The sequence below is a fragment of the Crinia signifera genome, chromosome 3 (genome assembly GCF_055691185.1).
Source record: "Crinia signifera chromosome 3, ASM5569118v1, whole genome shotgun sequence".
Classification (NCBI taxonomy): Eukaryota; Metazoa; Chordata; class Amphibia; order Anura; family Myobatrachidae; genus Crinia; species Crinia signifera.
This window is the reverse complement of record NC_139219.1, coordinates 64,428,432-64,500,520: the sequence shown is the minus strand read 5'-3', so window position 1 is coordinate 64,500,520 and position 72,089 is coordinate 64,428,432. Positions and strand designations below refer to the sequence as shown.

General features: G+C 43.2%; 1 long non-coding RNA gene across 1 annotated transcript; it reads left to right on the top strand.

Moving 5' to 3' along the window:
• Positions 1–54,351: 54,351 nt before the first annotated feature.
• LOC146062502 (uncharacterized) lies at positions 54,352–55,987 on the top strand. The gene is made up of 4 exons (XR_014471360.1): positions 54,352–54,558; positions 54,940–55,017; positions 55,318–55,398; positions 55,775–55,987. It is a non-coding gene; the product is annotated as an uncharacterized LOC146062502 (long non-coding RNA).
• Positions 55,988–72,089: the final 16,102 nt, after the last annotated feature.

Here is a 72,089-nt window from a genome sequence, read left to right as displayed (position 1 = left end):
TTATCAACCTTATTTTTACTTAAAATAAAGTGAAATGGGTTCACACCCTTTTCACATTATTTTAGTTTCAATTAAATGTATTCATTAAAAACTACCCCAAACCCTTTAAATCACTTTATAGCATTTCATATACTTGCAATCTGGCTGAATTGACAAAAAACTGCCCTGGTTATCTATACTGCTGCATAAGATATATCTCATCATATACACAGTTATGTGTTCATCAGTATTCCTTCCTTTTTAACCACTGGGTAAAAAATAAAAATATATGTAAAGGTGCATAAGTTACATCCCCAGACCAACAGGTGTTACATATTGCATGTGGTTCTATAACCCATATTTTGAATGTGGATTTATGTATATATTTGTACTAATGTAGACATGTACATGTACTATTTTTTTTAAATTTATTTTGTATTTACATTTTTAAGATTTCTAATCCTTTCCATCAATGGGAACTACCACTACGAAGTCTTCCCTTTTGAACCACAAGAAAATGTCACCCGCCACTTAAATGAACAATGTACATCCTCCCGGGTCCTGAAAGTACTGTATGACTGACCTCCCCACATCTAAAGACAACAACCCGAGACAATACTGACGGCAACGGCTGAATCCCGTCTGCATGTGCATAGAACTTTAAAGTAGGGATGGCCATCAAGTATCGATGTTCCCTAAACATGGATGGTTGAGAGCTAGTCCTCAATGTTTTTGACATCGATGTCAGAAAAGCAATTTTTTTCAGCCATTGAAGGGCATACCGATGGCAATATTTTTTATTGAATTACATGGAGCTGGTCTGGAACAGTGAAGACAAGAGGAGACACTAGACAGAGCAGAGCCAGCCCAGCACAGTAGTGCAGCAGCACCACAGATGGATATCGGACAAAGAGAGGCGGAGCAGTCTCACTCTCACAGACACAGAGGGGCAAACGCAGGATTTTCAGAGGGGGTTTCCAGAGGGGCGGAGCAAAGCACGAAGATGGACACTTAGGTGACCCAGTATATGCCGGGTCAGTTAAAGTATTATAGATAGACCAAATGTATATAAATAATAATAATATATATATATATATACATACACATACAGGGGCGTCAACAGCAGTGTAGACCACTGGGCATAGCAATGCATTGGGACCCCTACCGATCCTCCAGCGGTAGGGGTGGGGGAAGCATTGATGTCCCGCGGGTGGTATTATATCAACCGCTCAGCATGTAGGGCCTCGATCAGTAATTTCCACTAATTACCCCCTTACTGCACAGATGGTGGGAGATGGGGTGGGAGAAGGGGGCATTGGGCTGAATGAAGGGGCCCTTATACATAACTTCCAGGGTGGTAGAGAATGTTTAATACGCAGAGGAGGGGTGTATAGTGGAGTGGGCTTATTATTCATAATTTTCTGGTGGGAGGATAGCTTGCTTGACTGCAGATATCTCCAGTTTCCTGAAAAAGATTTCTTAAATTTTAATGGAATTAAAAACTAGAGAATCCCAACTACCAAATGGTTTTGGGGACTAGGGGATCAGAGTTCAGGAGGCAGAGCAATCTGCCAATGAGTATATAAAACTACATACCAGGTGTGTGGAGCTGAAGCAGTAACCAGCTGCTGGAAGGCTGATATCTCTGGTTGTGGGCAAAGTAGAGACACGCTACTCCATCAAAGGGGGAGAGTCCCAGCTTTTAGAATATTTCCTCAGAAAAACTCTAAGTCAGACAGAACCTATAATATCTGACTGGGAAGCGCAATTAACAGGCTTGGATGGGGACCACTGCTTTGAAGTCAGATATCTCCGGTTCCCAAGGGCTGATTTTAAAGTTCTTGTACCCATGGAAAGAGGGGACCCTCAGCTTTCAGAATAGGGCTCTTTCACTCCTGGGGGGCGTTCTGGGTACTCAGAACCCCCCCCCCCTGCGTGCGCTACTGACACAGTCACACAAGTCATAAGTTCTGCTGCCCCGCACGCTGATTGGCTAGCCGCAGTGTGCCCAGACACAAAGAAGCCTCCTGATTGGCTGATTGGCCAGGTCACCTGTAAGTCACTGAGAGAATTTGTGGGGGATGCTCAGAGCTGCCGCTCAATGCAGGACGGTGAATTGCTGTTCTAGAACCAGGTGCTCCAATGCTTATCTATGATAGGCTGGTCCTGTGAGGGTTGGTGTTAGAAACACATTGAGTGACATCCCTTGCACTGTATGGATCCCTGCCCTCATAATGAGCTGTGACATGCAAAGTAAGGGGAGAAGGGGATAAGAGGCCATCGGGAGTGCGCAGAGGAAACTGAGTGCAATGCAGAGTATATTCCTCAAAACGTCTTCTGCACATGCGCAGCATTTTCATGGTGGGAACCATTGATGGTAAATGAGAGAATGTTTTCTAACCATGGCCATCTCTACATAAAAGAGATGCCGGACTCCAGGCGATTTATCCACACCTACACCCCGCACACATGTGTAGTGTAGCTGATAAGACAGCAGAATTACCTCGGACCTTCAAACTTTATACCAAATTATTTATGAGCCAAATATGTGTTTGAGCTTTGTCTCATAGGTCCCCACTATATACTGGAATTATGATTATAAATTTGAGACAGATCATCACGAGGATAATTGCCCTACCCTAGTATGGAGAAAAATATCTGCTCCAGCCACTATGTTTGTCACATTGATGAAACGCCATTCACTACTCCACATACTGTACCTACAGTATGTCATCATTGAAGCTAAGTTTTTTAAATCCTTATCTTGTTTTAAGTATTGTTGTTTATTGTCCTCAGACCCTTTTAGTCTAAAAATTATTAAAACTTGTCATATATTTTCATTTGCACTTGTATTTATATCTATGCAGCACTGGTGTTTTTTATGTGATATATACTCCCCCTCCCCCTTTTTTTATTTTCCTTTTTTTGTACAATAAATGTTTTACCGTTTATATATACAATTTGAGTTTATTCTCTATTTAAATAGAACATTGTAATTGCCTATAGTACTAAGTCGCACTGTTACTATTTTTACTACAAACAGTGGCTCACCGCTGCTGTATTAGGATTGAGCTGATGCCCTCATACAGATGGAGTGTCCACAACCAGACTTCCCCTTTCTACCTCACTACGCCAAAACCAAGTTACCTTGGCACTATCATTTACTCCCCTTTTTTGTAACAAATGTTATAGAACCCTATTAAAGATATTACATACCGCAGAAGGTCTTAGTTTGATTTCTTTTTCCATGAGTAATATATGAAAACACTTTTTAACTCGATATTTTGAGATTAATGAATAATTGCATGTACTATCATTACAGTTTTCTTTATAATTATTTCTTCTTTCCATTTCTTGATTATTATATTACATTACTAATATAACAGATCTGCATCACCTCAGACTATCCCCCTGATCCAACCCATAATCCACTCTGTCCAGCCCTGAGCCCTCTCTTTTCTTCTTTTCATTTTGGTTTATGTTATTGGCCAAATATTTGCTTTGTTCAGCACTGTATCCTAGCTGAATGCTCTAATGGTGCCAATATTTCAGAAGTGTATTGGGGTAATCCCCTGATGGTTGCATCAAGGATATTAAACATATGTAAATAACCTAATCCCCAATCCTGCTGCGATCTCAGAATTGGGACTTTTTAACTTGCTTAATATCCACAATCTGCCAACAGTACGCTGATCATTGCTGACCACTAATCGCTAATCAGCCCATCTGGTGGTGGTGGTGGTGGTGGTGGTGGGGGGGGGGTAGTGCTGGCAGTTGTGGGGTCAGAGGATTGAGCCTGCAGGTGCCTGGGTCTCTTTACTCTCATTAGAGTTTCCCAATATTCATGTGCAACTTGTAAATGCAGACAGTATTTTCTTAATGTATATGTAAAAAGAATAGCATCCTAGGTCAGGCTTTGAATGATGTACCAGTCATGTACCAGGCACGAATTGGGACAACAATAGTAAAGACTTACTGCACTTGCGATCCCAGCAATGTGACTGAGATGGGTTTCTATAATGGGTGCAAGGTGTGCAGTACACAAAGGCCCCTGGGTCAGGGGGGGCACACCTTGCACCCATATATAATATCACTCCAGTGGTGGCTTCTTTGCACTCAGGGCAGGTGTAAAGCTTCTCAGCACCCTAGGCAAAAGTTCAACTTACTCCCCCTACCTCCCCCCCCCCCCCAATTTTTTTTTAAATCATGTGGTCCTTCAATCCCTGGATGTCCTCTACACTCTCCCCTTTGCCACACACAACAGAGTACATGGAGGAGGGGGCAGCAATGTAGGAAGTATGACTCAAGGGAAAATATAGAGGTCTTAGAAGTTCCACAGCCACCACCTGCATTAAGGACAACAAGGATCCTCATAGTCATCCTTGATTTTTTGATTTGTAGACTTTATGGCGCCCCCCAGATCCTGGCACCCTAGGCAGCTGCCTAAAGCTGCCTAGTGGTAGAGCCGGCCCTGTTTGCACTGCAGACAGAAATCACTCGGAAAATGGCTGCCTTGGATGTTTCTGAGTGATTTGCGCATGCTCACTGGAGTGCATGCCGTGTTCCTGGAGACCTGTGCATATGCTGTAGACTCTGTCATAATGCCAGATTCTACTTGTTGCCAGAGAGGAGAGGGCCAGTAACGTAGGCTGCATGCGGGCCAGCTCACTCAGGCTGTCCTGTGCAGAGCACTTTGCTCAATTTTGGAGGTTATTTTCAGGGGTCTTTGACCAAAAAATTGGTTGTTCCATGTAAACACACTCATCAAAATCATTACATGGATTTGGTACAGAGATTTGGGTGAGATGTGATTTAACAAAAAACGATTCTTCGTAAATGATCAATTTCCAGTTACATAAGTTTTATTTGGCTGACGTTTACCTCAATAGTGAATTGCTGCAATTCGGAATACAAAGTCACATTTGACATGTGACTGTTTTGCCTATTTATCCTTATTAAATTGGTGATTCCCTACTTTGCACCTTTGTTCTTTCACCAGGTAAATTGCTAAGAACCTGAACCACTGTATACACAACAAATACTAAACACATTAGAAACTGGCTAAGGTGATGATCGTTACACTAGTATTTAATTATTCAAATAGGCCATGTTACTTTTTACCAGTTCTGTATTTTAGTATTACATACAGTGGTCGAAGTGGGGCGGTATACGGGGGTATGCCATACCGCCACTTTAATCTGAAGATAAAAAAAAAAAAACTTTTTTCCCCCCTCAGGATGCTCTCTGATCACTCAGCAGCGCATATTGGCCCTTATTCTGGTTGGTGCGGCCAGAGCCGCACACGGGGCTCCGGCCGCACAAACCAATCCCCGCCCACCCTACGGATCGCCACGGCCGTCCGTACACGGACGGCTGGCGATCCGCATAAAAATGGTGGAGGCGTACGCCTCCACCATGGTGGGAGCTGCCCCCTGCATTCGATGGTCGTCGACCATCGAAGGCAGGTCCGCACGCCCCGGCAGCTCCCGCAAGCTGAGACCACACGGACAATCGTCCGTGTGGTAGCTTGTATGGGGGCTGAAAGCTGACATCCGGCGACGTCAGCTTTCCGCCCCCATGAGTTGCGTCATGCCCTCATTACCATGCATACGCCCCGCGTTTGCATGGGAACGCCCATGAAACGCGGGGCGTACACATAGGGAAATGAGGGCATGAAGCCTCTCACGCCCCTATACGCCCCCTTTGCGGCGGACGAAATACGTCTGCGGCGAAGGGGGCTGCACATGCGCAGATTGACCTCTGCGCATGTGCAGAGTAAAAACATCGGCGGTACGGCCGCACGCGGGCCGTACCGCACGAAACAGAATAAGGGCCATTGTGCTTTTGTAATACCCCTGTACAATGGGGCAGTCTGACAGGGGACGTTGATGGACAGGGGGGTGTCCGAAGGTGCGCACTATATTCACTCTTTACTTTTCCATACCCCCACTTCAAAATTTCCATACCCCCACTTCAAAATTTCCACTTCGACCACTGATTACATATATGTGTATAATCACATAGTATGGTATATGAGATTTATAAACAAGTTGCAGATGCACAGACAGTAGAAGACATCCGGTAACTAGCCACAAACATAGGCTTTTTGTCAATCACCTTGCATACCTGTCAGTGATAAAAAAAAAGTAGCAGGATTTTATCGCAGGATGGCCTTGCGCATACGTACTATGAGACATATGCATTTGCAATAGATCAATTATCACCTGGCCTGCAAATTTTCACCCATGCAATCGGGTCTAATTAACCTCCACAGTCACAACCAGGTATTCAATGCGGCCGGCGAGGGGGTTAAACAGCAAGTATTGCAGAAAACCAGCGATCCTCGCTGTTTAAACCCTCACCAACCGCTCGCCCTAGTCAACGTTCTGGGGAAATCCTCGCCGTCACAGGACGGTGAGGATTCCCCCAAACAGCGAGAGCCACGGCTAATGCAGAAAACTCGCTGTATTTAGCCACGACTCTCTCTGCTTCTGGAGCCGCATACGCCAATTCTCCCTCACTCAAAAAACGGAGCGAGGGGGAATTGGCGTATGAGGGGGGGGGGGTGAATACTGACAGGGTGAGTGGTGACAACGAGCAGGAAGCCCTGCTTGCTGTTGCCGATTGGCCACGGCATTGAATACCCCCCACAGTGTCGACAAGAATTTTTGAAGGTATCCCTCACTCTAACCCTTACAGCAATGTTGATATTGTCACTATGTCAACATATGTTGTCATTTTATCCATGTCAACACCTTCCATGTCTGAATCAAAACATTTAATATTCTGGTGATTGTTGACATAGTAAATGCAATACCTCATATTGTTTGTGGTAAAACTTACTAAACCCAAAGGTTTATATGCAGAGGCTGATTTGTCAATGCATCTTGAGGCTTTTAGAATTATACGTGGTCCATAGCTGAGCATATGCAACTGAGTGCCATTCCGAGTCATATGGTCTTATCTCTACATGCTAACTTAATGGACTGGGTCGCAAGTTAGTGCTCATACCTGAATTGTGGGCTATGCTGGTAGGGCTGGGCAAGTGCTCATTAATAATCATGATGTTCCTTTAAACTAAGAAACGTGGATGGGGTAATGCGGTTGCATAGGTGCATAGACATTTTTAAATGTGAAAATTAATTCTGTGCATGCAATGAGTGTGTAAATCTGACTGACTTGAATGCAACTCTGAATCAGCCCACGCTTTTTACTACATATTCAGATCTGTGATGCAAATAAGCAGCAATTTACATTGTAAATTTGTAAAGAGATTGTAAAGATTTAGGTCACATTTTTGGAAAGTTCTGTTAAATAGCGTTTCTCTTATTTTGTTTACCATATCCCTTTTAAGTGTCTGGTTTTCATCTCTCAACCAATTTTTCAGTGTATAAATATAGGAGGAATTTGTTGATTTCTACTGTACTATGGTTTCTTTGATTAAATTAACATGCAACATGTTTCGTTTGCTAAATATAATGTTGCATGATATAGTCCTTTACTCAATGTTTTACTTTATTCTTCTTTTTTCAAAAGCATCTAATGTCTATGTAATAATTTAGGTACTGTCAGGGCTGCCATAAGAAATTGTGTGGCTCAAGATTGAGAAAATAAGCAGGACCCCCCCCCCACATAGGGGATCACAGCTGTGGGTAATGTGGACAGTGCTTATATAAACATGTCAATTTATCATATGATACCCTTGCTCTGCCTCAGCCACCTCCGTATATGTAAATATCCTCATGCCAGCTTAACCTCACTCAGAGATTGCCAGCGCTCCCTGTCTGTTTGGGCACAGGACAAGAGACCACGGGAGTCAGACAGTAGACCCATGGGTGAACATAGGCCTCAGGACTGTAAGGGCATGTTAGGAGGGCAGAGGGACTAACACAAATAAAAAAAGTCAGGATATTAGGTCCTGGTCATTTTATTTGCCCTAGGGAAAACAGCTCTACTACAGAGTGGGCATAATAGAAACATAGAATTTGACGGCAGATAAGAACCAATTGGCCCATCTAGTTTAAGGGGTGCTATTACTGTGTGGACATAATGTATAAAGGGCACAATGACTTCGGAGATCATGTAAAGTACATGTAAAGTAATCCGTGTCCCCTCGCGGGGCTCGCTGTGCTCGCCGCGCTTCAGGCTCGGTGGCTCGCTACGCTCGCCACACTATATAAAATCAACTCCATGCATAGTTGTATAGTGGGGTATGAAATCACCCATGGTTGACTATAAAATGAAAAATCGGGTCTTTACAATCGCATCGCATGCCTTTACAATCGCATCGCATGCCTTAAGTAGTGGCATTCAATGAAAAAATTGGGCGCCCAGATAATACATAAGTATCAAGTCCTCTGTACAGAGGCCCAACACTCCCTGAAGAAGGCTCAAGGAAGCCGGCACGCGTTGGAGATTCTTACACCTCATCATCACCATTGACTAACACCTTGAAAACCAAGTCTCCTCCCGGCCGGGAGTAGAGCAGAAAAAGCTGGGCATGCACTGTGATGCCGGGTGATGGTAGTCTCACATTGCCGCAACCCAGAAGTCACGTGCTGCCCAACACTGTGGAGCCAAGCAGCTGCACGCTGACCGAGCCGCGGCTGGAGCAAGAAGCTCTGCGACCAGCGTGGGACTACCAGGACCATCAAGAGGATGCCGACGGGAAACACAGGTGAGAGGTGCACTTAAGAAAAGAGACTTTCAGAAAATGGCTTCCCCCAAATGAAGACAGTTTTTTTAAACACGTTTTCCTATGAGGCAGACATTTTCCGAAAGTCACTTTTTTTTTTATAAGCGCAGACGTCCATACAGTACTGCGGCTGCCGGGATCTGCAAACTCAGGAGGTACCGGCTGCACGGGGGGGGGGTTCCTAAACACATTAGGGGGTTGTTAGCCCGAGGAGGGGGGTGACCCGCGCAGGGGGGTTGAGGCTTCCTGTCAATCAAACTGCGACTATGCTGCAACTTCTATGTGTATGGATTTTTATGCAATTTTGTCCTGCAAATGCAAAACGTGAATGCTGCGCAGTCATTCGATAATTGCTCGATTTGCTAATTCTCTGATTAACATAGGCATCTATGGTCGGAACTGACCATAGATGCACATATTAATGCATAACACGCATAAATGGAGCCGCGCACACCATCAGGTGTGGAGGTTCATCAGAGACCACTCCTGATAGGCTGATGGAATCCCAGTGACAGACGTTGCGGGGGATTCCCCCATTCTCAGGGAGAAGGCGCAAGTGTCAACACTCTTGCTGCTCCTCAGATTGCTTGGCATCAGGTTTTGCCGATTTGTTTTTTAACCCCCTGGATTCCTAGAGGACCGATCTACAACAGAGGGGTGGTAAGTATATTATGTGGATTTTCTACTGGAAAAGGGGACCGAAGCTACGGTATCAAGATATGTAAGTATGTATGAATTGTGTAATAAAGTTGTACTTATTATGTGTGTGGTACTACAAGTCCCCACGGGCCCATTGATGCCCCACATTGGTTCTCCAAGTCTCAGCATGTGGGGCAGGCTTGTTGGGCCTTGTATTTCTACCATAAAACCCAAAATCTTATTTTTACACTCTTTTTTTTCATTAGCCCGGCGTCCACTACCCAGGAGTGCTGGGGACAGCACCGAATTCTTCCCTGGAAGGGGGGACCCCTTTATTGAGCGGTCCCCAATCCCGCAGGGACCCGGCCACAGCTGACCCACCAGGGTGTCATGTTTTGGCTTGGAAAATTTATATAAAAAAATTCTCCTGACTGTGGCATTACACTGCTTGCTTTTGGAGCCCAGGGCTGGTTATAAAAATATGGGGACCCCTATTTTTTTGTCCCCCATATTTTTGTAATCAGGACCAGTCCAGGAGCCCTGTGCTGGTTTCTTGAAAACAGGGGGACCTTATTTTATTTTTTTCCCAGTATTCGAGAAACCAGGACCGTCTCAAAGAGCCCTGGGCTGGTTATGCTCGGTGCCATTTTTAAAAATTATTTAAAATGATTTATTTTTATACTTTTTACAGAGAAGCCTGCACGGAATCGGCTGATCGATCCTGGCTTCCCGCTCAACCATGTTATCTGCTGGGATAAACTCGCAAACCAAATACGAATCACTTCACCATTGGAAATTATGAATCCTGAGAATAGGGCAGCTAAGTAAATTAGCTGTATTCTCAGTTTGTACTTTCAGGCTGATTACAGACTACCTACGCGTTCGTACATGGGATCGGTGATAATCGGGAATGATAGTTTATTTCCCCCTAGGTTTGTAGTCTTCAGCTAGCAGTGAACATGGCCCTGCAGACAGCAAAGCATGTCCTACACTGTCAAGTTCAAAGAAGGCTGAAAACGTTTAAAGAAAAAATAATGTGGTGCCTATTGACTCACAGCATTGCTATATTAATAGATTTTTTTCTAGTCTATTCATTTTATGAATAAACTTTTTTGTAATACATTTCTCTGGGAATTTGGAAATTCTCACTATTGCTAATTGCGCACATTAAGTTAAATAGTCATTGCATGTGCAAAGCGATGACTGCCAGAGGGATCCAAAGTACCTAAACAAGGTACTCAAAGCACCCCAACAGTCCAGGTTTTGGGGATATATTGTGCACAGATGGCATAATCAAACCAAATGATGTTCTAATTAAGTCACCTGTGCCTTAGCATGGGTATCCTAAAAACCTGGAATTTTCGAGTGACTGCTTTTGGGAACCACTGTATTAGGGGATGGAATGTGCTGGACTAAAAAGGAAGGGAGGTGAGGTGCTGAATAGTGATTGGGGCTGTGAAGTAGTGTACAAAAGAAAGTAATTGTGTAGACATTACTGCATGCTATGTACTATCAAATGTGCTGATGGTGATGACAGCTACATTCACAAGGTGATTGGTATTGGCAGTGCTAATAGAGAAGATCTTCAGTTATTTCTACATATACTGTAATTAGGTGCCTATGTTTGATCACAAAAAGATTCTATATATTCCTTAGCAGAATGCATTAGAAAGTGTAATACAGGGGGGGGGGGCGTGGCCTAGCGCTAGGAGAGACAGGACGGACATAGCCTGGGCTCCTGCCTAAATCACCCAAAAGCAGACAATAACTGCTCAAGATTGCCCCACCGTGTTAGAGGCAAAAGCCCCTGTCCTGTGGGACCCTCCGATCAGAGGCGGACAGCGCTGCGGAGCCGGGGGTAGAAGAAATCCTGCCTTGCGGGTTGCGGGCTGCACCTAACTCAAACCTGGGAACTCAATTTACCTACACATGCGGCTCCTGAACTCCGGGACCCGCGAGCGGTGACATCGGGAATCTGGAGGGTGCCGCTCGGCACAGTGAGGTTAGCGGTGCTCCCCCCTCCCTCCCAGACATCCCCATACATCCCAACTGTCACGCTTACCGCGGGAACGTCCCGATATTCGGGGACGTTCCCGCGTCCCGCCCGGGGCCGCCATTGTCCCGCGGTGGGGGGGACAGTTGGGAGCCCCCCCAGCTTGCCAAGAATAGAATGAATAGAATGAATCTATTCAGCGCCGACTAGAAGCGAAAACGGGGCGTGGCCGGAGTTCGTGTCACCCCGTGAGGCCACGCCCACTTTTCTCGAGGCCGCACCCCGACCTCCCAACTTCAAAAGTTGGGAGGTATGCATCCCCCCCTAACCTGGTGCTGCCGGCGCGCCGTGGGGAGTGTGGGGCCCCTGCATCTCTCTCCTTCCCTTGACCTGGTGGACATCTTGGAATCGTGCTGCAGCAGACAGAGGCTGCACACACAGTATTAAGCCAGCAGGAATTGACGCTGGTGGCTGGGTGCCTTGGGGCTGAGTGAGGGGCCCCAGTCCTGCCCTAATTGCAGCCCAGTCCCCCCAGTTAACTAAGTCATACATAATCATATATATAGAGAGAGTGGGCTGAGGTTGGAGCAGGGTACACCCAAACAGCAGGAGCTGCCCCACAGTCCCACATATCGACCCCAGGGGCCCCTGCACGGGGCACCTACAGCCCCTTGCCCTCCCCCTAGGGTACGTGTCCTATATATCTCTGTATGAGCAGCGCCGCAGGCCGGGCTACTGCTCTACAGGAGATCAGACTGATAGAAGTCTCTCCCATCTAATGGCTCTCTAATTCAACTACCTAAATGGGTCTCACACCATAACCAGCTTCTCCTACACCATGGGTGTCTAAATCCTGCACTTTCTGTGGAGCCTCTATAATACTTCAACTAACCCGGTAAGTCCCAGTTCCCTCCCCCTGTGGGACCTACACCCCTACAATTTGCCTTTGTCTATACAGCTTTACTATAATGCCGGCGAAAAAAGGGGGCAGGACCTCCTAGATTCCTGCACTTATACAATTCCCAAAAAACACGTCCACAAGTTGGGGTGCCTCCTCGGGCAATTCCGCACGCCCCACCACCCCTACAACTACGACTAGTTCCCCATCCTCTGCTATTCCAGCGACCCACACGATGCTTAAAATGCTCTCAGCCTTTCGTACTGATATCCTCACAGGCCTGGACTCGTCTATACAGTCCCTCAGAGTTGATCTAGTGAGCATCACAAGTCGCACTGAACATCTGGAGGATAAAACGTATGAGTTAGTAACATCTCACAAAGATCTGCTCTCATCACACTCGGAGACCCAAAATGAAGTAGCCTCCCTCCGTGAAAAGATCGCGGATATCGAAGATAGGTCAAGGAGGAACAACCTCAAGATAAGGGGGATCCCCGACTCAGTGGCGCCTTTAGAATTGAATGACTATGTCACCAAACTATTTCAGAAGCTCCTTCCGACGGCCTCCCCACAAGACCTGATCATTGATCGAGTCCACCACTTGCCTAAACCACGAAGAGGCTACTCTACCTCCTTTCCCCGTGATGTCCTCCTTAGAGTCCACTTTTTCCACGTGAAAGAAGATATCCTCAAAGCAGCTAGAGGCGCAGACTCCTCCGACACCTTGGGAGGCATTCAAATTTACCCCGACTTCTCCCAATTCACCCTGGACAAGAGACACTCATATCGCCCAATAACCACTGCTTTCAGAGACAATGATATCCAGTACAGGTGGGGATTTCCAGTCAAATTAATTGTCCACTATGACTCCTTCACGTTTGTAATCTCTTCATTTGAAGCCGGAATGAAACTACTTGAAGAGTGGGACATCCAGATCCCACAAACGAAAGTTACAGCGCCGGCTCCAGTATCTCCGACCTGACTGTAAGACACCCCCACCGACCGCATGTCAAACATAGTGAGGGTATTGTGCCCTATACTTTATTTCTGTGGTCTTGCTGGGACCGGCTGCCTCCCCCTTGGGCTGGGTAGTTTTCCTCACCTGGGGGTGGTAGCCGCCCACCGGGCCACTGGACTAACATGCCTGTTATAAGTATGTTGATACAAGTTTATTTCCACAATTAATAGTAGCCTTTATGTAATAGTTCTATTGCATTTAGGGGCTATGTCGTTGATCAAGGCTCCCAAAGCTTGTTTAGCAATGTTGTTAATTGTTCTTATTTGTTATTCAACTACGTTAAGTTGTGTGAGACCCATTGGAGGGCACCCCCCCCCCCCAATGGTCTTTGTTTTGCCACCACCCCCCCCATGTGGCAAACACAGTGGCCCTGATCTCAGGGCTTATTCTGTTTCCCTGTTCCTGTTCTGTCTTACCCCCTCCTTGATCTCCCACCCTCCCTACCTCCCCCAACTATGGGATCCAACTTGCACTCACCCTGCATTAGATCAAGACTAACTCGATCTCTCCCTCCCAATGGTTAAATTCCTGTCTCTAAATGTAAATGGCCTAAATTCCCCAAACAAAAGACGTCAGGCTTTAGACACCTTCCATGCCGAACATGCCAAAGTAATTTCTCACCAGGAGACCCACTTCTTGGCCTCTGCCCTTCCCAAGTTCCACATCACTCGCTATCACACGGGTTATTTTTCAAATGGCCCTGCTAAGAAAAATGGTGTAGAACTCCTTTTTCATAACTCTGTACATTTTGTAGAAGGGTCCCAATACTCTGACAAAGAAGGGAGATACCTGATCTTAGTGGGGAAATTGGATGACATGGAAATTACCCTGGTCTCACTCTACGCCCCAAATACAAACCAAATTGTTGGAGTTGGAGATGAAACTACTTCAAGCTGAGTCCCTTAACAGATCTCTCCCATCTAGGGCCCTGAAACGGAAAATAGTATCTATCTGCAATCAACTTCAAAAACTGTTTCTAAATAGCATGAAGTATGCGTACTCCAAACTCCAACAGAAATTCTACTCCTTGGGTTACAAATCAGGCAAATATTTAGCACATAAGCTCCGACTTCGCCAAACAAGAAACAGAATTAAATTTATACAGACGCAGGAAGGAAAGAAGCTCCTAAACCCTTCTGACAAAGCAGCAGCATTTGCTCAATTCTATAACAATTTATATAACCTCAATACAGACTCGACTACTCCTCAACCTACTCCAACCCTAATAACCTCCTTCCTAGAGGACCTACATTTCCCCAAAGTCTCTCCAGAAGACTTAGTAACTCTTAATGCAAAATGGTCAGATGAAGAAATTATAAAGGTAATTAAATCCCTCCCTCGTGCAAAGGCACCAGGCCCGGATGGCTTTTCCAACGCATGTTATAAAAAATTTGTTAATGAACTTGCCCCTTCCCTTACCTCTTTGTTTAACTATGCTACCGACACTGGTACTCTCTCGGAGGAAATGTTACAGGCCCGTATTATTACAATCCATAAACAGGGAAAGGACCCTTCTCTTTGTCAAAATTACAGACCTATAGCCTTGCTCAACACTGACCTAAAAATGTTTTCTAAATTAATCGCAAATAGATTGGCCACCTTGGTACCCAATCTGGTCCATCCGGACCAGGTGGGATTTGTTAGAGGTCGCCAAGCAACAGACAACACTAGAAGGGTTTTTGATATGGCGGAATATATCTCTCATAAAGGAGAAGAAGCAGTTTTCTTATCATTAGACACTGAGAAGGCCTTTGACAGGCTTCATTGGGGCTTTTTTACCAAAACTCTGCATAGATTTGGCCTTCAGGGCCCAATCCTCTCCTCTATACTAGCTCTTTATAGTTACAAACGCGGTAGTGTACAGTAACAGCTTTACAACACCTCCTTTTAAGATTTCCAATGGATCAAGACAAGGCTGCCCCCTGTCCCCCATCATGTATGTCTTAGCAATAGAACCTCTCACAATGAAAATTCGTCAGTCCCTAGACTAAACAGGTATAGAAGTGGGCTCATCCCTCCATAAAATAAGTTTATTTGCTGATGACATTCTCCTCTTAGCAACGAAACCTTATACCTCACTACCAGCCCTACAAGACATAATTGATCATTTTAGCGCAGCATCATTCTACAAACTAAACACAACCAAAACCGAGGCCTTACCTTTTAATCTGAGCGATGATAAACTAGCCACTTTCAAACAGAACCACAAATATCAATGGAAGAAGGATCACATCGTATACCTTGGAATTAACATCCCCAACTCCTTAGCTACCGCCATAGAAATCAATTTCACCCCTTTAATATCTTAAATAGATGCCCTATTAAAAGCTTGGTTTAGTTTGGAAATATCATGGCTAGGTAGAATTGCTGCTTTTAAGATGTCAATTCTTCCCAGATTAATGTACCTCTTCCGTCCGATTCCTTATCAAGTCCCACAGAAAACCATTACCCAAATCCACTCAATCATCTTGAAATATATATGGAAGAAAAAATCACCCCGTATAGCATATAAGAGCCTAACTAGATTGCGGATGCATGGAGGATTGGAAGTTCCGGAACTAAAGAAATACCAACAAGCATGCCTGGTGGCCCAAATAAATGACTGGTCCCTACCTAAAGGCAAAAAACAGTGGGTGGACCTGGAGAGCCAACTGTTCTTATGCATATCACTGATGGATCTGCTGTGGACCCCCTCCCAACTAAGACCCCCTTCACTCACTAAGATTCGATCTGTCTCCAATTCCCTCTCTGCATGGGACACACTAGTAATAGCCTCCAAATATGTCTCCCTCCCCTCCCGCACTCTTTCCCTACAGGCCCTTTCAAAATTGATGCCTAATATAAACCTAACCAATTGGACGGTCCGCGGCATTGACTCTATTGCCGCATTAGTAGATGGTGTCTCCATAACCCCGTTTACCTCGCTGCAATCCCAATTTAACCTCCCAGATAGGGAACTATTCTCTTACAACCGAATTGTCCATTGGATCCAAAGTGCTATAAGATCGTCAGGTCCAATATTGCTCCCCTCCACGAGCATATTAACAAAACTAGACATGGGTAACTCTAAGGGTTCGATAAGTTTCTGGTACTCTGGTTTGCAAGCTGACACCCCAGAGGTGAGATCCCCTATACAAACAAAATGGGAGGAGAGTTTGGCGTGCTCTCTCTCTCCCAACAACAGTGGGAAAAAATCTATAATACATCACATAAGATATCGAAATGCAACAACCACATAGAAATGCATTTCAAACTCCTGCATAACTTGTACTTTACCCCCGCTAAATTGCACAAAATCTGTCCCTCAATCTCCAACCTACGTTGGAGGGAATGCAACGAGATAGGAGACAGCTTCCACATTTTCTGGGCCTGCCTGAAAATAAGACCACTCTGGAAAGGAGTCTTCGCCCTTGCCTCAAAGATCCTGGGAGTTCAAGTCCAAGAGTCCCCTATGCCAGCGTTACTCCATGTCTACCCATCAGATATCCCTCACCCCAAATGTTACGTATTAGGCCACCTTTTCATAGCCGCCCGAGCCGCAATAGCCCAGGATTGGAAAACACCCTCTCCCCCCCCCCCCCCCCCACTCAAAATCATTAGGAAAATCCATCACTCATTCCAAATGGAAACAATGGGCCTACCCTCTTCCATTAAACCTTCCCGTTCAACAACGTCATGGTTTTGCTGGCAGGATTATATAACCTCATCTGAAGGGACGAACCTTTTATTTGGTATTGCCTAAGTTACCGGAGAACTCTCCTGGTATAGTACTACTTATCATACACTATGCTTTATTGTTGATACCAATTCAGATTAGTTTCTATTTGTTTTACCTTGTTTTGCTTTTTGTGTGAATTGTGATAGTGTTATTACTTATTACACTTATTGATGTTTCTCATGTACATCGTTGTATGTTGGATTGTTCCCATCCCCCCCTCCCACTCCCCGTAATTGTTCTGTATCCTCCTCCCCTTCCGTGTCAATGGCACAAAACCTTTAATAAAAACTATTTTGGAAAAAAAAAGAAAGTGTAATACAGGCTGTGGTTGAAACTTGGTTTGCAGGTATAGGTCACTGCCACATTTGAAATGGACTTGACTGACGTTTCAGAGTTCATCCAGCAGTGGCATATCAATAACCCCCACTGTCCCCATGGTGGCTTGAGGGCACGGTTGTTGCTCATACACTCAGAGCTTGTGTACCAGGCACCATGGTTATTACTGATGGACTTCTGGGCTGCATGTTTTGATTGACTGACAAATCTATGCCATATTTGAGATGAGAAACTGACTCATCGAGTTGTACTGCGCTCCGTTACCCTTAGAGATGGGCGGCTCTGGAAGTAGCAACGATGGAGGCTGAGGCAGTGAGTACTTCTTGGGTCAATATATGTAAATGTCACTACTGGGAACATTATGTGTATAAGTGCCACTACTGGGGGCATGATGTGTATAAGTGGCACTACTGGGGGCATTACATGTAAGTGGAACTAAAATGCCATGAGGGGCAAGAGGGTACACAATTTATAGTTATGCCACAGCATGTATAGTGTTGCCTGAAAGTTATGGCAATGCTGTCGCCACCAGAAGTAGATGCAGAAATCTGCATTTTCTGCCATGAAACCCCTGGCACTGAGCATGAAACTTATGACAATGAGCAGGTCATTTAAAAGTAATTAGAAACCTTACTGTGGGGCAAAATTTGTAAGGGGCATTTTTGCGTGTGGGACATAAAATGTTGTCAGGAGCATAACTGTATGGTGTGTGGCATATTGAATAATCAACATTACAGTGTGTGGCATATTGCGTAAGAGGCATTACATTGTGTGATATAATGTTTAAGGGGGCATTACTGTAAAATCGTCCATAAAAGTCATGTGTGTTGGTAACTGGAAAGCTGGTTTAAATTGCACAATTTGTGACATCTTTCTATGGCCAAAATTTGCAAGGATGGGAGTTCTATTTCATATGGGATGTTGCTATGTGCAACTAATCATTTTCCATCTATTATTTTCTAGAAGGTGTAAATTAAATAAGAAGTAGATTCTGATTGGTTGCCCATAGCAACATCCCATGTGAAATAGAACTCCCACCTTAGTAAATTTTGGCCAATGTTATTTATTATTTATTTATTTTGTCCATGTGTTTATTTTTATTAGAATAAGAGCCCAATAGTGCCATGCATGCTAAGGCTTGTGATTATCCAAGTCCCGGGGGAGGCTTGCTGGTACTTGTAGTTCCACTGCGTAACCCAATGTAATTTTATTTCTATTTTTTCCACAAAAATCATCAGCCTGGTGTCCACCACCCAGGGATGCCAGGGACAGCCCTGGGCTTCAGCCCTGGATGGGTGAAGTTTGGGGGAAACACCTTTATTGGGGGGTCCCCAGTGCCCCAAATACCCCATCCAGGGCTGAGCAGCCAGGGTGATTGAGTAAAAAGTGTTCCCCAGGTCACAACCTCTTTACAATCAAATAGGTGCTAGTTATAATGACTCTGGATTGGATAGTTGATCCATGGTACCTCCAGGGTCAGTCCTATTGCTGATAAAATGAGTGGCCGTGGACACAGTTACAATACCTCCTACACCATCGGAACATGCCCATACACCCTGCATTTTTCGGGTGCGATGAGATGCATGCTCCCGCGCACATCCCATTGCACAGCTCAAAAAGTATGTGCTGCACATTCTTTTTGAACTAGGTCCCACCAACTCTCCCCCGGCCTCACTGACTGACTCTTCCCCCCACCCACCCCCCACCGCCCACGCTGGCTCTCTCTACAGGATGATGGCCTGTTGAGCCCTTCAAGATGGTGCCACAAATGGCTGCCTAGCAACTCTGCACTCACTCATATGTAACCCCACATCTCCTGTGTGATAACTGTACTGTCTCTACTGTAACTGTGTTGTCTTTGCTCATACTGTTACCTACCTGGCTGCAGCAATGACCAGTGACGCCGCTGATAGCTGCCTGGGTGCTGTGTAGCTCGGCGGGTATATATTCCCTGTGTGATAACTGTACTGTCTCTGCTTATATTGGTACCTGCCTGGCTGCTGCAATGACGCCGCTGATGGCTGCCTAGGCACTGTGCTGCTTGGCAGGTATGTGTTCCCTGTGTCTATATCCCCCATGGTACTTCTAGCCTATACCTGGATGTGTTCACATATCTGTCACTATTTAACTGTACCTAACTGGCTGTTGCACAGCAATCCAAATCAAATTCCTAGGGGTGCCGGATGGGGTCCCGTCAGTCGGGACCCCGACTGTCAAAACACTGACAGCCTGGTTCCCAATGGCCACCTGCTAATTTCCCTCGAGGGGGTCCACAGCCCCCATAGAGGGAGAATAGAATAGTGGCGATCGCAGCGAGCCCGCAAGGGGCTTTGTTGCACTCACCCCACTGTCTGAGTCTGGCCAGTCGGGATCCCGATGTCGGGCTTATGACTGTCGGGGTCCAGACTGTTGGACCCCTGTACCACAGCCATTCCTAGTATGCGCAACTTAAGTATACCTGGCCAATAAAGTCAATTCTGATTCTGATCACATCACAAGCAAATCTTGTGCGATGCGATTTAGTCCAAAACGTATCCAATTATTGTACCGTGTATGGGCACCTTTAATGGACCTTGCCCGAGAATCTTATTTGTTTACCAAACTGAAATGATTTCCATACAAAACACTTCATGAGTTTGATTGTGTTATACTCTATTTACATAATATAATGCCATTTAATAGGAAACAATACAGAGGACCCTCTTATTCAGTATAAATATGGTATTAAATAACCTGGGTATTATATTTTACCAATGTTTATTTTGTGAAATATTGTAAAGCAAAATGTTAGTAAACCAGCATTTCTTTCAAGCAATGTATTTGCAAAAGCCTGACATTTTACCCAAACACTGGACTTAAATTCTCAGGTGCCGCACAACTGCAGGATAACAGATTATAGACTTATACATGTTTAGTTATATTAAAAAAAAAATATAGGGGTTTTTTGTCTTTACAACATTTACTTATGTCCAAATTCATCACTGACATCTTTTAAGCAGAAATAGTTTTATTTTGGGTAAAAAGAAGACTTTGCATTACTGTGTACTAAAGTGCTAAACTTACATATATTCAGCTAGGTAAATGTTACAGAATGTTGCCTAGGAAACATGAATATATATATAACAGCAACATTATATCTGTTAATTCAAATAATTACTGTATTACTATTATTATTATTATTATTATTATTATTACTATTATTACTATTACAAGTTTTTAGCATTCAAGAGTAGATTTACTGCAACACTGCCATCTACTGCATTAAAGTAGCATAAGTCTGGATCCATTGTAAAATATTTGGTTACTTGGGTGAATTTGTGTGTGTGTGTATTATATATTATTTTTAAGACAATATATAGTTAAAGAAATAGATATTACCAATACTTGTGAGAGAGAGCTTTGTGTTATCATGCTCCAATTAAAAATGATATGCAGTAATACATCTGCTTTATAAATTGCATATGCTCACAAAACAATAACAAATCAGCTAGACCACATTCAGAGGGAAATTTAATAGGACGAGAGGATCAGGAAGTGAGAGATTTGGTAAGAAATCTGCAGGGTTTTTTAAAGCGCAAATCATTTACACTGCAAAACCAGTTTGATTTTGCAGTGTAAATGATTGCCTCTTTAAAAAAAAACTCAAGATTTCTTACCAAATTTCTCACTTTCTGAATCTCTCAATCAATACATCAATACACTCATGGATCTATTCCTGTTTCCAGAGTTGGTGCAATAAAATAAACATACAATAAATACTGTATATAGCTTTACCTATAGTAATATGCATGTTTAGGTTAACTATAATTTAACAATAGTCTGCAAATATATTCCGGGTATTACAATAATTTGAGCATTATAGTGAAATTATCAAAATTGTAATTAATTAATATTTTGGATTTAAATACATTCAATAACTTATAGTAACCAATCATCAGTTTTCTATTTGTATTAAAAAAAACCGTTTATGTACTAAGGTGTAACCACGTGCACATATATAGATGACAGCGTTTGAGAGACAGTATAATGTACACCAGATGTCATAATAAACTGCATTACAGAATTTGCAACTAAAGTGCACAATGCTGCAATATTTTAACATCAGCAACTACATTTCAGAATCTACATACTGTATATTTTAATTTCTGATGGCTCTGAAAATATTATTTCACATATACTTAAAACATCTTGTTATCCATATCTGTTAGACAATTTATTGTTTTTGTCTTTTTCATACAACCTTTATTACAACTTTTAATACAACAAAAGAGAAAATAATGGGGCAGATGTATTAAGCCTTAACAAGAGATAAATGCAAGGTTGATAAAGAGAGATAAATGTCCAGCCAATCAGCTCCTTACTGACTTTTTTCAAACACATCCTGTAACATGGCAGTTAGCAGGTGATTGGCTGGACGTTTATCTCTCTTTATCACCCTTGCATTTATCTCTTGTTAAAGCTTAATACATCTGCCCCACTGTATTGATTACTGCTTAAAATATTGTAAAATTATAATTGTGTCCCTAAAGAAAAAACCCCACACAAACTACAATTAAATAATGTAATTTAGGATCAGCCAAATAAATTAACTTTTCAAATTATTATATTTGTACTGTAATATTTATTAGTATAAAGCCCCCAATTGCTATCTGATTATACAGTTATTTTTATATGTGCTTATCAAACCAGTCAGTAATTTTGTTTAGCCGCAATCACCAGTTACTATACCAGGAAATCTGAAATGCTTGTAAAATAGACACAACTAAAATCCACAATATTTTAAGGGCTTAAACCTGAGGGAAGGATTTTTAGGATGCACTTTATATTTCCTGTTAGTAATCCTATTGATTGGAAATGTTCTCTCTATATCCCCTCCCCCTTGGTAGATAGATAGATAGATAGATAGATAGATAGATAGATAGATAGATAGATAGATAGATAGATAGATAGATAGAGATAGTAAATATAATGATTGCATATACTCCAATATTTGATACATGACATCTAATATACATTTATAAAAATAATAATTTGAATTAAAATGTTTAATAATACACTGGATCAGATTTGTTAAATTTTAAGAGCTTTACAGGTAGATGATAATATGCCATTTTTAACATGTATTAATATGTGATACTTTGAATTGCATTTAAAATAAAATGTTATTTCTTTTTAACATACATAAATAATATATTTAAGTACAATAGTGTTTACACCTACATATTTATTCTAAAAGAGATTAAATGTGCTTTCATTTATATTTAATACCTTTTAGGCACGGCATGCATCCAATAATATTTTAAATGTTTTAGATAACTATATTAAGGAAAACAATTCACAAGGAAAATGTAATAAAATCTGACAATTCTGGCTGTTTTCTGAGTTTCTAGGTAATGAGAGGATTGGGATGCAATCACAACATGCATGTATTATGTGCTTATGTAAAAAAAAAAACATTAAAATTATTTGTATATCCAATCTCTAAAACCATTATTCATTTAAAATTACAGATGTTTTACTGCATGTGTTGATCTAGAACAAAGATTAATGGTGTCAGACAGTACCATATATACTCGAGTATAAACCTACTTTTTCAGATCATTTTTTATGCTGAAAAAGCCCCCCCTCGGCTTATACTCGAGTGAGGGTCCCACTTGAGTTAATAAGTTTTCCCAGTTTTTTGTTGTATAATTAGGTGCCTCGGTTTATATTCGGGTCGACTTATACTCAAGTATATACGGTATATGAATGTGAGGTACAGTATACAAGCCTTCCTTTAGTTTGTAAAATTAGATACCCAATGATAATGTCAAGGAGTTGCGGAGAAAATGTCTGAAATCAGCAAATTCACTTTCTGCTTCTTGCAACAATACATAAAATTATGTTACACTTTCTTTAAGGATCGACAAATATCATATATTACGTTAATTAACATACAGTAGTGTTTTCTATGATGTTGCTGTATCCTAAAACTATATTTTGTATTATTATTATTATTATTAGTAGTAGTAGTAGTAGTAGTAGTAGTAGTAGTAGTAGTAGTATAGTAGTAGTATTTAACATAACATAAAATGTGCAAGGCTTACAAGAAATGGACCTTTTTCTTAATATCAGTGTAAAACACACACATTTACATCAAATGTTCTAATGCTACAGCAAATATAACCGTTTGTTACAAATATAGATTGCTTTTACATTTTGCTTTTTACAACTCTATGCCACATGTTAAAAATGTGATTAAACATGTTTTACACTATTTATGGTATTGTACATAATAATAATTACAGTGAATCGAAAAAGTATTCTGCCATCAACATGTTTTTCACATTTTGTTAGCACATAGTCTCAATTTGAAATAGATTGAAGTAGGATTTTTGGCATTGATCCACAAAGTACTGTATTGAGAACCATGTCAAATAAAAATAAATATTCCAAACTCTTTCCACAAATTACTAAAAATGAACGTATTCATACTTCTGGTAATTACAGGCTCAAATTTGCACAGATGCAATACATTACTAGAGAAGTCACACAATTTGTACATCGACTCCCCCTGTTACAGAAACTAGTGGATCACCTGTTGTCAATTCTTTTTTATTATACAAATAATCTGCTCTCTGTGAGGTCCCATAGTATGTTAGGGACTTTTATACATTTATATTAAAATTAAGGCAATAAAGCATTCCAAACAACTTAAAAATGTGATTATAGAGCGGCACAGATCTGGGTAAGGGTACACCACATATACAAAGGCATTCAATTTTCCTCTGAGCTTGTTGCAGCCCATTTAAAAGCAGAAAAAGTATGAAACTTTATTCATATCCACCATCCAGGTTATGTTACTATGAGGTATGGAACAGGTGGTATTCCCTTATAGAGATATTTATAGCAACCAGGTCTAACAATTTTGCTTGGAAGATGAATGTTGACTACAAAACCGAATAAAAAAAAGTTCAAATTGGGAAGAAAGTTTGTAAAAAAGAAAACAAATCAAGTATGTTAAAATATCAACATTAGAATGACTTTATAGTAAGTAAATATTTACAGCCTTGAGCCCAGTAAGATGAAAAATCTGTCCTGTAGACCTTCTGCTCATAGACAGACAACAAATAATCTGACTCAGTTTAAGAATTTTTGAGAAATTGGAAAATGTTTCTTGGTGTTGATAGGACAAACAGACGTCTAGCACAAGAGATATGAGTGAGTGAGTGAGTAAGCGAATTAATTAATGGTTAGTAAATTGTGAGATGTGGCTTAAAAATTAGTGGCTTGAAAAAATAAAAGTACAGGCTATGATATCTCAAATAAGGCATGAATAAAGACACTGTTAATTTAAAAAATACATACAAATAGTTTTTTTTTTTTTAAATAGTAAAGATTACACATCATGACCTTAAGGATAATGGGGGAGATTCTGTAAAGCAGAAATGCGGTAAAAACCCCGTTTTCGTTTTTTTTTACCGCATTTCTATATGCTATATGGCGCCTCCGCAGTGCCAGCGCTGCGGAGGGAATCGCCAGCTAAAGCGGTAAGAAGCCCATAGGCTTCTGCAGGGAATCGCCAGCTAAAGCTGGCGATTCCCTGCAGAAGCCTATGGGCTTCTTACCGCAGCGCTGTTTGAGGGATCCGTCACGGATCCCTCCCAGCATGCCCTGCGGGCGGCGCGTCACTCTGCGCATGCGCAGATGGACTCCCGGGTCACATACCCGGAAGTCCAGCACCGGCACCGCATCGCAAGGGACAGCTCTTATCGCAAGAGATGTCCCTTGCGTTAATAACGGCATATGTTACAGCATATGCCGTTATTAATAATGCGGTAGCCGGCGATAATGGGCGCGGATGTTACAACATCCCGCCCAATATCTGTCCCTCTCCCTGCCCCCATGCTACCATCCTTCGCATAATGATAGGCAAAACAAGCAGATAAAATGACCACAGCCTTTTTTAAATATTGTATTTTAAAATAGTAAAGGGAGAGGTGTACCAGTGCCATGCTTTGTCCACAGTTCACATGCCATTGTATCATATAGTCCAAACATTTATGGATACAGTTCACTTCCTTGTACAACCTGATTGCTAACCTATTCTGGAAGAAAATAAAATAAATCTTTTTTCAGTTCTATCCATAGTGTATCCGATGCACCGTAAATGCAAGCATATACTTATATTACTGTAGAAAATGGATCAAACAAAATGGTGCTCTGAGTAACAAGGACACTTTCAATCATATACCAAAATGCAAGTGACAGTTTCCAATTATATTTCCTTGGGATTTTCACCACAGAAAAAAAGATTTGAATAAAAATGTAACCAGTTCCCATGATATGACAAAGACGGCAGTGTCACAGATTAGCAAGTATGACATACTACCACCAACTGGTCACAATTAATGGTAGTAACAGTCATTCTCAATTAAAGCACATTTAAAAAATTTGAATCTAATGTGGTAGGGTTTCCAGATTCTCAAAGCGGTATGCATTAAAGGGTTTTCACATTATTCCTATAAACTGAATGTGTTTAATTGAAGTTGGCAAAACATAGGACCTTATTCTGGTTGACATGCAAAGCTGCTTTGCGGTTCATCTATGTGCCGCCAGCAAGAAAGACCGACCCCGCTCGCACGCCGAATATACCTGCACGCATGCGAATGTATGTTGAGTATAAACATCCATTCACAGCCTTGCGTGCGATGACAAAATTATTTGATGGTCGTCGACCAGCAAATGATTTTGCAAGTGGGTGCAGATCTAAGAAACCTCTCTGGTCTGCAGGCTCCTTGAAGCCTTGAAGGGTGGGAAGCTGTCATCCACTGATGTCAGCTGCCTGACCCCCATACCTGCATCCCCAGCGTATTTACATCGGAAAGCCCAGCATTTTCATGGGGACACCCATGAAACGCTGGCTGTTCCCATGTGCACAGCCCCTCGGCCCCTCGGCCGCCACCCCACACTGCTAGGTGCGAATAGGGCCGGCAAATAAGCAATTTGCCAAGCCCACTCTTGCAAAGTGGCTGCACATGCGCATAAAACTTTATGTGCATACCCAGTTGCTGACCATTGCTTCTCTGTGTGAACACGCAGGGGAGCGAATGGATAAGAATAACCCCCATAGTGTGTAAACCTATGTGTATAATTCTGCTCTTTACTTTTTTAGATAATTGGAATAGGGTAGAAGCAAAAGCCCCATAGAGTTTGTGGTGGTGGGAATGTGGAGAAGGTTCATTTAACAAAAAAAAAAATTGGTCTGATATCTTTCGAAAGTGAAAAATACTGTATAGCAATGTACAATTGTAAATGCATGAAAATATACCAACAATTAAGATAAAACAAAAATGTTATTCAATTTATCATTAGAAAATGAAATTGATTGATTTTGTAATTAAAATTTCAGGTCAGTTCACTTTGTTTTTCAGTTTTGGAAAAGGGAAAATTTACATTTTTAACTTTATTTTAGATTTCTCATACTGTATATGCCTGTAAAAACACTTTGTTACTTCATTTTCCATTTGTTTTGTTTTTTATATTGCCATGTTTGAAAAAGTAAGCAGACTAATGTTGTTTTCTGAAGTGTCAAAGTTTTCTGGAAAAAAGGGTATCATTTGTGTCATTACAGCATTAAAGAGGACTGATATTGATTTAGGAATTTAAATCAAATTGTGGCCAAATATGCTCAGCACTTAATTGGCATAGTGAAAGATTGGAAATGTAACCCTTTGAGTGCCAAATTAATTTGTCAAAATAACTGTGAAAATTGGCGAACAAACATTTTTATTCATATTAACGACCTGTAATGTTTACCTTATATAGGAAATATAATAATTTTTACACATCTTTCATTTCAATTTATATAACAAATGTGAGCGACACTGGCATTTCTAGTTGATATTTTGCACATCTCTCACAGAGATTTTGGCACTCAAAGGGTCAAAAGGTGTTTACTACTACAGTCATTTGATATTTAACATGATGACAGATTTTTCTAAGAATTAAATGATTAACTACTGAGAGACACATTCAATCCCGGGTCCCGACTGTTGTTGCGTCCCGACAGAAACAGACAAAGATACCAACCAATCAGCTCTTAACTGCCATGTTACAGGCTGTGTTTTAAAAACAGATAGGCATGAGTAAATATTATGTTTGAAAATTCTTCCTTTACATGATTTCATTATCCCAGAATGGAACATATCTAATGCCTTAATAGTATTAACAGATCGGCTAAGTTTAGTGGGAGATGTAATAAAATGACAGTTCTTCAAGAAATAGGAGATCAACCATTAATATACAGTCTGGGGGAAATTGACTAAAATGGGAGTTCTACTTCACATGGGATGTTGCTATGGACAACCAATCAGAATCGACTTCTTATTTATTTAGCATATTTTAGAAGATATCTGATTGGTTGCGCACAGCAACATCCCATCTTAGTAAATTTCCCCCTATGAGCTAAAAAAAATTACCACAGGTCATATTTTGTGGATTTCTTTAGTTATACTGTACACATGGTAGTTAATCTACTTTGCACAATGATGTTGACAACCAACGTTCTTGAAGATTTGCTCCATTATTAAAAGTGATATATGTTATATGTGACCTGTCACTTACTGCTTACCCTTTCCCTGGGAATCCCAAATAATGTTAATGTCCACTTTGATCAACTCCTACATAATAAACACTTTCCATATAACTAATAGCATTTAATACAGCTACCCGAAATGAGACAGTACCATATGATCACAGTGATGCAAGACTAAATTCTGGTATCAGGTACTGGGGAGGGATCCAGGGGATGGGTCTATTTGCTATTCAGTAAAAGTGTGGGAAGAAAGCTATATTTATAACTATATTTACATGCTATAGAGCAATAAATGTGCTTTGGTGGGAATCTGGCGGCATTGGAGGCAATTCATGGCACCACATAACCAAATCTGATTTTGTGCTGCACTTGGCTGTTTTGTTGTTTGTAGAAAATACTATGTGTACTCTATGCAAATGTTGATGCAGTTTTAGTATTTGGATTTAATAATAGTTGGAAAGAGAATTAACAAAGACAAGAACACAGTGTTCAGTGATACTTGAAAATGACCCAACAAAATATTTCCCAGGGTTTTCATTGAACCCACAAACAGTCAATGTCAGGTTGAGTCCAAATATCTCAGTGTTTTCTTTTTCTCCTCTTTATCTTTAATCACTCTATACTCTTTTGTATGTTGCCTGCGCTGATGATATTTAACTGTCCTACATACTATGATGTGGTCATTGCAAAGATTTTCTATCCCTGATTATCTCATTAAATTACTTAATTTAGACAATATCATTGAAGTACAGTAGCTGTATAACACAGGCTGGCAGAAATGATTGCACCAGACAGATGTATCAGCCATCTGTTTGTTGCTGCCTCACAGGCACAGTGAGTGAGACTGGATGGCCTGACTGGGGGGCTTCATTGTGCTCTCCACGCTGTGCAGTCGGGATTCCGATGTCTGAGTAATGACTGTCGGAATCCCAACTGTCTGGGAAATATACCACACCCTTCAGTGGGTGCCGAAAGGCTCCCCGACAGTCGGGATTCCGACAGTTATTCCTCCGACGTCGGAATCCCGACTGCTCCCTCGTGGGGGTCCACGGCCCCCATAGAGGGATAATAAAATAGGTGGCGAGTGCAAGGGGCTTCATTGTGCTCCCCACGCTGTGCAGTCGGGATTCCAACATCTGAATAATGACTGTCGCAATCCCGACTGTCAGGGAAATATACCACACCCCTTTCAGTTCCTACCTTACATATACTATAGAAGCTATAGAGTTTATTCCTTCTTTCACATCACCTCACCAAAACTGTAATCAGTTCCAGTATGAGGCACACAAGATTGACATCATCCCATTGTGGCACGATGCACGTCCAATCCCATCACCATAGAAACCCAATGTGTGTGCATGAATGTTGCATTAACTTCAGTATTAATACTACGCAATACAATTCTGGATGGAATGTAATAATTTATTATATATTATAATATATCAAGACAAAAAATATAAAGATATATACAAAATACATAATACTATATATGTATAACATTATCTATATCAGAAAAAACTTTACATGTTAGCAAAGTAAAGGAATAGTATCATTAAGTCCCCCGAGGATGATTTACATCTAAATGATGAATCAAAGGGGCTTCGTTCCTCAACAAAATAGACCCTCTTTTTCCACCTCAAACAAGTATGGTCTATCTTCAAACTGGCTAAATTGGGCCTCACCGCTACAAAATGGCAAGCAACTGGAATGCCACCGTGGGTTGTTTTTTTAAATGTTGTCACATTTGTATTTACAGTAGTATAAATGAGCTTGTCATGCAATGGCCTGCATTGCCAAATATAAATTATTTCTGTGGATTGAAAAGCACAATGTGTATTTTACATTTATTTTAAAGTCTGTTCTCAGCACTTGTGTCAAGAACAGTGAGTAAAGTATTCTACTGAACTGACAACCCAGACATACAGTATAAAAATTCTGCAGATCTCTTTTGGAAATCTAACTACAGTATTGTGACTTTCCAGTTAGTGATGAGCTAAAGGCTTGTTATTATGGAACGTATGTCTTTTTATTAATGTGTGGTATATATGAATTGCTATTTTAGCTTCTTACATATTAAGCCCGAAGAGAGATAACATTTTGATCAATAAAGTACTAATCAATCAGCATCTAATTTAAATTTTAGAGGAGACGCCTGGAGAGGAGACACAGCAAGTTGTACTGAGGGGCAAGTTCAGATTGTCATGTTATCTGGCCCCACCCTCATTATGGGGAAATGCCCACAATTTGTAGGTTGAAGCAGGGGGTGGAGCTAAATTACATAATTTTCATCTTTTAGTCCCTCCCCTTCACACCATAGCTAGGCTTTTAGTTCTTTTATCCTCATCCTTTCAGCTTGACTAGGAAGTGGGCAGGATGTTGGATAGCTGTATGCCCTACTGGGGATGCGGGGGACTATCCCAATCAGGAGGATCCAACAACTTTTGGTAGGGTTAGTAAGAATGACCCTCAAAATATTATCTATTTCCAAGCTTTGATACATATTCCCCTAAAAGTAGAAAATCAATATTAACACATCATATACCACATATAAAGTAGACTTTGACTGCGCTTACCACGGAATATTTAGAACAATAGATTTTCAAACACACAAAAACACACACTATATATAGGTATGTATATAGTAGTATGTATACGTGTATATAAGGTAACATTTAATTAATATTACATAAGGTTTAGCTTTTAAAAAATGTTAGCTAAGTAAATATACTGCAAATATACTGTCCCATTAATTCAAGAAAACACCTAACTTGTTGGAATTCACACTTTTATTAAATAAGGAAAACAATACATTATCTTTCACTTAATCACTTTTTACTATTACAAAACAAAAAAGGTGTACAGTAATTAAATGACAGCACATTATCGTGTCAGATGCTTCTCATAATTATATAATGTGGGTCGAGTGGCGGGTGCCAATTACTATTTAGCCATATATCCTGGCCATTCTTATAATAGCGGGCCTGGTACAGATGCGGTCACAATGTTGATACAGCTGTGATCCTTTTCAGTGATGAAACTGAAACATCACAGTTGTAACTGCTGCCCACAAGTGAACATAGATGCCACCAAAGTCGCCGCTACATGCTCAGCAACACCGTACTCTGACGAATCCATAATGCAGATGTGAGAAACATTGACTCCTGGAGTGCCTCAATGGCCTTGTGAGCTGCAACGCTGGCAGCATGTTTTATTTGTACAAGATTGCGGTCACAACATGCCTGCATTTTTGCAGACACGCTCCGTTACTTTCCCTAAATGGTCCCTTCCTGTCCATCACTATGCAATGTGATGATTCATCACTGTGGGTGGCATCACAAAGGTACCATGGCATGTGCACACGGCAACTGTGACACATGCACAGTCTACTGGTAATTGATTGGTTATTATGCAGCGTGATTTCTATTGAGTAGGCGGACACTATTACAGGTTTAGTATCTCTCATACAAAATGCTTGGGACCAGAAGAATTTTGGATAACGGATTAATCTGTATTTTAGAATATTTTATCATTATGTACAATGATGTATCTTGAGGTATCTTGCATTTATGTTGTATAAACACATTAAACACATGAAATACACACAAATATATTTTATTTGTGCATAAAACAAGGTTCAACACATGAAACAAAGTTTGTGTAATATCCCAAGTACTGAATGTGAATGCCAAACAATAATTTTCTTGTACACATATAGTGCCAGTTACATATCATGTTCCCAGTAGTGCCAGTTACATATCATGTCCTCTGTAGTGCCAGTTACATATCATGTCCTTTGTAGTGCCAGTTACATATCATGTCCTCAGTAGTGCTGTTACATATCATGTCCTCAGTAGTGCCAGTTACATATCATGTTCTCAGTAGTGCCAGTTACATATCATGTCCTCAGTGGTGCTGTTACATATAATGTCCTCAGTAGTGCCAGTTACATATCATGTTCTCAGTAGTGCCAGTTACATATCATGTCCTCTGTAGTGCCAGTTACATATCATGTCCTCAGTAGTGCTGTTACATATAATGTCCTCAGTAGCGCCAGTTACATATCATGTCCTCAGTAGTGCCAGTTACATACCATGTCCTCAGTAGCGCCAGTTACATATCATGTCCTCAGTAGTGCCAGTTACATATCATGTCCTCAGTGGTGCTGTTACAGATGTCCCAAGTAGGTTTTTACCAAGAATTTATTTTTTCTCACTTTCTGGAATGTATGGTTTCCCGTAATACATTGGAGAACGGATATTTGGATAAGGGATACTCAACCTGAATAATATTTTATTATTTAAAAAAATACAGTATATGTGTATTTCTCACTAGGGAAATGACACCACTCCCTTTTTGTATTCCCTTTTGACAAGTTTTGCTAATTTGAAGTCACATGCAGCATTGAGAACCAATTCTTTATATGTACATGCCATGGCGCCCAGAGATTTGAATGGAGTAATCCACCGCACTCTATCTTTTATTTCTTCAAATAACAACTATCAAAATTGCGACCACAAATGTGTCTACACTGCTATTCATTTTACAAATTAACAGCATACAGTACCTTTATATTATTCATCCATTTGGCTTCACATCCGATGCATCATACTGTAAATAACTTTGCCTCTTGTCTATAATTTACATAAAATGCATACTAATTTTTTAAAACATTTAGCCAGCAAGAAATAACAAAACAACATGAAAAATGGACAAGAATGATTACAGTTTAAAAATTGCTAAATTTATTTTTATACTGCTCAAGAACGAATTTTGAAGTTAAGCTAGAACCCATCTTTTGACTGCTGGAAATTAATTGCAGTTTTCCCTACTTTGTTTAATTTTACATATCAATAATATTATGAACTCACACTTAAGTGAAAACCACCAAATGATCAGGATTGGTGCACTCCATTAAAAATGATCTTCCTGTGACATGTATTGGTAAGAGTAGATTTACACTACGTACAATAAAACTATTAGTTTACTAAAGATTTAATGATCTGAGGCTTCTTGGGCTTACTGTGGAGTATGAGATCATTATGTACAGTTCTTCTTCTGAAGAGAAGTTATGTAAATACCTGCAATATGATTAATGCACAACAACTGTCTAATGGGTCTACCTGTGATTATTTTCATAAAACACCAAATTCCAAAGTGCAGCCCCAAACTTTAATTAATGTATTCTTGTCAGCTGTAGGGATGCCAAATATAAGCCTTATTTGTGAAGAAGCACACTTGAAATACGAAGCAAAACACCCTAATTTTATCTGCTGCATTTATTTATTTATTATTTACAGTTTCTTTTATAGCGCAGCAGATTCCGTTGCGCTTTACAATAGTAGACAGTGATAAAACAAACTGGGTAACAACAGACAGACTTGGGGGTTAGAGGGCCCTGCTGCAAGCTTACAATCTATAGAATCTACAATCTATCATTAAACCAATGAGAAGGCATCTGCTCTTGGTGGAAAAAACTTACGCAAAGTAAGTGTGGTTAGGTTGCGCAAAGGAAAAAGATCTCAAGAGATGCACTCTAACATAACTACCTTATTGTTACATGTTTTTCATTTTTGTGGGAAGCATTTTCTTACAGGTATATTGCTCGATTTGCATCTAGGAATACAAGATAAAGAACAAAATGGGACCTGTTAAAAACTTTGGTACAAAGTTTAAGATAAAGACTTTTTATCAAATTTTTGGTTGGTTGAAAACGGTGTGCAAATCCACACAGACGATTGCACCTAAAAATGTGCCTCCCTTTTATCTAAAGTCAATAATCTCACTTTGCGAAATGAATTATAATATTTGAAGTGCCACTGTCTAGACATCACCTCCCCACTGCCTCAGCAAACTGCTGCTCCAAAAACATCTGTGCTTTGGTGGAAATCTAGTCACACTTGAGAAAATTCAGATGTATAGTTAGTGCAAAGCAATGTGTGGTTTATTAACCCTTTGAGTGCCAACATCTCTATGAGAGATGTGCAAAAGATCTGCTTAAAATGACAGCGTTGCTCACATTTGCTATATTCATTCAAATAAAAAATCTTGTGCAAAAAACAAAGATTATATGTCCTATATAAGGTAAACATTACAGGTCATTATGATGAATAAAAATGTTTGCTTGGCAATTTTCTACACCTATTTCAACAAATTCACTTGGCATTCAAAGGGTTAAAAACTGTTATATGATTGCCTATGTTTTTTGGTATAGTATTAAACATTGTATATTCTCTGATATAAAGATTGTTTAAAAATATCCGTACTGTTCTCAAACGGTGATGCAATTGTAGTTATTACTAGACTGGATATAAAATATCTGTCACATTGACAAGAGCAGTGTCTAGTAATTACTTAGAAGGCACTCAATGAAATAGTTCACTTAGAACTCACTTAACCCGAAAACTATCATAGACAGCTTAAGTCTAAAGAAGTCAAGGTTTGTTGGAACTGGTTCTCCCTTATTAAATTAATATTTGTACATGTCCAGTGTGCATTTGGGAAGCAATAACAATTTTACTGTGCAACAGTAAAGTTAGAAACAATTGAAAATTCTTGCATTGCAATATTTTTTTATATACAGTACATAGAAAACTTTGACTGTGATTTCCTGTTCTACTATGCATGCTGTAGTTAGCTTTTCCCACATAGTTACTATGATCGGTTCATGACACAATTTTTTTATTCCTGCTTATAACCTCAATTTACTAAGAAACCCTTCAAATATGGGGAAGTTCTACCTTGTTTGAAAAACAACCATTTTCATGGGAGAAATTATTTTCTTTTTTAACTTGACCCTTAATTCCCTTAATTCCAGACTAAATTTTTTCATGGATAGCAACTTCAGCAGCAAAACCTGTAGGTAAATGGATTTTTAAAAAACATCATCACAACCAATTAAAATGTACAAAACAATACTTAAAGGTAGGGCATGTTATTTTAGATCAAACCAAAAAGGACTTGGCTTGGCAATCTTTTTGATTAAATGTGTGTCTGAAAGATACATCCAAACAGATCCCTCTGGAAAGGAAGAGGTGGCACTCCAAAACATTTTTTTAGCACATTCACTTATTTCTAGCCACACTTAATGATGAAAAAGCTTAGCACCTTGACAGGTTAATGACCTGTATTATGGCTACACTTTTTTTGATTATTTTGGAATATACTCTTTTACTATAGACCATGGAGAGCTGCTTCTTCATTTCCAGAGGCTGTTTAGCTATACCTTTGGGGATTATATGTACATGTATTCTTATTCTAGGAGGGCGCCCTGAATGAGGAGATAATGTCAGAGTTCCAATCTACTACTACAGATCTCAAGATCTACAATCTACTACTATAGCTCTCCAATCTATATATTGTTTGTTCACTTGTGTTTGATTACTCTGTCAGCCGTCCTGATGAAGGGGCTTAGTGCCCCGAAACTGCTGACTGCCTGACTTTGCTTATTAATTTTTCAAGTATGCTTTGATATGCTTTGAATACATTTTTCACTTTTTTGAGAGTGCCGCCTCCTGTCCTCATTTGATTGTGGGGACTATTCATCTATATCAGTGGCATGCGGTGGGGTGAGGCAGATGAGGTCACAGCCTTTCCTGTCATACTAGCGTATATGCCGGCGTTTTGAATTTATAAAGTATGTAAAAAATACAAAGAATATATTACAAAATTCTTATTTTTATTATTCTAATCATTTTTATAGTCAAAACTGTGGAGTAAAAAGTCTATGGCAGGTGAGGCAGTGCCTCACCTGGTTACCTTTTCTGCATAGCTCTTATCAAAACTCATTGAATCTCCAGCAGTATATACTGCTGTTCATGTTTATAATGCCAGCACTTACCCCATGGCTCATATATTGTGTGCAAATCTGGCTCTGGTACTTGCCAGGGACTCAAGCTTTTTACCTCACCGCATGTCCCTGGTCTATATATCTGTACTACAGGAAGGCACCTCCATAAATCATCCATATTCATCCATATTCATGTGAGTGTCGGACCTCCAGATTAATATATATATTGGACCGCTCTCATTTATCTTCCTTAAGCCATGGCCTAGCATGGCTCACCATGACTATCCTATTGTTCTCAGCTGCACTGTGAAATTGTTTTGTATTTGTATTACAACACTATTTAATATAGTAAAATATATAAAATATACAATTCAGATGAAATGACATAAAAATGACATAAAAAACATAAAAATTGCACAGTTTTGGCAGTTTATGAACACTTCCAAGATACTTGTTGGCACTTGATATCTCCTTTGATAAATTGTTAGCCGATGTTAGTATGAATTAACAAAGTCCTTTGGCTACTTGTTAGTATGAGTTAATCGGTTTAGGTGTAGGGACCAACGTGTTTCGTCAATAAGACTTCCTCAGGGGCAAGAACAAACCGTTGTACTTATCATTGAATATGGTGTAAATCATACAGACAATCCGGAATCCAATATATATCAGAGGTATTCAAACGCATTGGTCTGATCTTCCTCACTACTGTAACTCTAGTGAGGAATAAAGGCAGACCACACAGTGGATAAGACCAACGTTTCTGAGCCCAGCAACTTTTTTTTCAGGATCTTTCTGCACCTTGATAAAAGAGATGCTGGGCTCAGAAATGTTGGTCTTATTCACTGTGTGGTCTGACTTTATTCTTTATTTCGAGTGCCGCCAACCCCCTATATATATATATATGCCAGAGTACTTACACTCACACTCACCTTAAGACAACGGTGCTGTGCCCCAAGGTCAAACTGTTCTCTGGCTGTTGTCACAGATAGACCTCAGGATTGCTGGCTCCTTTTTTTTTTACCCTGACTTTGACATATTTCTCCTTGACAAAGATCTACAAGGCTGGATCAAAACGTTTTTCTGACAGCTTCACTTTGTATGTTTTTCTTTCACTTAAATAAAACATCAAAAGTTTTTTTATGTATTGGTGAGTACTCCATTATTCCATTAAAAAGGGAATTTTTTGACACACACACACACACACACACACACACACACACACACACACACACACACACAGACATTATTATAGCAGCGTTTTTACTTAAATTTAATGCCAGAAGCAACCCAACAGAAATTTCAACCAGAATCAACTGGCCTTCTTCAGGGGCTAATGACCTCTTACAATATATATTATGTACTACAATATTCATTCATCATCCCCACAACAGGAAGCTGTAGAATAAACTCTATGGTGTCCAAAGCCCCAAAGCAGTGCTCTATAGTTTCCTTAAGTATAGCTTAACTTCCTCTAGTTGATGGTAAATCAAAATTTGCCCACATCATGGTAATACTAGGTAGAGTCTCAGTTGTAAGAGAAGATGTAGTCTTATTTATCCCAGCTGTGTCCCTCTTGTGATGTAGGAGTAAAAAAGCAAAACCAGCCAGCAGAGCTGTCAAAGCTCTCAGAAAGGGGTCAATTCAATTAGGATCTTGATCTTTCACTGGATTCACTGTACTGTGGTATTGTAAGAACAGCATAAAGCCACAAGAACATCACTCCTAAATAAATTGATCCAAAAGAGCTCTGCAGATTCAGGTACAAATGAGAGGGCTGGGGCATTATTTCAACTAATTTGACATTTTACCTCCACACTCAAATAAGTGCACACTTAGGAGAGAAGAAAATGAGTATAAATCTAGTGCACATTTTTCTAAATTTTGGAATTAGAATTTTCAGACAGTTAAGTTTCAAAAGCGGAAAAACAAAAATGTAAATGCCATTTTAGGTTTCTCTTGGGTTATTTATTTATTGTTTCCTTATCATGCATGTTACCTTGTGTGGCACCATATTTTACCCTATTGGCAGATTTTACAAAAGACAAAAATTTTCATCGAATCATTTTCCCCATGTTATAAATAATATACTTCTTAAAATTGCTGGCTATTAGTTAGTGCTACAGACAGCTCTGAAAAAGACAATTTTGATTATACCCGTATTACATTAGGCATCCTTTGGGAGAAAGGGAATTATATTTCATCAAATTATAACTATAGGAGTGTCTGAAGTAAGAAGTTTATCCTGAATAGAAGACAAAGATGGAAGGAATCCGTAATACTACATGCAGGAAGGTACCAGATGTTGATCACTCTTAGAATGTATGTTATGACAGCAAACCTCCTATAGATCTATACATATAGAAATGTACATGTATATTGGTGATAGGTTCCCTTTAAATCAAGCCTGTGACATTTGTGTTAGTGTCTATTGTTATAGGCAGCTTTGAATGGTATATTTCAGCTTGGCCAGAACATCAGTCATTTTTCATATCCATAAAACCAAAAATATGCTTGTAGTCATTTTTTTTCTTGCCAGGCAAGGTAATCTTTCAAATGTTTATTCAAAAGTGGAATGAGTCATGTAAACTGCTCTATCCAAGATATTTAATATTTATTTATTGTGCTGTTACATGTGGCTTCAGACTTCTTGGTACAATGAGATCCTGCTGCCTGACCAAGAGTTCTGCTTTTTTTCTAGGCACCTTTGACATAAGAATTTCCAGTAAAGCACTATCCTTACCTCAGACAGCCTGATTACATGACCTGTGTTTATACTTGCTCTTCTTTAAAGCATCGGACCAGCGTAGCTCCCAAGAAAACATTTGTAGGCAACATATCATAAGTCTAAGCTGTTAAAACAAATATCTAATATCATTTAAACAAACATTTATTCATTTGGTTTCTTTAAAACGTATAATTTCAGCAGGCATCCTAAAAAAAGAAATCCATGACAAGTGTTTCTGCAAGTCGGGAGTAAAATCAGCACAGATGCGGGGCTGTCTAATATTCTGCCAATATTCATCAGAATGACATCACAGGAAATGAAATGTAAAGAGTCACAGCCTCTTCCAGTATTTGTTTATACTGGTAGTAAACACTTTGTAGTAAAGCTCTGATTGCACTACTATCTGTAAGTCATTCTCAACAATTTGTTTCTTTCTGCAGTCAAACAGGATATTGGACAGTGAATAAACAGATATAGGATGCAGGATTTAGATTGCCTTTGGTTATTTTGAATGAATACACCTTACAGCTCGTTCACATATGTGATTTCCCTTGGCACATTATGCTGTGTACAAGTTGCATTACAGACAGAAAAGAAACAGAGTGGTCAAAGGGTTTTTTTATCCCTAGGGTAAATTGTAATCACTGTTATGATATTACAATACTCTGAGAAAGCAAAATGTTGGTCCATACAAATAAACCATCCTGGCCTTGGTGATTTGGAGGGTATACCAATGTTCAGAGATAGGGTAAAAATGTTCATTGGGGTGTGGTCATGCATATTGGAGGCATGTTTCATTGTGTTATGACCACACCCTTGACAAACTGACCAAGCCGCCCTCTAATTCCCTTCCTCTAATGGGGCCTACACATGGGGCGATTTCAGGACATATTCTAAGCGATCTGACTAGATCGCTCAAAAAATGCCTACATCGATCCATGTGTAGGGGCCATAGCGATGCCCAGCCCTGCACGACGCTATCACCTGGTGATTAATATCCAGCATGCTGGATAAATCTAGTTAATCTCTGGTCAGGGCCAGTGTTCTCACCGGAGTACATTGGTCCTGACAGCACTAATACATCACTGTGTGCTTAGCGATCCTGCTGAGCATTCTGAGTAGGGTGACCAACTCATCCCTTTAATTTAATTTAATCCGGGACACATTAATTACACAGATTCTGTGGCTGGCTTTCACCTGGTTTTAAACTGCCACAGAACCTGTGTAATTAATATGTGTCCCGGATCAGCGGCGTAACTATAGCACCGCAGCCCCCGCCACCGCGGGGGGGGGGGGGGGGGGTGCTGTGCATGTGGGGGCGCCGGGGGCTGCGGTGCTATAGTTAAACCCCCCCCAATCCCCCGCAGACTTACCTATCTCGCTGGTCCCGGCGGCTCCGTTCTTCTGCTGAGGACCACCACAAAATGGCCTCCCCCATATAGCACAGAGTTCTCTGAAACTGTCTGCTGTATGGGGGCGGCCATTTTGTGGTGGTCATCAGCAGAAGAACGGAGCCGCCGGGATCAGCGCGATAGGTAAGGCTGTGGGGGATTGGGGGGGTTTGCATGGGCGGCAGGGCGGGGGGGGGGGTAGGGGTACTTGGCGGGGCGGCAGCGGGGGGGGGCACCCCCCTAACGGTGGGGGGGGGGGGCGCCAAAAACGTAGCTATGCCACTGTCCCGGATTAAAGAAATTAGTTGATCACCCTAATTCTGAGCCATCTAGCATTGCTCAGAACACTCATTAAATCTACCTGTGTATAGGCCCCTTAACAGTTGTAAGTTGGGCTTGCATATTGTGCTGGGTAAAAATATGTATAATTGATTTATGAACAATGAAGAGTATCAACCATAGAGATAACTGCAATGTGCTTCTTAAGTTTAATGTATTTGGCTGCAGTATAACCTCTCCAGCAATCAGTAGGGCTTGCTGGGTGGGGTCTAATAATATTTTACACCAGTGTCTGCATTGAAACCTGCATACACAGCTTTAAGCAACTACAGCTAAGTCAGAGCTGCATTTATCTCAATTAACTTGGTGATGAGTTTCAGTACCAGGACACTTACAGCAGAAGATTTAGGTTAGTGCCAGCAATAGTCCTTGACCTTCTGTGACCAGTAAGAAGCCCCTGTCTCCTTCTCCCCAGCTGCTCTCTGAGTTCTCAAAGTTGTCTTGTATATTTTACATAGCAGCTAAGGTTTTCTTATTTCTGTTCTTGGTGTTTCTCCCATGGCTCCACATCTAAGAAAGAGAAAGAAAACATTTGTCAATTGCTTTGCCATAATTATTATGATCCCTGTAGTTAATCCTTGAAAATATAAATACATGTAATTAAACTTTTTTCCAGTGGAAATTTAATTATTACTCGTTTCAATAATGATACAGCAGTAGTAAGTAATATCATTTTAGATTACTTCATTAGTCTTATTTATTTTTTTAACACAGGTCTAAGTGCTCTCATCATTTCTGGCAGCTGATTACACCAAACACTGTTACCCTTGGTATTAAATTACAAACATTGTATCAGATAGTATGACAAATTTGAAATAAATTCAAAGGCGTATTAAGATACTAAAGTTAAGTTTTAGCATTATTGGTTTTTCTCTCTTTCTCACTCTCAAATGGACAAACAGCAAGCCAATCAGCTGCTACCTGCTATGTTACAGGCTGGGTTTGAAAAATGACAAATAGCAGCTGATTGGCTGGCTGTTTATCCTTGTCCACTTTATTACTTTTTGAAGCTTAATACATCTGTCCCTATCTCTCTCTTTGACATATTTAACCAAAATGTAAGAACTATGGATTAAAAAATTGTATACAAACATACCTGGATATGGATCTTTGTCAAGATAGACGTCGGGTCCAGAATTATTTATTTATTTATTAACAGTATCATATATAGCGCACACATATTCTGCAGCGCTTTACAGAGAATATTTGAACATTCACATCAGTCCCTGTCCCAGTGGAGCTTACAATCTATATTCCCTACCACATGTACACGCACACAGACATACTAGGGTTAATTTTGTTGGAAGCAAATTAACCTATCTGTATATTTTTGGATTGTGGGAGGAAACCGGAGAACCCGGAGTAAACCCACGCAAGCACAGGGAGAATATTCAAACTCCGCACAGTTAGAGCCATGGTGGCGATCGAACCCATGACCTCAGCGCTGTAAGGCAGTAATGCTAACCATTACACCATCTGTGCTGCCCAGAATGTTGATAGGTTGAATTATACCTGTACTTGAATAAGATCCTATATATATACATTCAAGTCTAATGAATGCATTCTCCATTTGATTATATGTGTTTGGAGCGGTTTGGCTACTATTTGGATTGTGATCTAGCAAGTTTATGGGCATGACGTGAGTATGGACCTATTGGACTACTATTATAACTTGCGTTGCAAGCTGTATTTTTTTTTTATTATTATTAAAAATGAACGTAAATCTCATATTTTAATTTTGGTAGAGATAAACAGATTTGCAATAGTCTTAGTTCTTTATACTCATATCTATAAACATTTACAAAGCGGAAAGCTTAGACTTCTAAAGAAAAGTCCTAAAAAGAACAAATATATCCTGTCCCGAGCAGACAATACATCTGTCCAGTCTATTTTTTGGACATTATGACAGCAAAAGAGATTATCTCCATTAGTTCTCTCGTTCATCATTTGCAAATATAATAGGTATACTTTACCATAACCAATTACTGGGATACAACTTCCAACTTTGATAAATGAGGTATTGACATTTATGAAAAAGAATGGGTAACATTAAAAGTTTGTGAATATGTGGATCGAGGAGCAGATTTTTATTACATATCATTCTGAATGTTTTTTATTATTGCCAAAAACAGATTAATTAATTAATATTCACTATGCAATGTTATAAAATGTTATAATAATCAGCTGAACTGTTGCTTAACACAATGTCTGTTCCTAAATTAAACCACATTAGACTGCACTTTCACACTGTCACTTTTATCAACGCACTTCCCCGGTATTGCTGGGTCCGCTATCCAAACTTTTTTAATAACGGCGCCCTAGAGAATCAGAATTATTTTTACAGCACCCCTAGGTTAAAAGTTTCTTATTGAGAAATTTAGAGCAAAAAATTAAATTAAGTAAGTTGTGTTTATATGTTGATCTTGGGTTCAGCTATGTGGTGAGGACAGGATTTGCTTCTGTTTGTCCACATGTTTTATGATGGGAATCTATAAACACTAGTTTTGCCTTTTACAAATTACAATTTGAATAATTCCTGGACCCCCAACTTGAGGCACCCCTGCAAGTGTCCCAAGGCACCCCATGGTGTCATGGCACATCGTTTTTTTAACCCCCCTCCCATCGCCAGCCCTGGGGTTAACAAATAAAATTACTTTTTTGATACCTTATCACAAGATGTCTACAATATCATAAGCTACACAATAGAGTTGTGAAAAATAATAGTTTGTGACACACATGTATAATTTCATACTAGGATAGTTACTTAATTGAAGACACATCTTTAGGGATACCACAATGAATTGGGAATTGGTGTAAGTAACATAATATTTCATTTACCGGTACTAGCAATGCAACACACACTCACATTCCTGTGGTGACAAATGGGAATCTCCAGTTGATTCAGATATTCAGTAAGTGCTACTCTCTCTCTTGAGCAAACTCTCTGAAACAGATATACACGTTGCTGCAAAGCATTATGAAGCCACATAGAAAAGGAGGTAGTTCGCAAAAGGCTAATACAGTATATCATTAATTTAATAAGGCAACCCCTACAAAATGTGGTCATAAGAGCCTTGCTATACCATTGCTATCATTCACAACAGTTATTGAAATAAAGTATTGACAGTCAAAGAATTCCAGGGGCAGCTGAAGAGTCATTATCTGGTTTTACAAATATTTAGGCATCTAGAAAAGAAGAGTTACAGTATGAAGAAGTGATTGCGTCACTAAGTACAGAGGCCTAGGCTAAGAATTAACTAGAAATAAAGGAAATAAGGCAAGCCATCTTTACATTCTTCAAGAGAAAGTTTCCATGTAGTGTAGCAGCTCAAACTGAATTACTCTTCGTTATATTTTTGTGGAGAAGGAATCTGGAGCTGATATGAGGTGGCAACAACTACATACTGTAAATTGCTAATGGGGCAGACAGGAATTAATTTCCCAACATTACTTGCATCACATCCAGATGCTGAAAATGGCCCCACAGAATTTGGATAGTTGTGAATAGCAATACCAGAAAGAAAACCACCGACAGAGAGGATATTAACAGTCACTAACAATAGAATATATATATATATATATATATATATATATATATATATATATATATATATTTATATATATATATATATATATATATATATATATATATACAGATGGAGCAGGTCTTATTATTGCCACCTATGGCGATGTTTCCGACACACGCCATGGCGCATACATGTAGCGAATCGCCGTGGCGCTTCACGACGAGTGCAATATCACAGACCAACCACCAGATGTCACTTTTAAAAACCTCATTTGCGCATGCGTAAGATTTGTGCTTCAGCGCGTGCATGATGCGCAGGAATTACATGAACTTTATTATACGATGAGCACCTCTCTAATGCCGCTGGCACGAGCGTGATCCAGTCTCTTCAGCCGAGAGTGCATCATGCTGATGCGGACAGAGAGTGTCGTACATGTACTGTACGTCATGGTCGGGAGGTACTTCCCGACACATGACGTACATGAACGTCATGGCTTCTAACTGTCACTGCGTCTATAGACGCAGTGACAGTTAGGAGATGTAGCCGCACAGACGCTAATGCGTAACATCAAACACCGTACTGTAGTTCTAAAGGTTGTACGACACGGACGCTATGCGTCTCAGTATACAGTACAGTATTGTTCTAAAGGCGGTCACAATATTGGAAACTTGGTCACAATATGGTTTTGCAGCATTACATTCACAGTATTGTGCGGTAAGTTACTGATGGGTAGATTTACAGTATGAAGCGGTGATAGGGGAGGAGAAGTGGAAAATGCCGTCCAATCAGCTCCTGACTGTTAAGCTACAGGCTGGGTGTAGAATCAGTCATGGTAGTATAGTAGTCATTACACTGTACAGTTCTTGGCTGTAGTGTAGTGGTTATCTGCATGGTGTTTCACGCCGGAGACCCGTGTTCGATTACGGCGTTAAACCTTTAATATTATAGTATCAAATTTTACAGTTTTAACTAAGATATAATTATTGACAATATACTGTGTGATTAAAATATAATTATTTATATATATTATATATATTTACAGTATAGTATTACATTTTACAGTATATTGTATAAGTAATGTATTACAGTATATAAAAACTACTGATAAACTACTGATAAACTACTGTACCCACTACTCAGCGGGGGGCGCACAGAATGGGACGCTGTTCCGCACAGGACGCACGGCGCATAGGACGCACGGCGCATAGGACGCACGGCGCACACGCTATTGCAGTATACTGTAGGCGCCATTATCAGTATCGCTAGTACTGTTCCTGGACCTGTTCAGTATGTCGGACACTGGCAGAGTCAGGAGGGCAAGGCCCTTTGGCAGAGGGGAGCTCCTCACCCTGGTGGCTTGGCGGGACAGGCTCCTGGTCTCTAATCGGGAGATTGTGGAGGCCTACCAGGGGGCCCGTCAAGCCATCAGGGTGAGGTTCCATAGAGACAGGCCAGTTAGGAGCCTCCAGAGGAGATGGTCCGACCTGGTCCGTCGGGACCCTCAACTGCTGTACTCCCTCAGGCAAAGTAAGTACTGTACATACCTGTACAATGTTGAGTGCTATTGTATACAGTATTTTTTTACTTGTTGCCATGGGGGATTTTACAGTATACTGTACCTGTATTTTTTTTTAATGTGCTGATTGCTGTACAACTGTTCAGGTAGATTTTACAGAACTTGCTATTAGAATTAGAATTTAGAATTAGGGGGTGTGTCATTCTCCACCTGAAGGGTGTGTCTACAGTACTTCCATACAGTACACTACTGTACTGTACATGGAGATACTGTATTGTGTGTGGGGGGGGCGCTGACCTGGACAGAGAGGTTTTTTGGACCGGGTCTGAGAGCGCCAGAGTCAGCTGTTCAGCAGTGGTATTGATACAGATTTGGGGGGAGCAGTATTAGACAGGTCCTTCTGAGCATTGTTCCGCTCTCCAACTCCAGGGCCTGGACCCCACTTCTTACATTCCCATTCCTGCAGCCACCAGACCTGGTTTCCAGCCCATGGTTGGGGTGATGTCAACATGTTAACCCCCGGAATCCATGGCAGATCATGTACTGTACAGTAAATTCTTTGCAATGAGCATGTTAATCCCTTCCAGAGTGTGCAACACCTGGAAGACCAGGTTCATCCCATGGCAACGAGCATGTTAACCCCCTAATATGCAATGAGCATTATAGTGTGTGTAGTAATGGACATTATGGAATGTGGTAAAATACTGTACATACTGTACTGTAATACAGTAGGTACAGTATTTTGGTGTACAGTATGGCATAATGTGTAGGACTAATGAGAGAGAGATGGAGATTGCTGCTACAGTACTGTGCAGTATTTCAGGGAGTCTCCTGCTGAAGAGGGAAGGCAACTACTGTATGCTGTACAGTACATGCTTGTTGCCATGGGTGATTTCCTACAGCATTGGTTTTCATGACATACTGTACAGTACTGTACAGTAAATTGTGGGCCCTTACAAACTTTTGATATGGGGCCTACAAATACTGTATCTGCAGTAATTACAGTATGCCTTACGCACTGTATTTCTTATTTTTCCAGGTATCAGCAGGATGACGCTGCGGGAGAGACAGCACCGCCACTGTAAGTACAGTACAGTATACTGTATACAGTACAGAGCGGAACATTGCATATTGACTTTCAAACATGTGGGATACTGTACAGGACCACAGCATTTCATCCCTCCTGGAATGGGTCATTTTGGCAGGTACTGTACTGTACTGTACTGTTATGTACTGCACAGTACAGTATGTACTGTAGTGTTGATACAGTACCTTAACACATTGTACTTTATAGTACAGTATGTTCGTGTTAGAGAATATACAGTACTGTACAGCACAGTAGTTTTTTTGTGTGCTTTTCCGCAGTCCCAGTGGATGTCGCAGCTCCAGAAAGCCTCCCTGCCGCCACCCAGGAGGAGAGGGCCACCTCTGCCCCCACCCAGCTGGAGGAGGAGTCTCTGAGCGCGGTTGGTAAGTATTGTACAGTATAACACCAGGGCTCTCACCATCTGTACCGGAAAAGTATTTTTGAACAGGCTCCAGCATGTACTGAGGCCCTTGTTCTTCTTCACTCTCTGACAAAATCCTTCTTGGATGGACAAACCCATGTGCACTGCAGGTGAGGCAGGTGTTACTGGACTTGCGCAGAGAGAATTACAGTATGTACTGTACAGTAGATTTGGGTGTGTCATTTTGCACTGCCTCGCCTGCTGTGCACATGGGTTTGTCCATCTACTGTGGGGAGGATTTTGTCAGAGAGTGAAGCAGAGTAAGGGCATCAGTTCCTGCTGGAGCCTGTTCAAAAATACCCCTGCTTGCACGATACAGCCTCTTTATTTTGTCCTTTTTTTTTTGACATTTGCAGCTCCAGAAAGCCTCCCTGCCGCCACCCAGGAGGAGAGGGCCACCTCTGCCCCCACCCAGCTGGAGGAGGAGTCTCTGAGCGCGGTTGGTAAGTATTGTACAGTATAACACCAGGGCTCTCACCATCTGTACCGGAAAAGTATTTTTGAACAGGCTCCAGCATGTACTGAGGCCCTTGTTCTTCTTCACTCTCTGACAAAATCCTTCTTGGATGGACAAACCCATGTGCACTGCAGGTGAGGCAGGTGTTACTGGACTTGCGCAGAGAGAATTACAGTATGTACTGTACAGTAGATTTGGGTGTGTCATTTTGCACTGCCTCGCCTGCTGTGCACATGGGTTTGTCCATCTACTGTGGGGAGGATTTTGTCAGAGAGTGAAGCAGAGTAAGGGCATCAGTTCCTGCTGGAGCCTGTTCAAAAATACCCCTGCTTGCACGATACAGCCTCTTTATTTTGTCCTTTTTTTTTTTGACATTTGCAGCTCCAGAAGGCCTCCCTGCCGCCACCCAGGAGGAGAGGGCCACCTCTGCCCCCACCCAGCTGGAGGAGGAGTCTCTGAGCGCGTTTGGTAAGTATTGTACAGTATAACACCAGGGCTCTCACCATCTGTACCGGAAAAGTATTTTTGAACAGGCTCCAGCATGTACTGAGGCCCTTGTTCTTCTTCACTCTCTGACAAAATCCTTCTTGGATGGACAAACCCATGTGCACTGCAGGTGAGGCAGGTGTTACTGGACTTGCGCAGAGAGAATTACAGTATGTACTGTACAGTAGATTTGGGTGTGTCATTTTGCACTGCCTCGCCTGCTGTGCACATGGGTTTGTCCATCTACTGTGGGGAGGATTTTGTCAGAGAGTGAAGCAGAGTAAGGGCATCAGTTCCTGCTGGAGCCTGTTCAAAAATACCCCTGCTTGCACGATACAGCCTCTTTATTTTGTCCTTTTTTTTTGACATTTGCAGCTCCAGAAGGCCTCCCTGCCGCCACCCAGGAGGAGAGGGCCACCTCTGCCCCCACCCAGCTGGAGGAGGAGTCTCTGAGCGCGGTTGGTAAGTATTGTACAGTATAACACCAGGGCTCTCACCATCTGTACCGGAAAAGTATTTTTGAACAGGCTCCAGCATGTACTGAGGCCCTTGTTCTTCTTCACTCTCTGACAAAATCCTTCTTGGATGGACAAACCCATGTGCACTGCAGGTGAGGCAGGTGTTACTGGACTTGCGCAGAGAGAATTACAGTATGTACTGTACAGTAGATTTGGGTGTGTCATTTTGCACTGCCTCGCCTGCTGTGCACATGGGTTTGTCCATCTACTGTGGGGAGGATTTTGTCAGAGAGTGAAGCAGAGTAAGGGCATCAGTTCCTGCTGGAGCCTGTTCAAAAATACCCCTGCTTGCACGATACAGCCTCTTTATTTTGTCCTTTTTTTTTTTGACATTTGCAGCTCCAGAAAGCCTCCCTGCCGCCACCCAGGAGGAGAGGGCCACCTCTGCCCCCACCCAGCTGGAGGAGGAGTCTCTGAGCGCGGTTGGTAAGTATTGTACAGTATAACACCAGGGCTCTCACCATCTGTACCGGAAAAGTATTTTTGAACAGGCTCCAGCATGTACTGAGGCCCTTGTTCTTCTTCACTCTCTGACAAAATCCTTCTTGGATGGACAAACCCATGTGCACTGCAGGTGAGGCAGGTGTTACTGGACTTGCGCAGAGAGAATTACAGTATGTACTGTACAGTAGATTTGGGTGTGTCATTTTGCACTGCCTCGCCTGCTGTGCACATGGGTTTGTCCATCTACTGTGGGGAGGATTTTGTCAGAGAGTGAAGCAGAGTAAGGGCATCAGTTCCTGCTGGAGCCTGTTCAAAAATACCCCTGCTTGCACGATACAGCCTCTTTATTTTGTCCTTTTTTTTTTTGACATTTGCAGCTCCAGAAGGCCTCCCTGCCGCCACCCAGGAGGAGAGGGCCACCTCTGCCCCCACCCAGCTGGAGGAGGAGTCTCTGAGCGCGGTTGGTAAGTATTGTACAGTATAACACCAGGGCTCTCACCATCTGTACCGGAAAAGTATTTTTGAACAGGCTCCAGCATGTACTGAGGCCCTTGTTCTTCTTCACTCTCTGACAAAATCCTTCTTGGATGGACAAACCCATGTGCACTGCAGGTGAGGCAGGTGTTACTGGACTTGCGCAGAGAGAATTACAGTATGTACTGTACAGTAGATTTGGGTGTGTCATTTTGCACTGCCTCGCCTGCTGTGCACATGGGTTTGTCCATCTACTGTGGGGAGGATTTTGTCAGAGAGTGAAGCAGAGTAAGGGCATCAGTTCCTGCTGGAGCCTGTTCAAAAATACCCCTGCTTGCACGATACAGCCTCTTTATTTTGTCCTTTTTTTTTTTGACATTTGCAGCTCCAGAAAGCCTCCCTGCCGCCACCCAGGAGGAGAGGGCCACCTCTGCCCCCACCCAGCTGGAGGAGGAGTCTCTGAGCGCGGTTGGTAAGTATTGTACAGTATAACACCAGGGCTCTCACCATCTGTACCGGAAAAGTATTTTTGAACAGGCTCCAGCATGTACTGAGGCCCTTGTTCTTCTTCACTCTCTGACAAAATCCTTCTTGGATGGACAAACCCATGTGCACTGCAGGTGAGGCAGGTGTTACTGGACTTGCGCAGAGAGAATTACAGTATGTACTGTACAGTAGATTTGGGTGTGTCATTTTGCACTGCCTCGCCTGCTGTGCACATGGGTTTGTCCATCTACTGTGGGGAGGATTTTGTCAGAGAGTGAAGCAGAGTAAGGGCATCAGTTCCTGCTGGAGCCTGTTCAAAAATACCCCTGCTTGCACGATACAGCCTCTTTATTTTGTCCTTTTTTTTTTTGACATTTGCAGCTCCAGAAGGCCTCCCTGCCGCCACCCAGGAGGAGAGGGCCACCTCTGCCCCCACCCAGCTGGAGGAGGAGTCTCTGAGCGCGGTTGGTAAGTATTGTACAGTATAACACCAGGGCTCTCACCATCTGTACCGGAAAAGTATTTTTGAACAGGCTCCAGCATGTACTGAGGCCCTTGTTCTTCTTCACTCTCTGACAAAATCCTTCTTGGATGGACAAACCCATGTGCACTGCAGGTGAGGCAGGTGTTACTGGACTTGCGCAGAGAGAATTACAGTATGTACTGTACAGTAGATTTGGGTGTGTCATTTTGCACTGCCTCGCCTGCTGTGCACATGGGTTTGTCCATCTACTGTGGGGAGGATTTTGTCAGAGAGTGAAGCAGAGTAAGGGCATCAGTTCCTGCTGGAGCCTGTTCAAAAATACCCCTGCTTGCACGATACAGCCTCTTTATTTTGTCCTTTTTTTTTTTGACATTTGCAGCTCCAGAAAGCCTCCCTGCCGCCACCCAGGAGGAGAGGGCCACCTCTGCCCCCACCCAGCTGGAGGAGGAGTCTCTGAGCGCGGTTGGTAAGTATTGTACAGTATAACACCAGGGCTCTCACCATCTGTACCGGAAAAGTATTTTTGAACAGGCTCCAGCATGTACTGAGGCCCTTGTTCTTCTTCACTCTCTGACAAAATCCTTCTTGGATGGACAAACCCATGTGCACTGCAGGTGAGGCAGGTGTTACTGGACTTGCGCAGAGAGAATTACAGTATGTACTGTACAGTAGATTTGGGTGTGTCATTTTGCACTGCCTCGCCTGCTGTGCACATGGGTTTGTCCATCTACTGTGGGGAGGATTTTGTCAGAGAGTGAAGCAGAGTAAGGGCATCAGTTCCTGCTGGAGCCTGTTCAAAAATACCCCTGCTTGCACGATACAGCCTCTTTATTTTGTCCTTTTTTTTTTTGACATTTGCAGCTCCAGAAGGCCTCCCTGCCGCCACCCAGGAGGAGAGGGCCACCTCTGCCCCCACCCAGCTGGAGGAGGAGTCTCTGAGCGCGGTTGGTAAGTATTGTACAGTATAACACCAGGGCTCTCACCATCTGTACCGGAAAAGTATTTTTGAACAGGCTCCAGCATGTACTGAGGCCCTTGTTCTTCTTCACTCTCTGACAAAATCCTTCTTGGATGGACAAACCCATGTGCACTGCAGGTGAGGCAGGTGTTACTGGACTTGCGCAGAGAGAATTACAGTATGTACTGTACAGTAGATTTGGGTGTGTCATTTTGCACTGCCTCGCCTGCTGTGCACATGGGTTTGTCCATCTACTGTGGGGAGGATTTTGTCAGAGAGTGAAGCAGAGTAAGGGCATCAGTTCCTGCTGGAGCCTGTTCAAAAATACCCCTGCTTGCACGATACAGCCTCTTTATTTTGTCCTTTTTTTTTTTGACATTTGCAGCTCCAGAAAGCCTCCCTGCCGCCACCCAGGAGGAGAGGGCCACCTCTGCCCCCACCCAGCTGGAGGAGGAGTCTCTGAGCGCGGTTGGTAAGTATTGTACAGTATAACACCAGGGCTCTCACCATCTGTACCGGAAAAGTATTTTTGAACAGGCTCCAGCATGTACTGAGGCCCTTGTTCTTCTTCACTCTCTGACAAAATCCTTCTTGGATGGACAAACCCATGTGCACTGCAGGTGAGGCAGGTGTTACTGGACTTGCGCAGAGAGAATTACAGTATGTACTGTACAGTAGATTTGGGTGTGTCATTTTGCACTGCCTCGCCTGCTGTGCACATGGGTTTGTCCATCTACTGTGGGGAGGATTTTGTCAGAGAGTGAAGCAGAGTAAGGGCATCAGTTCCTGCTGGAGCCTGTTCAAAAATACCCCTGCTTGCACGATACAGCCTCTTTATTTTGTCCTTTTTTTTTTTGACATTTGCAGCTCCAGAAGGCCTCCCTGCCGCCACCCAGGAGGAGAGGGCCACCTCTGCCCCCACCCAGCTGGAGGAGGAGTCTCTGAGCGCGGTTGGTAAGTATTGTACAGTATAACACCAGGGCTCTCACCATCTGTACCGGAAAAGTATTTTTGAACAGGCTCCAGCATGTACTGAGGCCCTTGTTCTTCTTCACTCTCTGACAAAATCCTTCTTGGATGGACAAACCCATGTGCACTGCAGGTGAGGCAGGTGTTACTGGACTTGCGCAGAGAGAATTACAGTATGTACTGTACAGTAGATTTGGGTGTGTCATTTTGCACTGCCTCGCCTGCTGTGCACATGGGTTTGTCCATCTACTGTGGGGAGGATTTTGTCAGAGAGTGAAGCAGAGTAAGGGCATCAGTTCCTGCTGGAGCCTGTTCAAAAATACCCCTGCTTGCACGATACAGCCTCTTTATTTTGTCCTTTTTTTTTTTGACATTTGCAGCTCCAGAAAGCCTCCCTGCCGCCACCCAGGAGGAGAGGGCCACCTCTGCCCCCACCCAGCTGGAGGAGGAGTCTCTGAGCGCGGTTGGTAAGTATTGTACAGTATAACACCAGGGCTCTCACCATCTGTACCGGAAAAGTATTTTTGAACAGGCTCCAGCATGTACTGAGGCCCTTGTTCTTCTTCACTCTCTGACAAAATCCTTCTTGGATGGACAAACCCATGTGCACTGCAGGTGAGGCAGGTGTTACTGGACTTGCGCAGAGAGAATTACAGTATGTACTGTACAGTAGATTTGGGTGTGTCATTTTGCACTGCCTCGCCTGCTGTGCACATGGGTTTGTCCATCTACTGTGGGGAGGATTTTGTCAGAGAGTGAAGCAGAGTAAGGGCATCAGTTCCTGCTGGAGCCTGTTCAAAAATACCCCTGCTTGCACGATACAGCCTCTTTATTTTGTCCTTTTTTTTTTTGACATTTGCAGCTCCAGAAGGCCTCCCTGCCGCCACCCAGGAGGAGAGGGCCACCTCTGCCCCCACCCAGCTGGAGGAGGAGTCTCTGAGCGCGGTTGGTAAGTATTGTACAGTATAACACCAGGGCTCTCACCATCTGTACCGGAAAAGTATTTTTGAACAGGCTCCAGCATGTACTGAGGCCCTTGTTCTTCTTCACTCTCTGACAAAATCCTTCTTGGATGGACAAACCCATGTGCACTGCAGGTGAGGCAGGTGTTACTGGACTTGCGCAGAGAGAATTACAGTATGTACTGTACAGTAGATTTGGGTGTGTCATTTTGCACTGCCTCGCCTGCTGTGCACATGGGTTTGTCCATCTACTGTGGGGAGGATTTTGTCAGAGAGTGAAGCAGAGTAAGGGCATCAGTTCCTGCTGGAGCCTGTTCAAAAATACCCCTGCTTGCACGATACAGCCTCTTTATTTTGTCCTTTTTTTTTTTGACATTTGCAGCTCCAGAAAGCCTCCCTGCCGCCACCCAGGAGGAGAGGGCCACCTCTGCCCCCACCCAGCTGGAGGAGGAGTCTCTGAGCCCAGACAGCTCTGATAGTGGTAATCATTGTTATGGTCACTATTTTCTACTATTATTTAACTGTATACTGTATGACGATACTTGATACAGTACGTACTCCATCTTTTACACACAGGACGCCTGGTGATTGATACCAGTGAGGAGGAGGAGGAGCAGGAGTTGCCCAGTGCAGATGGTAAGTACAGTATTGTACTGTACAACAGCACACCGCATGTACCGGATATTACAGTAATTGTGGGCCCAACATGTGTACTTAATCACATCTGTGGGCCCACCATGTGAACCCTCTAATACTGTACAGTACTGTACATACTGTACAGCAGGGGTGGCCAAACCTTTCCTCAAGATCTACAGTACCAACAGTTCATGTTTTTCAGGCAACCCGTGGATCTGTATAGTAGGAATGAATGCAGCAGGTTTGAAAATGTGACAGTTACTGTACTGTAGTAATGACTGCAGCTGTGCTCCAGCTTGGTGATATGGAAAACCTGGACCGTTGGTAGATCTTGAGGACCGGTTTGTCCGCCCCTGCTGTACAGCAAAGTACAGTACAGTACTTGTGGTGCCCACATGTGTGCCATATACTGTACTGCACAGTACTGTAACTGTGGGTCCACCTTGTGCAACGGAAAATACTGTATAGTACAGTACAGTATCTGTGGGACCGACATGTGTACTGTGTAACACCTGCTTCACTCTCTGGCAAAATCCTTCTTACTGTAGATGGACAAACCCATGTGCTCATCAGGGGCCAGATTCTATAAGCTTCAAAAGAGATAAGTTTCACAGTGATAAACAGCCAGCCAATCAGCTCCTGCCTGTTATTTTTCAAACACAGTCTGTGACATGGCAGGTAGGAGCTGATTGGCTGGCTGTTTATCACTGTGAAACTTATCACTTTTAAAGCTTATAGAATCTGGCCCCTGGTGAGGCAGTGTTACTATACAGTACTTGTGCAGTTAGATTTGGGTGTGTCATTTTGCACTGCCTCCCCTGCAGTGCACATGGGTTTGTCCATCTACTGTAGGAGGCAGAATAAGGGCATCAGTTCCTGCTGGAGCCTGTTGAAAAACACCCCTGCTTGAGATTATACTGTACAGTGTCTTTATTTCGTCTTTTTTGTACATTTGCAGCATCTGAAAGCTTCCCCCCCCCACCTCGAGGAGAGGGCCACCCTCGCCGCCACCCTGCCGGAGCCTAGTCCAAGCGCGGTCGGTAAGTACAGTATTGTACAGTAGGTACTGTACAGTACTGGTGTAATGCTGTATCTGCACGCCCGATATTATTGTACGATTGTACTGTATGCCTTAATTTAAGGCATACAGTACAATCCGATTCAATGTGATTATCGCATCACATGCGCCCAAATTGTATGCGATGCGATTTTCCATACGATTCAACATACAGTAGAATTGTATGGGAAAAAGGGTCCATGTCATTGTGTGTACCTTATACGGTACCTACTGTACTGTATCTGGGGTCCAACCATGTGGCACATCTGGATGCCTCAGCCAAAATAGATTTTGGTGACCATAACACTGTACAGTAAATTACAATATGTTGCAAACTAACCTCTTTTTCTGTTCTTTTCTGCAGTCCCACCCATACACATGACCCTCCGCCCCCGCCCCCGCAGACCAACCGAACCATCCCACCCCAGGCCAGTGGCAGCTGGTAAGTACTGTACAGTACTGTACATTACTCTGATTTCATCTGGGACAGAGACAGCATGGAGTCACTGAAAAAGGGGCTACTGTACATGGATTATACTGTCCATACGACTTCCCCTCTCCTCCCAGCATGGCGACTAGGGTGGCCAATCCCGGGGCATTTTTTCAATCCCATGATTCGCTCCCCATTAAAAAAAAAAAAAAACTCCCCGGCATCAGTTCCTGCTGGAGCCTGTTGAAAAACACCCCTGCTTGAGATTATACTGTACAGTGTCTTTATTTCGTCTTTTTTGTACATTTGCAGCATCTGAAAGCTTCCCCCCCCACCTCGAGGAGAGGGCCACCCTCGCCGCCACCCTGCCGGAGCCTAGTCCAAGCGCGGTCGGTAAGTACAGTATTGTAGGTACTGTACAGTACTGGTGTAATGCTGTATCTGCACGCCCGATATTATTGTACGATTGTACTGTATGCCTTAATTTAAGGCATACAGTACAATCCGATTCAATGTGATTATCGCATCACATGCGCCCAAATTGTATGCGATGCGATTTTCCATACGATTCAACATACAGTAGAATTGTATGGGAAAAAGGGTCCATGTCATTGTGTGTACCTTATACGGTACCTACTGTACTGTATCTGGGGTCCAACCATGTGGCACATCTGGATGCCTCAGCCAAAATAGATTTTGGTGACCATAACACTGTACAGTAAATTACAATATGTTGCAAACTAACCTCTTTTTCTGTTCTTTTCTGCAGTCCCACCCATACACATGACCCTCCGCCCCCGCCCCCGCAGACCAACCGAACCATCCCACCCCAGGCCAGTGGCAGCTGGTAAGTACTGTACAGTACTGTACATTACTCTGATTTCATCTGGGACAGAGACAGCATGGAGTCACTGAAAAAGGGGCTACTGTACATGGATTATACTGTCCATACGACTTCCCCTCTCCTCCCAGCATGGCGACTAGGGTGGCCAATCCCGGGGCATTTTTTCAATCCCATGATTCGCTCCCCATTAAAAAAAAAAAAAAACTCCCCGGCCGCCCCGCATATCTACTGTACTTACTGTACTGTACATTGCGGTGCGGCCGGGGAGCCTGTCGGGGGGGGCGGGCGGGCTGTGGCGGTGAGCGGTGGGCGTCGGGAGGGATGTCCGGCGTCCTGCGGGGGGCGGGGGCGGCGTCCTTGGCTCTGCGCAGCGTGACCTCTGCAAACAAACCTACAGTTTTTCACTGTACTGTACTTTGCATTTTCACAGACAACCGTGAGAGGCTGCGGCTTCTCTGGCCACTTTTCCATAGGATGATTCGGTTTGTCTGCAGATCTGTGGCAAACAGCCATCCTCTCCCCGAGGACCCAGTATCCAGAGGTAAATCATATTGCACTGTACTGTAGGTACAGTAGTAACTGGAATGCTGATTTTTGTGACCTCTAGATTTTAGTGACCTTAAATTTAGGCAGACACGATAATCTCGTCGATCACATCACATCCGAAAAAATCGCATGTGATGCAACCAACGCGATCGTCCCTATTTTTACATAGGATGCAATGTTAAAATGGACTGAGTCCATTTTAACATACAGTACGTAGAATTTTATCGGAAAAAAGGGACCTGTTCATTTCCCTACTATCGAACTACGCACGGAGTTGGATATATGTACTGTACTGTAAACCTGGCCAAGCCCGAAGCGTGGCGCCCCACGATAGAGCGTGGAATACTGTACTTTTTAACGAATCCGCGTGTGCTCGCCACGCTTCGGGTTTACAGTACAGTATATCCAACTCCATGTGTACTGTAATTGGATAGTAGGGAAATGAAAAGGTCCCTTTTTCCCCTACAGTATGTTTCTATACTGTACTGTAGTTACAGTACAGTACTGTACTGTATGTTTCTTAAAGTACAGTAGTTTTTTGCTTACTGTATCGTACAGTAATACTACAGTATCCTTTTTATTCCCCAACAGAAAACTTCCATCGCACCATGGCCAACATAGAAGCCATCATGCACCAGCTCGTGGACCATGCTTTTACGGTGACCTTCCAACGGCTGTAATTTTTTATTTTTAATTTACAGTATGCTGTACATAAAAGGGTTTACTGTATGTTCACTACTGTAGTATTGTCTCTTTATTGACAGCACATGTGCGACAAGGGATATACTGTACAGTACAGTAGTCCAATCAGTGGGGAAAAGGTTACAAGGTGAGGAAGACACAAATTTTTTTTTTTGGAATTTTTTATTTTTTTGGGTTGGAGGGATGGAGGGGGTTACCATTACTTTGGAACACTGACACACACAGAGGTACTGAACAGTAAGCCTGCTGAAGGAAAATATTGGATGCAGTGGGGAAAAAGGTAACCACGACACAGAACAAGAAAAACCATGTTAACAAAACACACAACTTTTTTTTTTGCTTTTTGGAATTTTGTATTTTTTGGGTTTTTTTTCCCTTTTTTGGAGGGATGGAGGGGGTTACCATTACTTTGGAACACTGACACACACCGAGGTAAGCCTGCTGAAGGAAAATATTGGATGCAGTGGGGAAAAAGGTAACCACGACACAGAACAAGAAAAACCATGTTAACAAAACACACAACTTTTTTTTTGCTTTTTGGAATTTTGTATTTTTTTGGTTTTTTTTCCCTTTTTTGGAGGGATGGAGGGGGTTACCATTACTTTGGAACACTGACACACACCGAGGTACTATACAGTAAGCCTGCTGAAGGAAAATATCGGACGCAGTGGGGAAAAAGGTAACCACGACACAGAACGATGAAAACCATGATAACAAAACACACAACTTTTTTTTTGCTTTTTGGAATTTTGTATTTTTTTTGTTTTTTTTTTCCTTTTTTTGGAGGGATGGAGGGGGTTACCATTACTTTGGAACACTGACACACACAGGTACTGTACAGTAAGCCTGCTGAAGGAAAATATTGGATGCAGTGGGGAAAAAGGTAACCACGACACAGAACAAGAAAAACCATGTTAACAAAACACACAACTTTTTTTTTGCTTTTTGGAATTTTGTATTTTTTGGGGTTTTTTTTCCCTTTTTTGGAGGGATGGAGGGGGTTACCATTACTTTGGAACACTGACACACACCGAGGTAAGCCTGCTGAAGGAAAATATTGGATGCAGTGGGGAAAAAGGTAACCACGACACAGAACAAGAAAAACCATGTTAACAAAACACACAACTTTTTTTTTGCTTTTTGGAATTTTGTATTTTTTTGGTTTTTTTTCCCTTTTTTGGAGGGATGGAGGGGGTTACCATTACTTTGGAACACTGACACACACCGAGGTACTATACAGTAAGCCTGCTGAAGGAAAATATCAGACGCAGTGGGGAAAAAGGTAACCACGACACAGAACGATGAAAACCATGATAACAAAACACACAACTATTTTTTTTGCTTTTTGGAATTTTGTATTTTTTTGGGGTTTTTTTTTCCTTTTTTTGGAGGGATGGAGGGGGTTACCATTACTTTGGAACACTTACACACACAGAGGTACTGTACAGTAAGCCTGCTGAAGGAAAATATCAGACGCAGTGGGGAAAAAGGTAACCACGACACAGAACGATGAAAACCATGATAACAAAACACACAACTATTTTTTTTGCTTTTTGGAATTTTGTATTTTTTTGGGGTTTTTTTTTCCTTTTTTTGGAGGGATGGAGGGGGTTACCATTACTTTGGAACACTGACACACACAGAGGTACTGTACAGTAAGCCTGCTGAAGGAAAATATTGGATGCAGTGGGGAAAAAGGTAACCACGACACAGAACAAGAAAAACCATGTTAGCAAAACACACAACTTTTTTTTTGCTTTTTGGAATTTTGTACAGGTATTTTTTTTTATTTTTTTATTATTATTATTAATTTTTGTTTTGGGTAATTTTTTTTTTTAGATTTACAGTACTGTCTTTGGGGTGGGGTGTAGGAACAGCAGCACACACACTCGGAAAACTGACCGGTGAAGAGAAACACTTTGCAACTTTTTTATTATTATTATTATTATTATTATTTTTTTTTATTTTTTTTTTTTTTTTAATGATATCATGTTTTGTTGTTATTCCTGTATACAGTAGTAATGTATATTTGTACTGTACAGTATGTTTTGTTTTACTGTAGGTTTACTTTTGAAGGAACTGAGACAAACTCACGGAAAATTCAGTATTCGGTTAAAAGTACAGTACAGTAACACCACTGCTTCATCACCGAGTTGTGCACAAGGGAGGGCAAACTGTTGGCAACGGTGGTAACGGTTGCCTTACATGATCGAGGCGTCTCCATGCTGTTCTCCTCTTCATTCGTAGTAGTCCGTTGATGGTATTGATGATGGAAGTTCTATGGTGCTTCTGAAGTACAATCCGTTTGCCACATCTTCTCATGATGTCTTTTCTTACATTTTTTGGCAGTGCAGATTTCCCATTCTTCCCATTGTAATTCACATGGTTTGCCCATGACAAATAAAGGTCATGTGGCACATGTTCTTGAAAAATAAATTGTGCATATCTGTTCAGTTGTTCATGTGCCTTTCCATAAAGCAGGTCGTCCGTTGCATCTGTGATGTCGCACAGTGGAATATTGGGCAGAACAGGTCCACAGTCTGTCTCGTTGTCTGGCTCTGCAGGGGTGCTGCACTGAGTGGGTGCTCGAGGAAGCTGCAGAGTCACTTCACCAAAGTCCAGCACTTGGTGTGCTGTAGAAGGCAGTTCTACGTGTCTATTCACGACTATTGTGGTGTCCACTTCACTGGGTGCATTCACTTCGCCGCCAAAATCCACTTCACAGAGTGCACCCAGTTCGCTGAATGTAGACACTTCGCCCGGGCCATCCAATCCACCGAGTGCACCCAGTTCGCCAAATGAATTCACTTCACCCGGTTCATCCAATTCGCAGAGTGCATCTATTCTGCCAGGTCCATCTTCAATTCGACACATCTGCACAGCTACTTCATGGGTTTGTGGTGTTGCTTTTTTCACTGTGTTAACGATGATGTCTTCCATTGCGCAGATGATCCGGTCATTCACTGATGTTGTGATGGTGTGAGTCGCTGATTCGATGAGGGTATTGACTGATGTCATGATGGTATTACTTACCGATTTGATGAGGTCTTCTTTCACTGATTCAATGAGGACCTCCTTCATTGATTCAACGGTGTTCTTCAATGTATCTTTTAATACAGCATTTTCGATCTCCAGCCGATGTACCTTTTCTTGAAGCTCCTGTGCACCATGGTCGTCTTGCAGGTTGTCCATCAATTCTTTTGTTCCTGAAACATTTCCAAAATCCAGCTTTCTTCTTGGTGAAGAATGTCCTTCTAGACCTGGGGTCGAAACAAAATCCAAAACAACAAACTCCTCATTTGGATCAATACTTACTGCCTGTACCAGTGTTTGATCAATGCTGACCACTGGTACAGGTACATCTTTAGCCAACACAGTCTCCTTGTATGAAGGACCAGCTTCAATATCTGTAATAGAGAAAGGGACATTGTTATCGTTACCTACAATCTGCTCTAAAACACCATTCTTTGCCTTGGCATTTTTCCTTGGCTTTACTGTGACTGGAATGTTCTCTTTTTTGGCAGTAGTCTTCTTTGCCTTTTTGGGTGCACACTGTGGAACCATTGCAGCCAAGGCCAATTGTCTCTTGTTGGAACGTGCACTGCGTTTTCCATAGAATGTTGCACTTGATACATTCATTGTTGTTTGTCTACAATAAAATAATTACACATGAAATTGTGTTCCACTATCCAGTAAAGCAGTTTTACAGTAGCACAATAATGTCCAGTAGATTACAGTACAGTACATGACTGTACAGTACTGTATGTACTGTACTGTCATGGCCGTAACTACTGTACCATACAGTAGGTGCAAGGGGTGCAGCTGCTATGGGGCCCAGAGCTGCAGGGGGGCCATCTTTACTGTTTAAGTAATATGTTAATAGAGTTACACAAAATGGCCGCCAAATGTCTAGGGGCCTTGTGGAAGCGGGGGGGAGGGAACACTGGGAGAGGTTTGGGAAAAGTTGGAAGCACGGCTGCACGTAGAAAAGACGGGGAAAGCAGGACCGAGCAACGGGGAGCGGATACCGTCGTCTCATTAGCTCGAGCGTCCCATTAGCTCGAGCGTCCCAGGCTCCGGGGAGGAGGGGTCGGTGTGCTATACGGGCAAGCGTCGGTCGCTCGATATGCCGCCAAACGCCTAGGGGCCTCGTGGAAGCGGGGGGGGAGGGAAGCGGGGGGGAGGGAACACTGGGAGAGGTTTGGGAAAGGTTGGAAGCACAGAGAAAGGACGGGGAAACCAGGGCCGTGCGACGGGGAGCGGATACCGTCGTTGCTGCTCGAGCGTCTCATTAGCTCGAGCGTCTCATTAGCTCGAGCGTCCCAGGCTCCGGGGAGGAGGGGTCGGTGTGCTATACGGGCAAGCGTCGGTCGCTCGATATGCCGCCAAACGCCTAGGGGCCTCGTGGGAAGCGGGGGGGAGGGAAGCGGGGGGGAGGGAACACTGGGAGAGGTTTGGGAAAGGTTGGAAGCACAGAGGAAAGGACGGGGAAACCAGGGCCGTGCGACGGGGAGCGGGCATACAGTAGCCCCGGGGAGGAGGGGCAGCGTCGCTCGCGAGCGCTCGAGGCAGGGTTACACAAAATGGCCGCCACATGTCTACGGGCCTCGTGGAAGCGGGGGGGAGGGAACACTGGGAGAGGTTGGAAGCATGGCTGCACGGAGAAAAGACGGGGAAAGCAGGGCCGAGCGACGGGGAGCGGATACCGTCGTTGCTGCTCGAGCGTCTCATTAGCTCGAGCGTCTCATTAGCTCGAGCGTCCCAGGCTCCGGGGAGGAGGGGTCGGTGTGCTATACGGGCAAGCGTCGGTCGCTCGATATACCGCCAAACGCCTAGGGGCCTCGTGGAAGGGGGGGGGGGGGAGGGAACACTGGGTGCAATGAGCGTTTACATACAGAATACAGTTTAAAAATAAGGTATATTTATATCGAAATACTGATAGAAAAAGATTTACCGTTCAGGAACTTTTGCTAGTAGCACTTGAAACCAGCCGAGTTCCGTGAGGCCAGCAAAGATTTCAAATGCAAGCAGAAGTACAGGAACGGTATTCGGAAGTACAGGAACGGTATCAGGGAAACTTCAAGAAGTCTTGAGAGGAGAGGAGCCGAACAGCAAGTCTGCTTACGAAGAAACAGGTTGCCGAGTGGTAGCTGGAGTGCCTGGGGACGCCCTTTTTATGTGAAACAAACAAAAGGTTTTTCCCGCCCAAGATCCAGACCCTGAGATTGGTCTATGCAGATATGTTTGGGGCGTGAACAATTTCCATAATCCAATCACAGGACCTGCTTTGGGCGTGGAAAAAACCTTTTGTTTGTTTCACATAAAAAGGGCGTCCCCAGGCACTCCAGCTACCACTCGGCAAACCTGTTCCTCGTAAGCAGACTTGCTGTTCGGCTCCTCTCCTCTCAAGACTTCTTGAAGTTTCTTGATACCGTTCCTGTACTTCCGAATACCGTTCCTGTACTTCTGCTTGCATTTGAAATCTTTGCTGGCCTCACGGAACTCGGCTGGTTTCAAGTGCTACTAGCAAAAGTTCCTGAACGGTAAATCTTTTTCTATCAGTATTTCGATATAAATATACCTTATTTTTAAACTGTATTCTGTATGTAAACGCTCATTGCACCCAGTGTTCCCTCCCCCCCCCCCTTCCACGAGGCCCCTAGGCGTTTGGCGGTATATCGAGCGACCGACGCTTGCCCGTATAGCACACCGACCCCTCCTCCCCGGAGCCTGGGACGCTCGAGCTAATGAGACGCTCGAGCTAATGAGACGCTCGAGCAGCAACGACGGTATCCGCTCCCCGTCGCTCGGCCCTGCTTTCCCCGTCTTTTCTCCGTGCAGCCATGCTTCCAACCTCTCCCAGTGTTCCCTCCCCCCCGCTTCCCACGAGGCCCGTAGGACATTTGGCGGCCATTTTGTGTAACCCTGCCTCCGAGCGAAACTGCCTCGAGCGCTCTCGAGCGACGCTGCCCCTCCTCCCCGGGGCTACTGTATGCCCGCTCCCCGTCGCACGGCCCTGGTTTCCCCGCCCTTTCTCTGTGCTTCCAACCTTTCCCAAACCTCTCCCAGTGTTCCCTCCCCCCCGCTTCCACGAGGCCCCTAGGCGTTTGGCGGTATATCGAGCGACCGACGCTTGCCCGTATAGCACACCGACCCCTCCTCCCCGGAGCCTGGGACGCTCGAGCTAATGGGACGCTAGAGCTAATGGACGCTAGAGCTAATGAGACGCTCGAGCAGCAACGACGGTATCCGCTCCCCGTCGCTCGGCCCTGCTTTCCCCGTCTTTTCTCCGTGCAGCCATGCTTCCAACCTCTCCCAGTGTTCCCTCCCCCCGCTTCCACGAGGCCCGTAGACATTTTGGCGGCCATTTTGTGTAACCCTGCCTCCGAGCGAAACTGCCTCGAGCGCTCTCGAGCGACGCTGCCCCTCCTCCCCGGGGCTACTGTATGCCCGCTCCCCGTCGCACGGCCCTGGTTTCCCCGCCCTTTCTCTGTGCTTCCAACCTTTCCCAAACCTCTCCCAGTGTTCCCTCCCCCCCGCTTCCACGAGGCCCCTAGGCGTTTGGCGGTATATCGAGCGACCGACGCTTGCCCGTATAGCACACCGACCCCTCCTCCCCGGAGCCTGGGACGCTCGAGCTAATGGGACGCTAGAGCTAATGGGACGCTAGAGCTAATGAGACGCTCGAGCAGCAACGACGGTATCCGCTCCCCGTCGCTCGGCCCTGCTTTCCCCGTCTTTTCTCCGTGCAGCCATGCTTCCAACCTCTCCCAGTGTTCCCTCCCCCCCGCTTCCACGAGGCCCGTAGACATTTGGCGGCCATTTTGTGTAACCCTGCCTCCGAGCGAAACTGCCTCGAGCGCTCTCGAGCGACGCTGCCCCTCCTCCCCGGGGCTACTGTATGCCCGCTCCCCGTCGCACGGCCCTGGTTTCCCCGCCCTTTCTCTGTGCTTCCAACCTTTCCCAAACCTCTCCCAGTGTTCCCTCCCCCCCGCTTCCACGAGGCCCCTAGGCGTTTGGCGGTATATCGAGCGACCGACGCTTGCCCGTATAGCACACCGACCCCTCCTCCCCGGAGCCTGGGACGCTCGAGCTAATGGGACGCTAGAGCTAATGGGCCGCTCGAGCTAATGAGACGCTCGAGCAGCAACGACGGTATCCGCTACCCGTCGCTCGGCCCTGCCTTCCCTGTCTTTTCTCCGTGCAGCCGTGCTTCCAACCTCTCCCAGTGTTCCCTCCCCCCCCTTCCACGAGGCCCCTAGGCGTTTGGCGGTATATCGAGCGACCGACGCTTGCCCGTATAGCACACCGACCCCTCCTCCCCGGAGCCTGGGACGCTTGAGCTAATGAGACGCTCGAGCTAACGAGAAGTTGACGCATTAGCAACTGAGTGCTGTACAGTACATCATTGTCAATTATTACCACCAACGTTGTTTTTTTTTGGGGGGGGGGGTAAAGGTACTGTAACATTTTTTAAAAAAAATGTTTAATGTACTATAGTAATTTGTATTGCGAAAAAGTCCATGTACTGTATTTCTAAATGTACTGTCTTCTCTTCATACAGGGAAGTCTCTAGTACAGCTGTCCAAAATGCCAGTTAAGATCAACAAGGCGATGAGCAAAATAATTGCAAACATGAAAAAAGAAAATAAAACTACCAAAGAGATCCAGGCTTGGCTGAGGGAAAGTGGGATTGTAGTCACTTTACAAACAGTGCGCTATCATGCTTTCGAGAGAACAACGGCCAGAAAGGAAATATTTGCTCCAAAGTGCTCTTGGTAAGATCAGTGTTGTGTAGTAAATTACCTGTAATGTACTGTACTGTATTGTTTGTTAAACTGGTACTGTATAAACTACTGTACTGTACAGTATGTCCAGTAGTATTAACCTTTGCTGTACTACAGTAATATAGAACATGAAACGTTTCAGTCATTGCCTTGTACTGTACTGTACTGTACATTAACTCTTATTTACTGTGTGCACTGTAGGAGAGCTGAAAAAATTGTGGAGAAAATAACTCGTGAGAATGATGAAATCTCTGCTCGACAAATTAAAAACATCTTCAAAACAGAGTATGATTTTGACATATCACTCACCAGCATTCGAAAAATGCGTCGGAAAATGGGATGGAAATATTGTGCTACAAGGTACAGTACAGTAAGAGTTTTGTATAGAGCAGTAATGCGCGCCATTTCACATTAACCCCTTGAGTGGTGGGTTTTGCTGGGACAGTACAAACCTACAGTACCAGGGCAGCGGCGGCAGAGCTTGATGCTACTGTTCCTCATAGTGACAATGGCGTCATGATGAGGGATTTTCGTGGCAGCTCTGGAGGACTCGGCCTGAGCACTCGCCAGCCCCCACAAGCCGCACCAACCATACCCGGCAGTGGGGGAGGGGTGGGGGAATTGACTGGAGGTGCTGCACCAGTGGTGCACACAAGGACACCACTGGCGTACACCTACTGTATAGTGGCATGCCTTGAGATTTTCCGGGACAGCCCACTGCACCAGCACAGCTGAATCCGGAAAATCTCCAGGCATTCAGTACAGTACCACTCAAGTGGTTAATACCTACATTATTTGCATACAGTACTGCACGGTTGTTTAATGATGTCTATAATACAGTACTGTATTAAATTACCTGTATATTTTTGTGCTGTTGACAGGATAACTCCCATGGTTAGAGATGTCAACAAAGAGAAGAGAGTGGAACAGGCACGTCGTTGGATTGAGAGCGGTGAAACTTTTCAGGATGTCCTTTTCACCGATGAATCCTCAATTGCACTCGAGAGGTTCTCGCGAATGTCATTCCGTAAGAAGGACCATATCTCATTGAAGCCACGGCCAAAGCATCCACTGAAAGTCCACGTATGGGGAGCCATATCACGATTGGGAGCTGGCCCATTGTTAATGTTCGAAGGTACAGTATAGTACAGTACTACTGTGTACAGTATACAGTACCATGCGTTGTCTGTGTTTGTAAGAAATAATGTACTATACTGTACACTACAATAATTAAAATTGAATGCAGTGGTTATTAATAAACAATACTGCTTTTTTCTCTAGGGATCATGGATAAACAATTCTTTCAAGAAAGAATAGTAGAGGGATGTATGGTGCCATATGTGCGGAAACGTTTCCCATCGCATCATAGACTATTCCAGGACAATGATCCTAAACACTCTGCCTCTGCAAAATTCATGGAAGAGAAAGGCATCAATTGGGAACGCACACCACCAGAGTGAGTATTGCTTTAATATTGTACTGTACTTTTATGGTTTTATCAAGATTGTATGCTTTTCTGTTCTAAAAGAAACATTATTGAAATACCTTTATTGTATCATACTGTTTACTTTAGATCCCCGGACATGAATCCAATTGAATTGGTATGGGCTCAAATGAAGTATTACATCAGGAACACTGCGAAGCCGACAACAAAACAGCAGCTGTTGGATGGGATCCGTAAATTTTGGCAAGAAGTGCTGACACCGGACATTTGTAATAATTGCATAAATCATCTATATAAAGTATTGCCTGTTATAGTCAAAATAAATGGACAACCCAGTGGTATGTAGTACTGTATTAAAATAGTATACTGTAGAAGTACTTAATCAGTCTGTTTTCTGTGTGTTTCTCTATGAACCCCCACCCCAAAATACTGTATAATAAAAATACAAGTTGTGTGTGTGATGTTACAGTACTGTACAGCAGTGTTGCAAGCAAGGGGGTACGGTGTGGTACAGAGTACTGTACCTGTAAGAAATACAGTATGTTGCAGGTACGCAGTACCACTTACTCCCTGACCCACTGTCAATTCTATTTTTAATTTAAGTCTAAATATAATGCATCCGCAGCCCGCCCACTCAGCGTTATGATTGGCGTAGCTACCGCTACTGCTGATTTAGCCTGTCACACTGACAGGCATCTGCAGTGGCGATAGCATGAAGAGCAGGCTCCACAACTGTAAGCACAATCTGCCCAGCTCTCCGCCAAGCAAGAGCCAACCGACCCCCAGTCATTTCCTGCTTCTCATTCCCTGTCTCCTGATGCCACGCCACTATTGTCATTTAGGGCCTTATTCGCATTCACTCTTTCTGTCACAATTCTTCTTAGATGGACAAAACTGCAGGTGGGGCAGATGTGCAGTATAATGAGCAGAGAGAATTAGATTTGGGTGAGTTACAGTATTTTGTTTCTGTGCAGGAAAAATACTGACTGCTTTATTGTTACACTGCAATATAGAGCTTACTGTACTGTACTTTGAAGTACAGTACAGTAAAAACCCCACCCAAATCTAATTCTCTCTGCAATAGTAAAATCTACCCCACCTGCAGTGCACATGGTTTTGTCCATCTAAGAAGAATTTTGTCAGAAAGAGTAAATTCGAATAAGGCCCTTAGTCACTCTTCTAGCTTTGTGTGACCACCAACACTCATGACACATGGCCACACCCATACAGTATTTGGTAGAGCCCATGAGTACTGTACCACCAAGAAAAAAATTCTACCTGCACCACTGCTGTACAGTACCTTTTGTTTATTATTCTGTCCTGTAATGCACCTTGCTACTGAACTGTACCTTGTCCCCTCTGATTGTACTGTATGCCATATTATCCATCTGTTGTCAATAAAAGTATTTTACTGTACATGTGGATAACAAGTAGAAAAATGTTGATTCGGTGCGATGTACTGTACTGTAGACAGTCTGTTTTACTGTATTTGTGTGTCTTGCTGAACCCCCACCCCAAACAAATTAAAAAAAAAAAATAATCTGTGTGTGATTTTTTTTTTTTTCTATTCTGTACTGTACTGTACCTTGCTACCTTTTCCCCACTGATTGTACTGTATGCCATATCATCCATCTGCTGTCAATAAAAGTGTTTACTACAGTATTCAGTATTTGCAGTAGCATACAATAAGTTACTGTACAGTATCGTCTCACGCTGGAAAAAAGACAAGGATACATTGGAGTAACAATAAAATATTTATAAATACAGTATGAAAAAAAAAGAAACAACGCCAGAATAACAATTAAATTAAACGAACTAAAAATTGGAAAATGAAATCAATGAACTGGTGCATCAGCACCCGCGCCGCCTCAAGTGCCCTGAGCCGCTGAGCCCTCTGTTGTTGTTCTGTGGTGGGGAAGTAAAATGTTAACGTTACTATAGTGTACTGTACGGTAAGTACTGTACTGTATTATTATTCTACAAAAGCAATCCCAACCACTGACATACTGTACTGTAACTGTACCTCTATAATTGGGGCCGGTACCCGGGCCAGGCCCCTGCGAGTCTGATCCTGGCCTGTGCTGGCTTATCCACAGTTGGTGTCTTGGGCCCCCATGGACGATTGGCACTGTAGTGGGAGAAAAAGTGAGCATTACAATACAGCATGTACAGAACCTGTTCCACTTAGTGGCCCTTCTTCACTTCAACGGTGGTGGTCGTACTGTACTGTACAGTATGCCATCAAATAAAGCATGCCATGCCAAAAGAAGAAGCTGGTGGGTGGGACAGGCTTTTCTATTGGAATTACTGTTCAGGACTGTGTCAGAGGCGGAACTCAGTTCCCTCTACCATTGGAAACCAGTTGCCCATCACTTTTACACCTCTGGTTACAGTGCAGTACTACAGTAATTCTTACCACTTTCATCGTCCTCCTCCTCATCTTCCTCCAGCTCCATGGCCTCCACCTCAATGATGTCTGAGTGGAGAAAGGAAAATACAGTAAGTAGTACAGAAAAAAAAACATCATTTGCCTACTTACAGGTACTGTACTGAACATGTACTGTACAGTACAACTCCATAGAAGAAGGTCCTAATGGTGTAGATTGAAATGTCTGCACACCATCTCCAAGCGGGCACCACCCACCTACAGTAGTGTACTGTACAAACAGGCAAGGCCCAAAGTCTGCGTGACACCCAGCGCAGAGCCCCCCCAAAGTGAAGTCCTACACCAAAGGCATTGTCAGTTCCTCCAGAACCACCTGCACTTCCAACCACTTCAACAGCCAACCCCCACCTCCGCATTCCACAAAGCACCCCCTCCACCGGACCACTGTACTCACTGCCTGGCTCCTGGTCCTCCTGCTGCTCCACCTCCTCCTCCTCTTCCTCCTCGGTGTCGAGGAGAACCGCCTCTTCTTCCCGGGTGTGGCCTAGTGATGCTGCATTAAAAATAAAAAAAAAAACATTGTAAACGTACTGTACTGTACAGTAAATTCCCTTCTACTTTTAGAACTCCATAGAACGGTTGTGTCAAAGTCATGGCCCTCCAATTGTTGTGGAAGTACTGTACACATCCCACCCAGCATGCCATGCCACAGTTTTAACAATCCATCATACTGTACTGTACTGTATACAAAAAGTGGCATGCTGGGATGTGTACAGTACATATGTACTGTACAACCAGCAAAGGCCCAAAGGCTGCGTGACACTCAATGCAGTGCACCCCAAAGTGAATGCCTTCGCTGAACGGCATCTTCAGTTCCTCCAGAACCACCTGCACTTCCAACCACTTCAACAGCCAACCCCCACCTCCGCATCCCACAAAGCACCCCCTCCACCGGACCACTGTACTCACTGCCTGGCTCCTGGTCCTCCTGCTGCTCCACCTCCTCCTCCTCTTCCTCCTCGGTGTCGAGGAGAACCGCCTCTTCTTCCCGGGTGTGGCCTAGTGATGCTGCATTAAAAATAAAAAAAAAACATTGTAAACGTACTGTACTGTACAGTAAATTCCCTTCTACTTTTAGAACTCCATAGAACGGTTGTGTCAAAGTCATGGCCCTCCAATTGTTGTGGAAGTACTGTACACATCCCACCCAGCATGCCATGCCACAGTTTTAACAATCCATCATACTGTACTGTATACAAAAAGTGGCATGCTGGGATGTGTACATATGTACTGTACAACCAGCAAAGGCCCAAAGGCTGCGTGACACTCAATGCAGTGCACCCCAAAGTGAATGCCTTCGCTGAACGGCATCTTCAGTTCCTCCAGAACCACCTGCACTTCCAACCACTTCAACAGCCAACCCCCACCTCCGCATCCCACAAAGCACCCCCTCCACCGGACCACTGTACTCACTGCCTGGCTCCTGGTCCTCCTGCTGCTCCACCTCCTCCTCCTCTTCCTCCTCGGTGTCGAGGAGAACCGCCTCTTCTTCCCGGGTGTGGCCTAGTGATGCTGCATTAAAAATAAAAAAAAAACATTGTAAACGTACTGTACTGTACAGTAAATTCCCTTCTACTTTTAGAACTCCATAGAACGGTTGTGTCAAAGTCATGGCCCTCCAATTGTTGTGGAAGTACTGTACACATCCCACCCAGCATGCCATGCCACAGTTTTAACAATCCATCATACTGTACTGTATACAAAAAGTGGCATGCTGGGATGTGTACATATGTACTGTACAACCAGCAAAGGCCCAAAGGCTGCGTGACACTCAATGCAGTGCACCCCAAAGTGAATGCCTTCGCTGAACGGCATCTTCAGTTCCTCCAGAACCACCTGCACTTCCAACCACTTCAACAGCCAACCCCCACCTCCGCATCCCACAAAGCACCCCCTCCACCGGACCACTGTACTCACTGCCTGGCTCCTGGTCCTCCTGCTGCTCCACCTCCTCCTCCTCTTCCTCCTCGGTGTCGAGGGGAACCGCCTCTTCTTCCCGGGTGTGGCCTAGTGATGCTGCATTAAAAATAAAAAAAATAAAAACATTGTAAACGTACTGTACTGTAAAGTAAATTCCCTTCTACTTTTAGAACTCCATAGAACGGTTGTGTCAAAGTCATGGCCCTCCAATTGTTGTGGAAGTACTGTACACATCCCACCCAGCATGCCATGCCACAGTTTTAACAATCCATCATACTGTACTGTATACAAAAAGTGGCATGCTGGGATGTGTACATATGTACTGTACAACCAGCAAAGGCCCAAAGGCTGCGTGACACTCAATGCAGTGCACCCCAAAGTGAATGCCTTCGCTGAACGGCATCTTCAGTTCCTCCAGAACCACCTGCACTTCCAACCACTTCAACAGCCAACCCCCACCTCCGCATCCCACAAAGCACCCCCTCCACCGGACCACTGTACTCACTGCCTGGCTCCTGGTCCTCCTGCTGCTCCACCTCCTCCTCCTCTTCCTCCTCGGTGTCGAGGGGAACCACCTCTTCTTCCCGGGTGTGGCCTAGTGATGCTGCATTAAAAATAAAAAAAAATAAAAACATTGTAAACGTACTGTACTGTAAAGTAAATTCCCTTCTACTTTTAGAACTCCATAGAACGGTTGTGTCAAAGTCATGGCCCTCCAATTGTTGTGGAAGTACTGTACACATCCCACCCAGCATGCCATGCCACAGTTTTAACAATCCATCATACTGTACTGTATACAAAAAGTGGCATGCTGGGATGTGTACATATGTACTGTACAACCAGCAAAGGCCCAAAGGCTGCGTGACACTCAATGCAGTGCACCCCAAAGAGAATGCCTTCGCTGAACGGCATCTTCAGTTCCTCCAGAACCACCTGCACTTCCAACCACTTCAACAGCCAACCCCCACCTCCGCATCCCACAAAGCACCCCCTCCACCGGACCACTGTACTCACTGCCTGGCTCCTGGTCCTCCTGCTGCTCCACCTCCTCCTCCTCTTCCTCCTCGGTGTCGAGGGGAACCGCCTCTTCTTCCCGGGTGTGGCCTAGTAATGCTGCATTAAAAATAAAAAAAAATAAAAACATTGTAAACGTACTGTACTGTAAAGTAAATTCCCTTCTACTTTTAGAACTCCATAGAACGGTTGTGTCAAAGTCATGGCCCTCCAATTGTTGTGGAAGTACTGTACACATCCCACCCAGCATGCCATGCCACAGTTTTAACAATCCATCATACTGTACTGTATACAAAAAGTGGCATGCTGGGATGTGTACATATGTACTGTACAACCAGCAAAGGCCCAAAGGCTGCGTGACACTCAATGCAGTGCACCCCA